This window comes from Neoarius graeffei, chromosome 16 (assembly GCF_027579695.1).
Source record: "Neoarius graeffei isolate fNeoGra1 chromosome 16, fNeoGra1.pri, whole genome shotgun sequence".
NCBI classification, from domain to species: Eukaryota; Metazoa; Chordata; class Actinopteri; order Siluriformes; family Ariidae; genus Neoarius; species Neoarius graeffei.
In genome coordinates this window covers 48,192,407-48,260,046 of record NC_083584.1, presented here as the reverse complement: position 1 = coordinate 48,260,046, position 67,640 = coordinate 48,192,407, and the positions used below count along the sequence as shown (strand labels likewise).

The 67,640-nt window shown below is 42.8% G+C and overlaps 1 protein-coding gene across 4 annotated transcripts; it reads left to right on the top strand.

Annotated features, from left to right (window-relative positions):
* The first annotated feature begins 10,081 nt into the window (after positions 1 to 10,081).
* On the top strand, positions 10,082 to 65,957 carry axin1 (axin 1). Of its 4 annotated transcripts, XM_060943096.1 has the most exons (11): positions 10,382 to 11,914; positions 12,209 to 13,180; positions 39,546 to 39,686; positions 42,590 to 42,686; positions 52,940 to 53,077; positions 54,078 to 54,550; positions 54,639 to 54,806; positions 55,520 to 55,768; positions 56,040 to 56,147; positions 56,598 to 56,747; positions 65,712 to 65,957. In XM_060943096.1, the coding sequence occupies exons 2-11, from the start codon at positions 12,288 to 12,290 to the stop codon at positions 65,836 to 65,838; spliced, it is 2,544 nt and encodes an 847-aa protein (XP_060799079.1). In that variant the 5' UTR covers positions 10,382 to 11,914; positions 12,209 to 12,287; the 3' UTR covers positions 65,839 to 65,957. The 4 variants fall into 4 exon arrangements, with proteins under 4 accessions (XP_060799078.1, XP_060799076.1, XP_060799079.1 ...); XM_060943095.1 differs by lacking the exons at positions 10,382 to 11,914; positions 56,040 to 56,147 and adding an exon at positions 10,082 to 10,294 and having other exon boundaries at positions 54,642 to 54,806; XM_060943093.1 differs by lacking the exons at positions 10,382 to 11,914; positions 56,040 to 56,147 and adding an exon at positions 10,083 to 10,294.
* The last annotated feature ends 1,683 nt before the right edge of the window (positions 65,958 to 67,640 follow it).

The window sequence follows — 67,640 nt, the reverse complement described above, 5'->3', positions numbered from 1 at the left end:
ATGATTTAACGGCCATGTTTTGCCATTTATTACAAAAAATTTCACTTAACTTTAGCCTCTTTAAAGCATCAAAGGTTACTTATGGCAAAGAATTTAGGATCCTAACATAAACAAAGTTAGAATTTGATGCCTGCAATACACTCAAAACAAGAGTCATCAGGAGATGACATATCCCCCCGGCCCCCACATGAAACCCCACTCCAGATTTTCCTAAGTTGAATTGGTTACCATGGAAATACGGAAAAAATAAAAAAATCACAGAAATCCCAAAATGTCAAAAGGCACAACTCCTCCAGTCACTTAACATAACTGTCAGGTTTTGAGGAAAAAATTCCTAATAGTTTTTGAGTTATGCTCTGGAAACTAAAATGTTTACAGATGGACAGAGCGATAGCTATATCCCCCCACATTATATGCCGGGGGGATAAAAAGTTGGGACAGAAGCAAAATGAGATTGAAAAGTTTATAGGATATTCAAGTAATGCCATTTTGGAAGATTCCACAATAAACAGGTTAGTTGATAACAATATTGGGTATAAAAGGAGCAGCACCAAAGGCTCAGTCTTTGCAAGCAAGGTTGGGTTGTGGCTCACTGCTTTGGGCCAAAATTTGTAACAGAATTGTTATTAAATTCAAAAAGAACATTTCTTAGTGCAAAATTTTAGATCTTTCAAAATCTTCAGTACATAATATTGTGTAAAGATTCAGAGAATTTGAAGACATCTCAGTGCATAAAGGGCGAGGTTGGAAACCACTGTTGAATGTATGTGACTTTTGAGACTACCTGAGAAACCGTCATGTTAATGTGACAAATATAACCACATGGGCTCGGAAGTACTTCGCAAAACTGTTGTCACTTAACACAGTCCGCCACTGCATCCAGAAATGCAACCTGAAATTGTATTATGCAAAGAGGAAGCCATTCATCAATTCTATGCAGAAACACTGCCGATTTCTCTGGGCCCAAACTCATCTCTGGTGGACCAAAAGACAGTGGAAACATGTGCTGTGGTCAGATGATTCCACATTTCAGCTTGTTTTTGGGAAAACTGGACGCCAAGTTCTTTGGGCCAAAGGTGAACACAACCATCCAGGTTGTTATCAGAGAAAAGTGCAAAAGCAAGCATCTGTGATGGTACGGGGGTGCATCAATGCCCACAACATGGGTGAGTTGTGTGCGTGTGAAGGTACCGTTGATGCAAAGACGTATAGTGGGATTTTAGAGAGAGATATGTTGCCATCAAGGCTACGTCTCTTCCCAGGAAGTCCATACTTATTTGAGCAGGACAATGCCAGACCTCATTATGCACGGGCTACAACAGTGGAGCTTCGTAGACACAGAGGGTATGTGCTTGACTGGCCTGCTGCTAGTCCAGATCTGTCTCCTACTGAGAATGTATGGCGCATCATGAAGAGGAGAATCAGACAATGGCAACCACGGACTGTTGAGCAGCTGAAGACTTGTATCAAGCAAGAATGGACAAAAATTCCAATAGCAAAACTAAAACAGCTAGTATCTTCAGATCCCATACGATTAAAAAGTGTTATTAAAAGGAAAGGTGATGTAATACGATGGTAATAATGCCGCTGTCCCAACTTTTTTTGAGTGTCTTGCAGGCATCAAATTTTAACTTCATTTATATTTCCAAAATACAATTACGTTGGTCAGTAAAAGTATTGAAAATCTTTTCTTTGTACTTTTATCAGTAAAATAAAGGTTCATGTGAATTAACAAATCACAGATTTTTGTTTTTATCGCATTTTGGAAAATATCCCAACTTTTCTGGAAATGGGGTTTTTAAATCCTGTCAGTTTACAAATTTATGAGGTATGTTATTTCATGTGGCTGTTTCAGGGAAAATGACTGGAAGGTTGATGTAGTGGACTTGGGTGATATCTAATGCCAGGAAAAGTGCGGCTAATAGTTGAGAAATGCTCCAGTTGCAGACTGCAATTTTCAGATGAGCTAATCTGTTAAAGTCATGAAGTGAAAGAATGACATTCTGCATTCCCCATGTCTTTGATCTTTTCACTATAAGGGCACGAGATTACTTGCTTGATTATATCCAGGTGTTGAGTAATAACTTATGCAGGTTCGGAGCACACAGAGAAGCCTACATTCTCAAGGACCACAAAATGTTTCAAAGCACCTGAAATACTTCTAGGTTCATGATAAACTTTAACACACACCATGGAGGACCTTAAGTTACTAACTTGCAAATTGTACAAAATAATCAAAGACCTATTTTAGTTGTGAGACGCAGTTTTAAAAAAAAAAAATTCTGTGCTCACTCATAGGTTAAATCGAAACAATTTATGTCCTTTTTGTATGTATGGGAATAACAAATGAACAACAAATGATTTATTCTGGTAAATTACATGCTTTACATAGTTGTGCAGAAGTATTATGTTTGTTATTGTTTTAAAACTGGTTTTAAGGTCAAATACCAGGAAAACCAGTTAAAGGACATACAGTACAAGAGACTTAGGCTACAATACACAATACAAATGATAATAACAGCACTCTTAGGTCTAGCAGTTTCTTTTTTTTTTTTTACACTGTAGATATCCATATTCTGGTGTTAAACTTTTTTTTGCACATTAAAGGTTAATGATTTCAATGTACCTCAGTAAAAATACAGAAAAGATTAATATAACTGGTGACACAGTGGGCCCTACTGCCACATATTTTTCCATTTTCCTCACACCTAATGTGTTAAATTGGCCCAGGGTGCAAATAAGTGGGTACATGGGGCTCTGCAACAAACTGGTGGTCCCCATTTCCTGTTCTTTACATTTATGGTATTTGGCAGACTTAGATTTATATCATTAATCTTCACTGAGCAGTTGAGGGTTCAGGGTCTTTCTTAAAGGTCCAGTAGAGCTCAGATTTGAACTCTCAACCTTCCAAATAGTAATCCACAGGCTTAACCACTGACCTACCAATCCCCTATAACAGCCTCCACGCTTCTGGGAAGGCTTTCCACTAGATTTTGGAGTGTGACTGTCAGGATTTGTGTTCTTTCAGTTAAGCGAGGAGGTCTGGGGTGCAGTCGGCATTCCAGTTCATCCCAAAGGTGTTCAGTGGAGTTGAGGTCAGGGTTCTGTACAGGACACTCGAGTTCTTCCAGACCATGTCTTCATGGAGCTCCTGTGCTTTGTGCACAGTTGCATTGTCATGCTGGAACAGGTTTGGGCTTTTTGGTTCCAGTGAAGGGAAATTGTAATGCTACAGCATACAGACATTCTATAGAATACAATTGTGTCTCGATTCTAACTTTGTGGCAGCAATTTAGGGAAGTCGCACAGACTGTATGGGTGTAAAGGTCAGGCATCCACCATGTATTCTATAATATATTTATGCTAAGCTCAGTGATTGTTTCTGGAAAAAAAGGTATTGAACTGTACCATTCTATGTGTCGGGGTAGCCAGGGTTTATTTAGAAGGCAGCATGGCGGTGCAGTGGTTCGCACTGTCACCTCACAGCAAGAAGTTTCCGGGCTTGAGTGTGTGGAGTGTGCATGTTCTTCCCATGTCTGCATGGGTTTCCCCCACAGTCCAAAGACATGCAGGTTGTGTTAATCAGTGGCTCTAAATTGACTGTAGGTGTCTCTGTGTCAGCCCTGCGATAACCTGGCAACGTGTCCAAGGTGTACCCTGCCTCTCACCCATAGTCAGGCATCCACCATGTATTATATAATATATTTTTGCTAAGCTCAGTGATCGTTTCTGGGAAAAAAAGGTATTGAACTGTAGCATTCTATGTATCGGGGTAGCCAGGGTTTATTTAGAAGGCGGCATGGCGGTGCAGTGGTTCGCACTGTCGCCTCACAGCAAGAAGTTTCCGGGCTTGAGTGTGTAGAGTCTGCATGTTCTTCCCATGTCTGTATGGGTTTCCTCCACAATCCAAAGATATACAGGTTAGGTTAATTGGATACTCTAAATGTCCATTGATCAAGCTTGGAGAGGGATGGGATCTGCCAAGTTTAAATACCCTAGATTTAAAACCATGATGGACTGTTAAAAAGTCATCAAAGAAGAAGATATACTTGTGTACCTTTCCTGAGAAAGGTGTGTATATACACTAGTGTATCTTTAAATCACTAGAATATAAACATTTCCAGGTGGAAGATCCATATTAATAAAGACACAAAAGGTTTGTTCAGGTCTAACAATATTTTGAAAGTCTCATAACCGTGACTAGGATGAGACGGCATTTGTGAAGATTTGAGTGTGTTCAAAGAATGGATTAAAGTCCATAATCTTCATGGAGCGGGGCGGCATGGTGGTGTAGTGGTTAGCGCTGTCGCCTCACAGCAAGAAGGTCCTGGGTTCGAGCCCCGGGGCCGGCGAGGGCCTTTCTGTGTGGAGTTTGCATGTTCTCCCCGTGTCCGCGTGGGTTTCCTCTGGGTGCTCCGGTTTCCCCCACAGTCCAAAGACATGCAGGTTAGGTTAACTGGTGACTCTAAATTGACCATAGGTGTATGTGTGAATGGTTGTCTGTGTCTATGTGTCAGCCCTGTGATGACCTGGCGACTTGTCCAGGGTGTACCCCGCCTTTCGCCCATAGTCAGCTGGGATAGGCTCCAGCTTGCCTGCGACCCTGTAGAAGGATAAAGCGGCTAGAGATAATGAGATGAGATGAGATCTTCATGGAGCTTCTGTGCTTTGTGCACAGTTGCATTGTCATGCTGGAACAGGTTTGGGCTTTTTAGTTCCCGTGAAGGGAAATTGTAATGCTACAGCATACAGACATTCTATAGAATACAATTGTGTCTCGATTCCAACTTTGTGGCAGCAATTTAGGGAAGTCGCACAGACTGTATGGGTGTCAAGGTCAGGCATCCACCATGTATTCTATAATATATTTATGCTAAGCTCAGTGATCGTTTCTGGGGAAAAAAAAAAGGTATTGAACTGTACCATTCTATGTGTCGGGGTAGCCAGGGTTTATTTAGAAGGCAGCATGGCGGTGCAGTGGTTTGTACTGTTGCCTCACAGCAAGAAGTTTCCGGGCTTGAGTGTGTAGAGTTTGCATGTTCTTCCCATGTCTGTATGGGTTTCCCCCACAGTCCAAATACATGCAGATTGTGTTAATCAGCGGCTCTAAATTGACTGTAGGTGTCTCTCTGTCAGCCCTGCGATAACCTGGCAACTTGTCCAGGGTGTACCACGCCTTTCGCCCATAGTCAGGCATCCACCATGTGTTATATCATATATTTATGCTAACCTCAGTGATCGTTTTTGGAAAAAAAGGATATTGTACTGTAGCATTCTATGTGTCGGGGTAGCCAGGGTTTATTTAGAAGGCAGCATGGCGGTGCAGTGGTTCGCACTGTCTCCTCACAGCAAGACGGTTCTGGGCTTGAGTGTGTAGAGTGTGCATGTTCTTCCCATGTCTGTATGGGTTTCCTCCACAGTCCAAATACATGCAGGTTGTGTTAATCAGTGGCTCTACATTGACTGTAGGTGTCTCTGTGTCAGCCCTGCGATAACCTGGCAACGTGTCCAGGGTGTACCACGCCTTTCGCCCATAGTCAGGCATCCACCATGTATTATATAACATATCTATGCTAACCTCAGTGATCGTTTTTGGAAAAAAACGGTATTGAACTGTAGCATTCTATGTATTGGGATAGCCAGGGTTTATTTAGAAGGCAGCATGGCGGTGCAGTAGTTCGCACTGTCGCCTCACAGCAAGAAGTTTCCGGGCTTGAGTGTGTAGAGTCTGCATGTTCTTCCCATGTCTGTATGGGTTTCCTGCACAATCCAAAGATATACAGGTTAGGTTAATTGGCTACTCTAAATGTCCATTGATCAAGCTTGGAGAGGGATGGGATCTGCCAAGTTTAAATACCCTAGATTTAAAACAATGATGGACTGTTAAAAAGTCATCAAAGAAGAAGATATACTAGTGTACCTTTCCTGAGAAAGGTGTGTATATACACTAGTGTATCTTTAAATCACAGGTGGAAGATCCATATTAATAAAGACACAAAATGTTTGTCCAGGTCTAACAATATTTTGAAAGTCTCATAACCATGACTAGGATGAGAAGGCATTTGTGAAGATTTGAGTGTGTTCAAAGAATGGATTGAACACACACACACGCGCGTTTCCCTTCGTATTCCTCTTTCTTTCTCTCTAGGCGGCAGTGTGATTTGTGAGTGCGTTCAAAGAATGGATTGAAGTCCATGTCTTCATGGAGCTTCTGTGCTTTGTGCACAGTTGCATTGTCATGCTGGAACAAGTTTGGGCTTTTTGGTTCCAGTGAAGGGAAATTGTAATGCTACAGCATACAGACATTCTATAGAATACAATTGTGTCTCGATTCTAACTTTGTGGCAGCAATTTAGGGAAGTCGCACAGACTGTATGGGTGTAAAGGTCAGGCATCCACCATGTATTCTATAATATATTTATGCTAAGCTCAGTGATCGTTTCTGGGAAAAAAAAAAATTATTGAACTGTAGCATTCTAATGCCGCTTTTCCACTACAAACGTGGCTGAGTTGGGCTGAGCCGTGCCGTGCTGAGTTGGGCTGAGTCGAGCTGAGTGGCGCTGTTGGAGTTGCATTTCGACTACAACCGCGCTGAACCGTGCTGGCTGGAAGTGGGTGGACACATTGGGTGGAGTTAGCGAAAGTGGGTGGACGTCACGTGATGTCGTTAGGCGGCGCAAACAGTGACATCAGTGATCTTTTAAGTGGTAGTCTCACGACCCGGATAGTAAACAATAAACATGGAGGACATGGTGTCGTTAGTGTTGCTGGTCTTGGTGCTGTGGCTTGTTGTCACCAACAACGCCAACAGATACTGGCAAGAGCGTATAGATGAGGCGAGGCGCATAAGGCTTCAGAAATTCTCGTAATTCTTCTTCTTCCGGGTTTACGGTGTTTACAGATCCCAGCGTGCTCGCGGGGCATGTGTGGGCGTGTGAGGACACTCCTCCTCACCAATCAGTGCACAGGGGAGTGTCTCCTCATGCCCCTAGCCCCACTCGGCTCGGTTTGGCTCGCTTCAGCCCCACTCCAAAACCGTGCGAGTTTTGGGTGCTAAGCAGGGCTGAAGCGAGCTGAGTCGTGCTGTTCTGAGATAGTCGAAACGCAAGCCGTGTCGGGCTGAAGTGAGCTGAAGTGATCTGAAAAAGGGTAGTGGAAAAGGGCCATATGTGTCAGGGTAGCCAGGGTTTATTTAGAAGGCAGCATGGCGGTGCAGTGGTTCGCACCGTCGCCTCACAGCAAGAAGGTTCCGGGCTTGAGTGTGTAGAGCCTGCATGTTCTTCCCATGTCTGTATGGGTTTCCTCCACAATCCAAAGATATACAGGTTAGGTTAATTGGCTACTCTAAATGTCCATTGATCAAGCTTGGAGAGGGATGGGATCTGCCAAGTTTAAATACCCTAGACGCACCAATGATGGACTGTTAAAAAGTCATCATTGGTGTCTATGGGACGAAGAAGATATAGACCCTTTTCAGTCACGTGACCTTCGTAAACGCGACCGCCATTTTGGACACGTAGTGGACTTCGGCTCGAATCGGTTTGAATGCGAGGAAGGCGACAAACATAAAAGAAAAAGGAGCGAGATGCAGAAAACTGTATTTACTAGTTTACTGTAATTATGATCTGGCAGCTATTTACACCGGATCCAGTGTAAATAGCTGCCAGAGCCAACATCCGAGCTTGCCGGAGCGCGCTTCGGCCGGCTGCGAGCTAGCGCGCTCCGGCCGGTCGCGAGCTAGCGCGCTCCGGAACCTCGGACGTTGGCTCCGGCAGCTATATACACTGGATCTGGTGTAAATAGCTGCCAGATCATAATTACAGTAAACTAGAATGGAATGTTAACAGCAATGTAATGCCTTTTCTGGCTAATTTTATTCGTCTTACCTCCAACAAAGTGGTCACTACACAAGCGTTGGTATGCCGCTATCCATCTTCTCCGTCGGTCAGCATCTACCGGGATCCGATAAAATGATAACCCTTGCCTTGTTTGTTGATGGTTACTACATCCAGGTGCACAACAATATAGTGGCATGATGGAAGTCTTGCTGAAAATAAACACTTTCTTTGCTGCCATTCCTCAATGTTGGCTGTGGTAAACTACTGGTAGTACATGTCCAAAATGGCGGCCGCGTTTGTCGTGACGTCACGTGAAAAGGGTCCATACTCGTGTACCTTTCCTGAGAAAGGTGTGTATATACACTAGTGTATCTTTAAATCACTAGAATATAAACATTTCCAGGTGGAAGATCCATATTAATAAAGACACAAAAGGTTTGTCCAGGTCTAACAATATTTCAAAAGTCTCATAACCGTGACTAGGATGAGAAGGCATTTGTGAAGATTTGAGTGTGTTCAAAGAATGGATTAAAGTCCATGTCTTCATGGAGCTTCTGTGCTTTGTGCACAGTTGCATTGTCATGCTGGAACAGGTTTGGGCTTTTTAGTTCCAGTGAAGGGAAATTGTAATGCTACAGCATACATACATTCTATAGAATACAATTGTGTCTCGATTCCAACTTTGTGGCAGCAATTTAGGGAAGTTGCACAGACTGTATGGGTGTAAAGGTCAGGCATCCACCATGTATTCTATAATATATTTATGCTAAGCTCAGTGATCGTTTCTGGAAAAAAAGGTATTGAACTGTACCATTCTATGTGTCGGGGTAGCCAGGGTTTATTTAGAAGGCGGCATGGCGGTGCAGTGGTTCGCACTGTCGCCTCACAGCAAGAAGGTTCCGGGCTCGAGTGTGTAGAGTCTGCATGTTCTTCCCATGTCTGTATGGGTTTCCTCCACAATCCAAAGATATACAGGTTAGGTTAATTGGCTACTCTAAATGTCCATTGATCAAGCTTGGAGAGGGATGGGATCTGCCAAGTTTAAATACCCTAGATTTAAAACAATGATGGACTGTTAAAAAGTCATCAAAGAAGAAGATATACTCGTGTACCTTTCCTGAGAAAGGTGTGTATATACATTAGTGTATCTTTAAATCACTAGAATATAAACATTTCCAGGTGGAAGATCCATATTAATAAAGACCAAAAGGTTTGTCCAGGTCTAACAATATTTTGAAAGTCTCATAACCGTGACTAGGATGAGAAGGCATTTGTAAAGATTTGAGTGTGTTCAAAGAATGGATTGAACACACACACACACGCGTTTCCCTTCGTATTCCTCTTTCTTTCTCTCTAGGCGGCAGTGTGATTTGTGAGTGCGTTCAAAGAATGGATTGAAGTCCATGTCTTCATGGAGCTTCTGTGCTTTGTGCACAGTTGCATTGTCATGCTGGAACAGGTTTGGGCTTTTTAGTTCCAGTGAAGGGAAATTGTAATGCTACAGCATACAGACATTCTATAGAATACAATTGTGTCTCGATTCCAACTTTGTGGCAGCAATTTAGGGAAGTCGCACAGACTGTATGGGTGTAAAGGTCAGGCATCCACCATGTATTCTATAATATATTTATGCTAAGCTCAGTGATCGTTTCTGGGGAAAAAAAAAAGGTATTGAACTGTACCATTCTATGTGTCGGGGTAGCCAGGGTTTATTTAGAAGGCAGCATGGCGGTGCAGTGGTTCGCACTGTCGCCTCACAGCAAGAAGTTTCCGGGCTCGAGTGTGTAGAGCCTGCATGTTCTTCCCATGTCTGTATGGGTTTCCTCCACAATCCAAAGATATACAGGTTAGGTTAATTGGCTACTCTAAATGTCCATTGATCAAGCTTGGAGAGGGATGGGATCTGCCAAGTTTAAATACCCTAGACGCACCAATGATGGACTGTTAAAAAGTCATCAAAGAAGAAGATATACTCGTGTACCTTTCCTGAGAAAGGTGTGTATATACACTACTGCATCTTTAAATCACTAGAATATAAACATTTCCAGGTGGAAGATCCATATTAATAAAGACACAAAAGGTTTGTCCAGGTCTAACAATATTTTGAAAGTCTCATAACCGTGACTGAAGATTTGAGTGTGTTCAAAGAATGGACTGAACACACACACACACACACACGCGTTTCCCTTCGTATTCCTCTTTCTTTCTCTCTAGGCGGCAGTGTGAGTTGTGAACGCGCGCGGCGCTACACAGATCCCTCGCTCTCACACACACACACGGGTTGAGGCGCAGGAGTGAAAGACTGCTATGGAAAGGTGGAGAACGGAGTGTTTCCTTTGTTATTTTTAAAGTCCGAGGCTCGCACCTCTCTATGACCCGCTTCCTCTCCTGCAGCCGCGCGGCGCGTCTCCGCGCTCTTCCCGATGCGCTCCGGAACGCAAAGTGGTTTCGCACAGGTACAGTTACGGAGCACTTTTCCTTCCTTCCTTCCTTCCTTCCGTTCGTCCTTCCTTCCTCCTGTTTTTCCTCCCTCCCTGGCTCAGGAGCTCGGGGTTTTGCGCTAGCGAGAGATGAAATGTGCTTTGCTTTGCTTGTGTTGAATTATAATCGAGGCGCACCTTGTTTTGAGCGACGCGTCAGGAAGCGCAACCGCAGGAGCATTTTGGGGGATTTTTGCGGTTTGTTTGTCTTTATACACACCGGATTAAGTGCTGAAATCAATGTTTTAAAGTTGCACACTAGTCTGTCGACTGCGGAAGGGCCTGTGTGTGTGTGTGGGGAGTTTGTTTCTCCTCTTCTCTTCCCCTCCCCCATCAATTACTGTGCTGTTGGAGACTCCGAGGCCAGAGACATGAATGCAGTGAATGTGGGGCTCAGTGGCTCACTTCAAAGCGCCCGGGAGCGGGGAGGGGAGCGCGGGCAGAGCTGTAATGTCGTCGGGGAAAAGAGCAACAAAGTATCGGGAGTCTTTTAAGGAAATAAAACCAGTCATAAACCCCTGGACGTCCTGCTGTCCATCTGTCTCACACTCGCTCTGGAGCTGGAAGTGTTTCTACATTGCGCTTAAACGCGTGTTTTAACAGCCTTCACTATCTTCCTGCACACAATCCTAAAGAATCAGATCAACTTAACGAGCTAGCCTAGCCTAGCATAGCATAGCCTAGCATAGCTTAGCTTAGCCGTGTTAGCCAGATCTTAGCAGCAACCTTCTCGGCTTGTCGGCAGAGGTAGCAGCTTGGCTCATTTTTATTTTTACATCTTTTTAGACTTCATCCTTGTCCAAACTACTCTCCACAGAAATGCTAATAAGTTCTCTAAGATGATCTCAAGCTACCTTGTTTTGTTTGTAGCTAACTGGGCTAGCAAGCCTGCTAGCTAGTTTAGCACCTGGAATTCAAACACTTATTTTATCGTTTGAACAGTTATAATCCTGCTTCGAGCAAAAAGAAAAAATGTTTATCTATGTATCTTGAATTTATATAAAAATAAAAATGTTATAGAACAAATTACACGCCTTTAGCTTTGGGGATTTTGTTGCTGAGAAGGCTAGGTCATTTGAAGTTTGTTTGTTTTTACTCTTTGGAAGTTTTATAGCCTGACTTGATATGATACCGAGTCTTGTTTTAGGACGGATGAGGTTTATGAGAAGGCTTTCTGAGTTTTGCAGGGAGAGAGAGAGAGAGAGAGGTGCAGTAGTTTGAAAGTAGAGGAAAGCTTGAATATCAGATAATGAGCTGAGCTCTTTGAACCCATGCTTCAGAGATCAGACAGAGATATAACCATGGTGAGGTGTGTGAAGACGGTTTAAAGCTTCAGGACGGTCACAGTTAGAACAGTGTGTGTTCTGTCTTCTCGAGAGCTAATATCTAATCTTCCTGAGGTGCAGTTAAACAGTTCTATTTAATAAGAGAACATCACTACTGTTAAGGTGTGCGCTTCAGACAGCTACGTACGTAAGCAAACTCGAACTTTACTGTTACACGTTTTGTTTTCTGATCAGTTCTGGATGTTGCCACGTTACACAAAAACTGTAATCTCTGTGTACATGCTGCTGGAGACAAGGAACCAAGCTCAAGGTGAATAAGTCCAGATAAGAAATATTTGATCTTGCACATAATTGTTCAAAAGTCTTGTTTCAGTATGACTGCCAGTATCTGTTGTTTAACTGGTTTTTGTTGAAATATGTTTCCTGATAATTATCTTTGCTCTGTGATACGGTGTTGTGTCTTATTGTTCGGAACGTTTCTTACGCACGGCTCGTTGAAGGCATTTAAATAGAATTGTTCTATGGCTTGTCATTTCTCAAAAGTTTTAATAGCTTTCTGTAAAAGCACCTTATGTTTTTTTTTTTTTTTTTTTTCTTTTCCCAGGAGGAATTATTTCACAGTGGCATTAGTGGAAATCTGGCTCTGATTGTTCCGGAGTGTGGGCTGAGCTGGGATCGGGTGCATGGACGTAGTAAGGATGAGTGTGAAAGAGAAGGCTTACCTGGCGGACCTTGGGGGCAGCTTCACTGAGGATGCGCCCCGTCCTCCAGTCCCGGGTGAGGAGGGTGAACTGGTGTCTGGTGATGTGCGCCCATACAGCTTGGGCTTCTACTCCATCAAGAGCGAGAGTGTCAGGTGTGAGACCTCCATAGCTACGCCGAGACGGCCCGACCTGGACCTGGGCTACGAGCCTGAAGGCAGCGCCTCACCCACGCCGCCCTATCTGAAATGGGCAGAGTCGCTGCATTCGCTGCTGGATGATCAGGATGGAATCCAGTTATTTCGCAACTTCCTCAAGCAGGAGGACTGCGCCGACGTGCTGGATTTCTGGTTTGCGTGCAGCGGCTTCCGTAAGCAGGACACTGGTGAGGGGAATGAGGAGAAGAAGCTGAAGCTGGCAAAGGCCATCTACAAGAAGTACATCCTGGACAGCAACGGCATCGTGTCGCGACAGATCAAACCAGCCACCAAGAGCTTCATCAAGGACTGTGTGATGAAGCTGCACATCGACCCGGCCATGTTCGACCAGGCCCAGACGGAGATTCAGGCCGTAATGGAGGAGAACACGTACCCTTTGTTCCTCAAATCTGACATTTATTTGGAATACACCAGGACAGGCGGCGAGAGCCCCAAGCTTTACAGCGATCAGAGCTCTGGGTCAGGGAATGGGAAGGTGCTGCCCGCCTACTTGCCGACATTGAATGAGGACGAAGAGTGGAGGTGCGAACAAGAAACTGAGGAACACAGCGAGAGCAATCCGACTCCCAGCAAGCGGCTCACGCAGAAGCTTCTCTTGGAGACGGTGCCGCAACGGACAGCGAGCAGTAAGAGATACCAGGACGGCCGTGAGTACAGGTAAGCTTTCATCTGCTCTCCGGGTCGTTTTCAAGTCATGTCCGTTATTACTGGCCTCTCCTTTATCTACTTGTGTACAGTGAGGTGAAATATATATATATATATATATATATATATATATATATATATATATATATATATATCTTGCTTCCACAATCGCTTTTGTACAAGAAATCTACACTGTACTGTTCACAAGAGTGATTATCGAGTCAAGGTCACTGGCTTTGTGCAATCTTAGACTTACCGCTTAGTAGCTTTATCAGTTATTTGTTCTATGCTGGAACCAGCGGCGAGAGTTCATACGGTTCCTCAGATGAGTGGCAAAGTGTCTTAAGAAATTATACTGCCTTGACTTAATACAACTAGACACAGGTAAGCGCTGCTTTGAGACCCTTTCTTCTCTTTCTCCCTTTCTGCCTTATCCCCAGTGAAAACACTGCCTGAGGAAGCACATGAAACGAGAGGTGGAGTTTAGTACAGCCCTCCTGAGGAGATGTGAGGAATTCAGGATGGGTAGAAAACTAAAGGCCTTTTTTTTTTTTTTTTTTAAATCCACTGTTACTGCAAGTGGGTATCACAGTCGAATTGCACAGTCGTGCACTTTTGTGGAATCATGTAAATGGTATGTTTTTCAGGATAAGGGGTGGGGGGGGAATGCATGGATCTGCAAAAGCATCCGTTGTGTTCAGGAGTTGTGGAAATGCTACATTTTAATTTTGCAGTCGTGTGTTTCTAAGTGCCAGTGGTTCATTCATTGATCGTGACGTTTATCTCAGGTATTTTTTTCTCGAAGCTGTGCTGAAAATGCACACTAATATAGGGAGTAAATAAAAGATGCTGGATTAGGTGTAGCAAAAATAACATAAAAGCCACACCAATCTCCTGCAGAGCCTGAATGGTTCTACTGTATCAAGCAATCCTCTGCTCAGGACAAGGAAAGCGTGCCTTGGCAGTTTATAAGCGTTCTGTGTCAACCTGACGAAAATGGAAATAACCCTGGGATCGTTCCTCTTCACGCTCAGGACTGTTGGCCATCCCGTGGACTACCTGTGAGTGAGGGCATCCATGCAGTGACTGGTTCGCATTGATTGTGTTGCTGCCTGCAGTGAGCGGCTGCAGATGGGCGCTCTTTGTGTTCTCTCTGCCCAGGTGTCTTATGAATGGCAGCCTGTTATTCCAGAATAAAGGTTTCCTGTAGAATAGCTTGACGTTTATTCCCTTTTGGCAGCACAACCCAGGTTTAATGCTGCAGGAGAAAAGGAAAATGTGTCAAGGAGTGAAGTTAAGGCATGTTAAGCTTTACCAATGCTCATGTGTGTGTATCTCCTTCCCAACATTCTTCAGTAGACTCGCAGTATAGAAGTATAAAGGTGTTTTTTAAATACATGCAGTGCGATTTGGGTTTGTTGTCTGTTTTTTCGATGACTATCCCGTAAATTAACACATCCACATAGAAACTGAACGTTTGTATGTTTACGCAAAAGCAAGGTTCAATTTTTCCAACATTCTGTCTGCAGTAGGAACCGTTCAGCGAATCACGATACAGGTTGTTGAAGCGTCATCACCCTGCTGTAGGCTTAGCGGAGTCTGTCATTCAGTCGACTGCATCCGAATACATATCCTTTCGTACTATTAGTACGCAAAAAGTAGTATGTAGGGTGTCTGAATACTCAGCAGGCATTTTATAATAATCACATGGTACCTGTGAGTTTAAAAACCCAGCGCTGTTTGTCAAGGGGAAGGAAAATAAGGATAATGATTTTAGACAATGTATGGGGGGGAAAATATAGGGTGTTCACACGGCACATATTTGCATCGATGCTGCACCGATGTATTTTGTTGCGATATATCTTACACCGGTGTAAATTTTGCGCAGCGTTCACACGTCACAACCCTGCTTACTAGAGAGAAGCGTGTTAGCACCGGTGCAGCCCCACTTGCGGTCACACGGCAGTTTCTGCGACCGTGCAATAGTAGTAAAAACTTTATTACTATCATTTCCTTTGATAGTAATAAAGTTTTGATATCATTTCCTTTTATTACTATCATTTCCTATCATTATTACTATCATTTGCGATAGTAATAATGCGGAAATGAAATATGCGCATGCGTGAAAATGTACTTCCTTTTCCCGGTTGTCATGGCATCACCAAGCGCCGGGAAAACAACGTGGATGAAGACACCAGTGTTGCCAGATATTGCTGATGTTTTTCATCCCAAAATATGTTCAAATCCACCAAAATGCACTTAAAACTGCCCAATCTGGCAACACTGGAAGACACGCAGTTCTGTTGTTGTTGATATTCGCCATTTTGGAAGCACAAAATACCAGGATGCAAATTATGCAATGCTCGTATGTAATCAGCTCTCCTCACGCGTAGCGAGTCTACCCCTGTAGCGTTCAGACGTCCCATTTTATATCGGTGCTGCCCCGCAAACTAGCATTTACTCCGGAGTAAATTTCTGAAACCACCTCCCGAGCAGGGTTAGATTTGCACCGGTTTAAGCAGCTTTCAGGGGCTACACCGGTATAACTTTGTACCGTGTGAACGCTCTACCGGGGCAGCCCCGGTGCTACACCGGAGTAAAAGTTGCCGTGTGAACACCCCTATAGTAAAGGTCATCGGAAATGAAGTGTGTGCGCGCGCGCGTACGGTTTATGGTACATAGTCGACTTCGTGATGTGGTGAAGCTCGAGATCGGTCTCAGCAACTCCTGAACCAAGCAGTGAAATGAAACTCACCGCATTCTTTGCCTACTTCTCAGGATAGGATTTTCTCCCCTTCTCTTATTTTTATTTAAATTAGTTTTTTTTATAAGCTCATCACTTTTGGACTCCATCACATGCTTGCGTTGTGGAAGGCTCACGTAATCGTGTCATGTTTAACGTTAATGTTGTGTTAAATTTATCAATTATTTTTCTTCACGCTTTGGCGTTGCTTATTCGCATCTCACTGTATGTGTAAAGACCTAAAGAGTGTGTTTTTGTAGAAAAGTCTGCATATTTTTAAATAACCGAGTATGTCTGCGTGTTCCATATTTTGTTTCCGTACCAAAAACAGCCCAGTTGTATCGTAATGCATTGAAGAGTGTGGACAATTTTTTGTGTGTGTGACATAATGCAATGCATTGCGTACAGAGACTGCGATTTAAGCTAAGATGCGTCAGATCATTTGGTGCATCACAGATCTGTCTGTCCATGTGAGCAAAATGGGATCTACAGCAGAAAGTTTTGTGTGTTTGAGAGCTGTGTAAGGGAAGTAATAAAGCCTTTTGTACTAGTTTACTGTAATGTTTGATGGGTTTTTTTGGGGGAGCATATATGGAATTATGTGGTAAACAAAGTGTTAACAAAATCCAAAATGTTTAATATTTTAGATTCTTCAGCGTATCTAGCGTTTCGCTCGATGATGCTTTACACACTGTATCGGCGTTATCTTAACCAGCTTCATGAGGTCGTCACCTGGAACGCTTTTTCAATTAACAGGTGTGCCTCGTCAAAATTAATTAGTGGACGAGTTTATTGCCACCTTAATGTGTTTGAGATCAAATAGTAAATAATAAATTACAGTAAATAGCTCTTTACTACTACGTATAGTTTCCTCAGTTCTCGTCACGGAAGGATAAACGCCCTAACAGTTTAATTTCCCTGCGCAAGGACACTTGACACTTGTAGTCTTTCTTAATCTTCGTCATTGTCGAGGGAAGGTTGTCTGGAGTTTGGCAGTATCAGACTGATAACGATTGGATACTCTGACGTAAAAATTTGCAGGGGTATGTGCTTGGTGTCTAACAGGAAAAAAGGTCATCGTTTTTTTGCTGTGATTTCAAAACTGGATTACTCAATGCTTTGTCACGCAGAGAAATAGAGGACGAGTGTGAAAACGGGTGAAGAGATTTAAAGATATTACGTTGCAGAAGTTTGATCTGTATTCATAGCATGATTACTATATACGACACTGTACAAATGTGACTAGTATCAGTACAAGGCTCCAGTTCTGCTCTTTCTGGTGACGCGTGTTTTATGTCTATGTAATGACGAGTTCATGAGTAATGGTTATGGAGATCTGCTCCATGCAGATTGTAACTAGGGATGGCGAAAACTTAAAAAAAAAAATCTTGACCGACCACCGAGCCTCATTAGCCGGTTAAAGTCGGTTAACCTATGAGTTTTTAAAATTCTAGAATTGGAATTATTAGAATCTATTCTAAATCTAACCGCGAGCATCTGCACATTCAGTCCCAGTCGCTGCCCTCCACTCGCATTACCTTTTCTACAGCGTGAAGCATTTAGTCAAACGTGGCACTGATGTCGAGGGGTTTGTATTGGAGCGGAGGACAAATGGCCGTGTCAGCAAGGGGCACGCACTTTTTGTTAAGTTGCAACTTGGCATTAAAAATATCAGTGTGAACATGTTCTCAATAAATTGCCGTCATTTTCTAAGCGGCAAGCTTGAGCTCAGTCACTACCGGTGCTTGCATTGAGTAGCCTATTGAAAACAATCCTATCATACACTTGTCCCAGCTTAACTTTTCATTGAAGATAGGACATTTTAGCAATACGGCCCCTGGTGTTTACAGTTAACTGCAGTAGGCTGTGTGTTGATATTGCGTACTGCTACGGACTAGGCACTTTTCTTCGAAGTGAGCCACGGAGACCTCATACTGCAATTGTTTTCCAGCTACTGATATTACGGTTACATGGCTGCTAATTGTGCACAGCCATTGGGAATGGGATAGCTGGAGCTGAGCTGATTAGCCGCTAAGCTAATATAGCAACTGTCTGATGCTAAGGTGGTGTTTACATTAGACCGTATCAGCGGATCATCAGATTAACGTTTTTAAAACGATTCGCGTGCACGCAGCAACGCCAATACACGATTCGCGTGCACACAGCAACGCCAATACACGGATACGCTAATCACATGACTAATTAGACGGCACGTCACATTATCCCAGTGCATATCGGGCATGCGCAAGTCACTCACCACTTGCAAGTGGAAGGATGGCAAGCGAACACCTTCTCCAGCAGATAAACACACCTGGCTGTGATGTTCGTGTTCTGAGTTTAAGCGCTTGAAGGAGGTAAATAAGTTGAAATGTGTAAATAAACCTCAGTGCGGCTCAGCGTTTCCTCCTGCGCTACAAATCACTCTGCCCTGAACAGCGAGTGCCCTCTGGAGGGTGCGCACTCCGGCCCTGCGCAGCTCACAGAGCGCGCGAGTGAAGCGCACGAGCAGTGATTCGGGACTGAGCCGCTGTGTGTCGTTTCCTGTAGTCCGCGCCGTTTTTCAGCAGTCGCGTCACATGACCAACGTGGCATGACCAACGCCAGCGAATCAGGAAGGTGGATGTCACAGTGACGTTGTCCAATGACGACGTCAGCTAGAGCTCAGCACTGCGTTTCCTCGTTCCTCAATGTTTACACAGCACCGGATCAGATACGAACTGGGTTGAATACGTGGGCCCTGGCGGATTCAAGTTGTTCCGCCTGTGGAGTCGTTTCCCGGCGTTTTAATGTGCACGGACCGTGCATCCACGACGAAAACGAGACGGATACGATCTAATGTAAACACCACCTAAGTAACATCAGTGAGTAACCAGGTTTTAGTTCAGATCTTGTGTATTATTATTACATTGACATATTTACCAGACTAATCAACCATCGACTTCATTCATGCGCCGTGTTCTTGTTTCTTTGATAGTCAAGAATTTCCTTGATGTTACGTACCTGGTTAACATCGTAGTAAAATGTAATCCAACACTGAGACTTTTCTTTCGCTGAGTGGCAGCTGTCTTCAACTGGGGCGCGAGGGCGGGACATGACTGAATGGGTGTTTCTGATTTGTCAGCTGTCGTCCTTACACCGCATGGCATGCCCCAACACAGAATTCCAGGTTCTCCGCTCCAAAATCGGCAGCTTCAAAACGATTTTTTTTTTTTTAACCGACAACCAAAAAAAATTTAACCGGTTGACGTTGATTCGGTCAACCATCGGTCAAACGGTCATCGGTTAACATCCCTAATTGTAACTAGGATTAAACTTGATGTAAATTCAAAGTTTTAGTGAGGAAAAATAACTGTCACATAGGAAAGCAAGTAGCATTGTTGGAAAGGGCAGGTTATGTAGTTTCATGTGATTTTTCGATGAAGACTTCATGAGCAGCTTAACTGAGTGAGTGTGTGAATTTGGATGCAAGTTGTAATATTTCAGGACAAAACGTTGCAGTGTTTTCAGAATAGTCATATTTTGATGGATAAAAAGCTATAATGGGGAGTACACGTGCTAACTCCATTCAGGGCTGTACTGAGCTGCAGCTGTAACAGTCAACAACCTTGAAAGCAATCACTGCCTGCGATTTCGCCTTCAACAAAAGCAACAATTTTTTCTAAGTTTATGGAATTTTTTTCCTTTCTTTCTCCGTTCTTCTAAATGAACACAATTTCACCATTTCAAAGTTCTTATGCTAATAATGCCGCTTTTCCACTACAAACGCGGCTGAGTTGGGCTGAGCCGTGCCGTGCTGAGTCGAGCTGAGCGGGGCTGTTGGAGTTGCATTTCGACTACAACCGCGCTGAACCGTGCTGGCTGGAAGTGGGCGGACACATTGGGTGGAGTTAGCGAAAGTGGGTGGACGTCACGTGATGTTGTTAAGCAGCGCAAACAGTGACATCAGTGAGCTTTTAAGCGGTAGTCTCACAACCCGAATAGTAAACAATAAACATGGAGGACATGGAGTCGTTAGTGTTGCTGGTCTTGGTGCTGTGGCTTGTTGTCACCGACAATGCGGACAGATACTGGCAAGAGCGTATAGATGAGGCGAGGCGCATAAGGCTTCAGAAATTCTCGTAATTCGTAATTATTCTCCTTCCGGGTTTGCGGTGTTTACAGATCCCAGCGCGCTCGCGGGGCATGTGTGGGCGTGTGAGGACACTCCTCCTCACCAATCAGTGCACAGGGGAGTGTCTGCTCACGCCCCCAGCCTCACTCGGCACGGCTTGGCTCGCTTCAGCCCCACTCCAAAACGGTGCGAGTTTTAGGGGCTAAGCAGGGCTGAAACGAGCTGAGTCGTGCTGGTTTTTGGTAGTCGAAACGCGAGCCGTGTCGAGCTGAAGTGAGCTGAAAAAGGGTAGTGGAAAAGGGCCATAATTATCTGGTGTGGATGTCCCAGAGGATGAAGTATTTCTTTCTTTACGTTGCTCTGATGTGTATCGGTCTATCGTAGTATTACAACTTTTATTCTTACAATATTATGACATGACTTCCCCCCCCCCCCCCCCCCCAAAGTATAATGATTTAATCTTTGATCCTGAATTTTCAAGAATGTGCAGTTATAGTTTGAAACACTTGACTCTACAAGTTTAACTAGAATACAACAATTTACGTCAAAGCAATCTGATTTACTTTTTTTCCTTAAAGTCACAGGAATTTCTTTCAGGAAGACCGGCGTGTAAATGCAGCCGGAGTAAAAATCTCAAGAGCCATGATGCTTGGATGCTTACGGAAGTAGTTGAATATGAATTTTGTATATTTGAATCCATTTTTTTACTTTTTTCTTTTGAACATGCCAGCAGTAAAATTTGAAAATTGAGTTTTATAGTTTTGGTATTTAAAAAAAAAAAAATCTGAATCCTATGTCCAAATTCAGATCTCTGATATGCAGATTTTTATGTAAATTAGGCGAAAAGTGAAGTATCAAGGATTCCCAGGGGGAAAATGTGGACACTTTCAGAGCGGTCAAAGAAATTAAACTTTTATTCTATTTTAAATGTTTGTTCTTTTCAAAAAGTTATCGTTCATTCATTTATTTATTTAAAACGGTAATGTTAAACCCTGGATGTTTCATGTAAGTATTTAGGTAATGGTTGAAGTAGTAAAGCTAAGCTAATGTTAGCTTCCTGGTAATCATTAGCAGCTAAGAACCAAAGTTAGGAATTTGGGTATTTTAGTAGAACGTGTAGACATTATACCTGAAGGTTAATTCAAATGGCTCCAGAAGGAACAAGTTGTGTTTTTTGCTGTTGATTTTTGTGCCGTATTGATAACTCGAGGTGCTCAGTGTTTAGAAGCTGACCCAATTTTGTCTCAACCATCTCAGAATGTACCTTGACATGGATTGAGAGGATGTGGTGGTAACCTTGTGGCCGAAAGCTCTCGGATGTATAGACCTTTTTAGCTTTAGAAATAGAATGTCATAAAATGCCCCAAGGCCTACAGCAGGAGAAGTTTCCATATCTCTGTGTCTTATTTCTCCTCCTTCCCCAAAATAATTAAAACTGCGTATAACTTTTTTTTTTTTTGGGGGGGGGGGGGTTTGGGTGGTTATTTCGACAAGCTGCAATGTGACAAATGGGCAATTCCATGTAAATGTCAACCTCACCATGCAAAAATAAAGCAACATGTAATACATCAAAACCACTCCCAGAGATATCACCTAGATGTATTTTACAGATGTGAATAAGTTGAACCAATTTGTAACCAACCTAATATGTCACTGTCAGTCTTTCTTTCTTATAATGTAAAACCCAAGCTAAAATCAACTTTGATCATGTACAATTCTATATTATTGCCACAAGCCACAGAAATGTATGCTAAAATCCACAAAACAGCAAAACAATAGCCATCCTAAATATTATTTAAGAACTTTGATAGTTTTAGCTGATATTTGGAGAGTTTTTCAAAGGGTTATGTTGGTTAAATTGCTGATTTTCTAAACATATGCCATGTCTATTTCAGACGCGTCACATCCATAACGGAATTTCGTCACATCCATAACGCTGACTTTTCCTTCCGAAACTCTGCATGAAATACAAAATATTTTAAACAAAGATTTTTTTAATATTCACCTTGGACCCCTCTATCAAACGGATATCTCCATTTCGACATTAGGTTTACGATTTCACAGAGTTTGATAAAAATGTACAGTCACCCAAGAAAAGTGATACTTTTTCTGTCACATCCATAACGCATCTTTTATTGGCATTTTCTGGCATGCCCTAGATGTACTATGGGAATTGTTCTTGTTCTATCACTTCTCCAGTATGGTACAGCCTTAAAATATGCAACACCTGTTTAAATACTGGGAGACAATAAAACATGCACTGGGTCATTTGTTGCCATTTTGAGTTCAAGTGTCACGTCCATAACGCTGGAATTGCTCAAATGCCGCTTTTCCACTACCAACGCGGCTGAGTTGGGCTGAGCCGTGCCGTGCTGAGTCGAGCTGAGCGGGGCTGTTGGAGTTGCATTTCGACTACAACCGCGCTGAACCGTGCTGGCTGGAAGTGGGTGGACACATTGGGTGGAGTTAGCGAAAGTGGGTGGACGTCACGTGATGTCGTTAGGCGGCGCAAACAGTGACATCAGTGACCTTTTAAGGGGTAGTCTCACGACCTGGATAGTAAACAATAAACATGGAGGACATGGAGTCGTTAGTGTTGCTGGTCTTGGTGCTGTGGCTTCTCACCGGCAACGCCAACAGATACTGGCAAGAGCGTATAGATGAGGCGAGGCGCATAAGGCTTCAGAAATTCTCGTAATTCCTAATTCTTCTTCTTCCGGGTTTACGGTGTTTACAGATCCCAGCGTGCTCGCGGGGCGTGTGTGGGCATGTGAGGACACTCCTCCTCACCAATCAGTGCACAGGGGAGTGTCTCCTCACGCCCCTAGCCCCACTCGGCTCGGTTTGGCTCACTTCAGCCCCACTCCAAAACCGTGCGAGTTTTGGGTGCTGAGTAAGGCTGAAGCGAGCCCAGTCGTGCTGTTCTGAGGTAGTCGAAACGCGAGCCGTGTCGGGCTGAAGCGAGCTGAAAAAGGGTAGTGGAGAAGGGCCAAAAATGGGGGACTCTGTTCTTAAACAACAGAAATGTGCTTTGTGAATGCCTTCAATGGCCTCTAGACATCATACTTTTAATTGGCGAGGAATGTGGGTTTGAGGTTGTTTTCAGATGATTATTTTATTTTGCCGACATGTTTGGCTTGAATTACAAAAAGAGACGCATTCATTTTTAAACAGCCTTTTAGGGTCACCATCAGGCTTTTCTTATACATCTGAATGCTGCAGCATGTCGGTCTCATGTTCTGTGCTTGACGAGAAGCTGCATGCAGCTACTGAATAAATGAATAAACAAGCCGAAAGAAACTGTGGTAAAGATGCACTAGTACAGGGGGTGGCTTGATTTACAGTGGGGTCATGAGAGAAACTCTCAATCTCCTGTTTTGTGGTGGGTTTTTTTTTTTGGAATAATTATTTAAACAAATGATGATTAGAAATATCCTAGAGTTTGTGTGCTCATATTTTGAAATGGAGAGCCACATTCAGGGAAGGCATATTTAAGACTTCATGCTATTTTAGGCCCTGTCCACACGGCAACGGATTGAGGTGAATCTGATAAAATTGTTTATCGTTTCGGCCTGGCGTCCACACGGCACCGGTGTTTTGGGTGCCCCAAAATGATATTTTTTGAGAACGGGTTCCAGAGTGGAAAAATCTGGCAACGGCGCCGTTGCGAAGTCGTCTGGATGAGTAGAACGGATTTGTTTACGATGACATCACAACCACATGACTAGAACAAGCAGCACTCTCGTGCGCATCATTCGTAACAACAGAAATTGAAATTGTTTACACATTAACCTGACTGACCTGCCAGACAGACAATTTCCACCTGCTTTGATGAACAGAAAGTCCAGCCTTCCATACAAAGCAACAGTTACCTGACTATAATGGAGGCAGAGGGGAAAAGGGTCAGAAGACCCTTCAACAGACTGTTTTGTATGAACCACTGCATTGCATTCACTTTTGTATACAGCTTTTCTTTTAAATAAACAAGTAACTGAACCATTTCTTGAATTTCTTTTTTTTTTTACTGGATAAGACTGCTTTTCAAAATGTTCACACACAATATAAAAAGTTATATAAATTATATAAAAATGCTTTTCAAAATGTTCACACACAATAAGAGAATTAAGTTATATAAAACTATGCACACTAATAAAACTAATTTGTACACACAGAAGGCACGATTTCCTCGCGTAGTTGCAGCCATCTTCTTGTTGTTGTGTGTTTGTTCCTGTGAGTGCTTCACGCCGGGTAGAAGAATGGGTTTATGCGTTGTGTTGTTCACCAGTCTTTTTATTCTGAAGAAATGAGACACAAATACACTGCTGAGGACGGGCTGCAAACGTCCAGTGGCATTGGTTTTGGCATTGACATTTCCAAAACGAACTGAAAGAGGCCAGCGCCTCATTCCCATAACTACCTGCGCTCTTAAAGGGCCAGCGCAGAATTTCCCCACGACTACACACAATGGCAAGTGGAAAAAAATAAACCCGTTACACGTGCACGCGTCCGACGACTTCTGTTGTTCTGGTGTCTCCGATGGGACCGTCTTACAGCGCACATAGAGGTGTGGCATGTGTATTGCATCATTTTCAGCAAGCGTTGCGTTGCCATATGCACCTGATATTTTACTGATCCGTTGCCCATGTGGACGCGAGATATATATATATATATATATATATATATATATATATATATATATATATATATATATATTATTATTATTATTTTTTTTTTACCCGCTAAAAAAAAAAAATCTCGTTGTCGTGTGGATGTAGCCTTAGTCTTCACTACGCTAACTGGCTTCATTCAGCAATTAAAATGGACAAAGTATCCCGTCATCTACCTCCTCTAAACAAACTAGCATTATGTCTCAAATCACATACTCGTGCTGTTCTAGACAGTTGTTGAGTACTAACAACTACCGACTTGGTGCCAAAGACCTGGTTTGTGTCCTGGTCTCCTGGATTTTTTCGATTCGTAAATACTTTTGAATGTAAGGTTTGAGTGGTGTGTGTGTGTGTGTGTGTGTGTGTGTGTGTGTGTGTGTGTGTGTGTGTGTGTTTTGAGATGCAGTTCATGATAATCTTGGTGACAGCAGAAAGCATTTCCGTGTGTTTTTAATGTTGCTGTGCTATCACTAAACATTTTACAGTTTGACTTGGAAACCTGATGGACAGGGAAGTTTTGGCTCTTTCTTTGGGAAGCCCTGCTCCTGATTGAGCTTTTTGCATGCTATAATTACAAAACAAATGACTGTTCAGGCAGCATCAGTAGTGCTGTCAAATTCCAAACCAGTTAGTTTACTGGAGTTGGACTGAACGTTTTTGCTTCCTGATCACCGCATCAGAATATTGCCACACATGGGTTTTTGTCTTTCATGCTACATTTTCGATGGAAGGAAAATTGCGGCTCCTAGCTGCATGGCAATTTCATTGTTCAGATACTGGCACCTCAGATGGTTGAGTGTTCAGTCTTATGTGTAAATCAAAAACAAAGCCTGTGTAAGGGTGCTTTCACACCTGTTAATCCAGAGTCCAAATTAGAGTGAAATTGATGCCTTTGATTTGTTAAAAAGACTGGAGTGTGTGTAGGGCTGAAAACTCATGAAACCCCTTCAAACATTGATCAGAAATACGATGGAAAAATGTGAGGAAACGCTTGCTGAGTTCATGGACAATGAGACACACTCAACGTATTGGTAGATAATTGTAGAAATTACAGATTTAAAAATATTTTATGCATCACATCCACTGTTTTACTCTTTGTTCATCAGTCCAAATCTCCAGAATACATCATATTTCTGTAGAAACTACAAAGCATATAATGATAAATTGTGATAAATTTACACTGATTTGAATTGATTAAGAAAAATATTATGCATAATCTTAGTTTCTCGTAGCTGCAATTTGTTTTAGACAGACTATAATAACTGACTTCACCTTAAGCAGAAGTAACACAGCTCTGATGCCACGAAAACACAAAGATCTAAAATGTAAAGAGCTGTTGTGATTGTACAAATAGATTTAACAAGAAATTGGAGCTCTTTTTGCAGACTGCTAAAAGATAAAGAAAAGAGAAGCAATTGGAGGCAGTAAACGTTCGTAAAAGTTTAAGAAAAGGCCTATTTGTTATTAATAAATAGTTTTTAATAAAATTAATATTTTACTTAATAGGCTAATATATCTTACTCCAACCTTTACAAATATGGGTAAATAATTAAGAAAATGGGGTGGAAAGCCCCCCCCCCCCCCCAAACAAATTATTTAAAAAAAAATTGTGTATATATAAAAATTATTTACACTTTTTTAAATAAAATTTTTTATATATAATTTTTTTAAATAAATTTATTTAAAAAAATTATTTATTATGGGGAAACTCGAATTGGGAACCCAAAATTATGAATCAAATCGTGAGTTGTGTGAATCATTACACGGCTAGAAACTACGGCTCTGTAGTCTGGTTAACACCAGACCATATCACAAGTGAAATATGGTCTGGAATCCGCCTATTGAATTTCTCGTAGGGGAGGTGTGGTTTACGATTGTCAACGGCTGTTTATTGGACGTTGCGAATGTCTATCGTTGGCCATGGGCTATGTATACGCCAAATCATGGCAGTTGTACCCGGTGACGTAGTTAGAGCGATGAAGAGGCAAAGAAAGACTGTAACGCCAAACGCTGTTCTTTTTTTAAAACAAACTTTCGCTCTAAACTATTCAGAACAGTGTCTAAAGCTTGATCGAAAGTTTGGTTCGTATCGCTCGCCGCCATGTTAAATGTGATCCGTACACAGTCCCAAATAAACTACAAGCTTCCGTTTGTCGAGTAGTACGCGTCACCGTCTTTCCACCCCTCCCCACTCTCTGATTGGCTCCCTAACTCAGGCGAGCCTTTAGACCATAGTTTCCATGCTGTCTTTTCAGATCGGAACGATTGTGCAAAGCAGCATGGGATTTCCCAGGCTAACGGCTCTGTGCACTGACTCCAGTTTAGCAGCTCGTATCTACAGTCATCCACACACAGCCCACAGTGCGTTTGGTTCACTTCCTTTGTATGGACCGATTCAGAATCTCTTCAGTCGAACTGTGCTAGAGTTTGATTGGAACCATATCCAGAACACCTCACAAATATGATCTCAGACCCGTTATTTTGGTCTGCACCGGAGTCTGATTACTGTGTTCTCACCTCCACAAATGAACTGCACCAAAGAGGAAACGGCACCAGGGTTCGACTCAGACTAAACATTACATGTATGAAAGCACCCTGAGTGTGTATTTAAAATGGCTAAATTCTGGATTCTTGTATGTGAAAAGGTCTTTTAAATGCAAAAAGTGTGAAGCTGCAGTGTATCTGCCACTTAAAATTAAGACTGTGTTGTCATGGCATGCGAGTTTGAGGAGCTGGAAAAGTCTTGCGAGTAGGCGTTTTTTGTTTTTTTTTTACACTTTAATGCTGCACTGGGAAGCAGTTAGATATTCAGTTTTTTGGACAAAAGACTGGAATACATTTACAGTAACATTTCAGTGTAGCTACAGTCTCCCTGAATCTTAAACTACAGTAGATGTAAATCAGGTACTTTGTGAGATCATGTGTAATATGCCATTGTCCTATCAATGGCCCTCAACTAGCACCACTTGACTTGGTTTTGAAAGGGGCGTGGCCAGACATACACAATGCATATCTTGTATACATACTCGGCAGGACTCGATCAACCTTCTAATAGTTGCTGGAATGCTCAGTAATTGCAAAATCGTAATATGTGATGAGTAACCTGAATGTTTCTCATTTCTGTGCCTGCGCTTTATGGTTATGCCTTTGATGCCTCGATTATTGGGAGCTCCTGAGGTGTTGGCAAATGGGATAACAGAGAGCGAGAAATTTTTTCTCGTAGGATAATGAGGAACAAAAAAATAGTTTAGAAGATGAAGTCTGGATGATGGATTTCTCAAATACACTTCACACTTTTCTCGTGGTGTTGGGTGGCACTTTGAGGATTTGTAATGCGCTGCCAAGGAAGCTTCCCTTAAATAATTGCAAGAAAGAGAACCTGATTGATTTTTATGTGGAATCAGAGTGATGATACTGACACTCTCTTGTGTAGATTTTATGAGCTGCTGTTTGTTGAGGAATCGAACGGAGTGGCAAGGAGCTTGATGTTGCTGAAGGCAAGGGAGCAGCTCTCCACAGGCTCTGTGAATATTGACATGCCTGCTGCTCAAATCATTAGAAGGCTGAGGATGAGCCTGAGAGCTGGGAATAATCACTGGAGGCTGCAGTAAACTCGGCTCCGCTCCCCTCCCCATCACTCCTTCTTGAGTCTCTCGCACATCCTAGCGCGAGGCTCATAACAAATTCCTTCAATATAATGTCTACGGTTCACACGGCATGTGGCTATTCCCCTTGTACTTTCCTGGAATGGAGACAAGGTTTTATATCACGGATCAATAAAATACAGGGTGTCAAAAAACACGGGACATTCCATGGTGATTCACACGGGACGTTCCATGGTGATTCACACGAAGAGTCTCCAGTAGTTATCATGATTATAGAAGGTATTACAGTGATGCTGATATCAGCGTTTGGTTATGAATTGGGCTTGGACAATAGGGCACTTTTAATAACCCTGTTATCAGCAGTTGAACTGTTATCAATCTGTTGACTCTTAGTCTTGGCTGAACATCATGGTTAACTTATTAATAATTAAATAAGAATTTTATGATTTGAGTCATGTAATTGATGAATACTGTAAGTAGGGCAACATTGAGGAAAATAATTATAACCTATGCTAGAAACACCTCATGGATGCACTGGGACGTATCCTCAGTGATGTATCCTGGGGTACTCGGGTGTTTCGGGTCTCGCAACATCATACACCCTCGCCCAGGCGACCCAGCCGGGGTTGATCAAGCCCCGACTTGCGTCCCAGTAGCAGTCCACAGATCACCCCTTTTAATCCAAAGCCACCGTGTGGCTTTCTCTGCGGCTTCGCTTGCGGATGCAACGGCCCTCTTCTTAGCTGCTCCTACAATGCCCAAGCGGCTCACGACTTTGCAGAGGGAGCGCCCTGCAAAACCCCTACAGCCGACTTCTATGGGCTCGTAGAAGGTTCTCCAACCTCTCTCCCTGCACTCCTCCACCAGCTCCTGGTACTTGGCTCTTTTCCTCTCATTGGCCTCCTCGAGACGCTCTTCCCAGGGAACTGTTAGTTCCAGAATGTTTTAATATATGGTTTAAAAAAAAAAAAAAGCAGTAACTGATTCACATCACTCCACCCAGGTCAAATCTCTGGCCCTACCCCATGTGTGTGTGTGTGTGTGTGTGTGTGTGTGTTTACAGCAGGGTTTGTCACGGAAACATGTTTTCTCATCAATCACACCCTGCTCCTGCCCTGCTCTTGTCCTTGGCTTGAACACATTTCAGAAGTCTTTGTCTCAGTACCAGTCAGAAGTCTGGGGGCACCTTATAATTCAATGTTTTTATTATTATTTTTTTTAATTAAGACATGGCCCATAATTAGTTGGGATAGGCTTCAGCTTGACTCTGTAGAACAGGATAAGCGGCTGCAAATAATGGATGAATGGGCACTTAACGTCTTCAAGTAATGATGGACTGTTGATTTCTCCTTACTTATATCAGGTACATATGGCAACGCAACGCTTGCTGAAAACGATGCAATACACATGCCACACCTCTAGGGGCGCTGTAAGACGGTCCCTTCGGAGACACCAGAACAATAGAAGTAAGGACGCATGCGCATAAACCATTATGCGCGAGACTTCATATTAGCCACAAAGTCAGAAAAATCTGTTCGTAAAATTACATTATAATGACCAAATACAATGAAAAGTATTTTTCCAGTCTCACCTGTGAAAGGTAATCCCATGTGATCTCGTTTGGATGGCAAACCTGTTGGTACAGTTAAACGCAGCACATGAATGAGGCATCTTTATTCTCCGCTTTGCCCCATCCAATATGGCGGCAAGGATGACGTATGATTCTATGCGGAAGGCGGCGTCTTTAAAAAAAAAAAAAAGATTTTTTGGGGCTTTTTTTCACCTTCATTATTGGATAGGACAGTGTAGAGACAGGAAATGAGCAGGAGAGAGAGACGGGGAGGGATCGGGAAATGACCTCGGGCCGGAATCGAACCCGGGTCCCCGGATTTATGGTATGGCGCCTTATCCACCTGAGCCACGACGCCCCCGAAGGCAGCGTCTTTAATGGTCCGGAATAAATTGAATGCTACACGTTGATGGATTAATTTGTTCTTCTACGCCCTTTTTGAGGAATGTATTGTCGGACTTAAACCAGCATCTGAAGAGGTGAGATCGCTCCTTTTTTTCCCTATTTTTGCTGGCGGGATTGACTCTCACTCTCTCACTTTGCACCATTACACAATAAATATTCACAGTGAAAATATTTTGTAAGCGCGTTTCATGAACCAAGTTATGTTGACAACTCGCATCGAGTTCATTACACTTCTACCCGGCGTGAAGCACATGCGGTTGTGACATCATCGTAAACAAATCCGTTCTACTCATCCAGACGACTTCGCAACGGCGCCGTTGCCAGATCTTTCCACTCTGGAACCCGTTCTCAAAAGATTTCGTTTTGAGGCACCCAAAACGCCGGTGCCGTGTGGACGCCAGGCCGAAACGATAAACAATTTTATCGGATTCACCTGAATCCGTTGCCGTGTGGACAGGGCCTTAGTTGAGCGATTCTTGACATGATATGGATTACTACAGTTGTGGATTAGGGCTATTTGTGTTTTTATTATTTGCTATTTGATCTCGGATGCATTAAGAAGGCAAGAAACTCGTCCACTAATTAACTTTTGACAAGGCATGCCTGTTAATTGAAAAGCATTCCAGGTGACTGCCTCATGAAGTTGGTTAAGATAATGCCAATAGTGTGCAAAAATGTCCTCAAGGAAAACGCTGGCTACGCTGAAGAATCTAAAATATGAAACACGTTTTGTTTACTACATAATTCCATGTATGCTCCAGATGTTATTTCACCGTTTTGATGTCTTCAGTATTATTCTACAATGTAGAAAATACAGAAAAACTTATGAATGGGTAAAGTAGGGGTGTACAAACTTCTGACTAGGGATGTTAACCGATGACCGTTTGACCGATGGTTGACTGAATCAACGTCTACCGGTTAACTTTTTTTTTTTGGTTGTCGGTTAAAAAAAAAAAAAATCAATCGTTTTGAAGCTGCCGATTTTGGAGCGGAGAACCTGGAATTCTGTGTTGTAAACGCTTGGGGCATGCCATGCAGTGTAAGGACGACAGCTGACAAATCAAACACCCATTCAGTCATGTCCCGCCCTCCCGCCCCAGTTGAAACATAGGAAGTATGAGAAGAAAACAGTAAATCCGAAAGCTGCGCAGCTTCCGCGCAAACGTGCGCAGCTTTCTGATTTACTGTTTTCTTCTCATACTTGTACTTCCTATGTTTCATAGACTGTAACGGCATTTGCTTATTTAGTAATTTTAATACAGAATTTACTCTGATGAAATTATTCAGACACTCCAACGCCCCCCCCTTAAAAAAAAAAATCGGATCTGCACGATTCAGCCGTGAAAAAGGCGGCATCCGCCAAAAGGCGTGCCGTTTGCATCCCTGTTTAAACTCCTAGGTTAACCGACTTTAACCAGCTAATGAGGCTCGGTGGTTGGTCAAGATTTTTTTTAGTTTTCGCCATCCCTACTTCTGACTGGTGCTGTATACATGAACACGCACACACTCTGATTAGCCATAACATTAAAATCACCTGTCTAATATTGCGTAGGTCCCCTTTGTGCCACCAAAACAGCGCTGACCCCTTAAGGCCTGGAGATCTGCAGACAGAACCTTTAACTGTCATGTCAACAATATTTACAGTGTGTCAGAGTGTATTATCCTGCTGAAAGACGCCACTGCCATTAGTGAATACTGTTGCCATGAACAGGTGTACTCAGTCTGCAGAAATTTTTAGGTAGGCGGTACGTGTCAAAATGACATCCGTATGAATGTCAGGACCCAAGGTTTCCCAGCAGAACTTTGCCCAGAGCGTCACACTGCCTCCACCGGTTTGCCACCTTCACACAGTGCATCCTGGAGCAATCTCTTTCCTCGGTAAACAATGCGCACACACCCTGCTGTCCATATGATGTAAAAAAGAAAATGTGATTCATCAGACCAGTCTGTGTTCTTCCATTGGCCCATGGTCCAGTTCTGATGTTCCTTGTAGGTGGTGGACAGGGCTCAACACGGGTACTCTGACCGTTCTGTGGCTACACAGACCCATACGTAGCAAGCTGTAATGCACTGTGTTCAGACACACAGCCTGGTTTTGTGCCATCTGTCAGTTCTTGTTGTTCTCCTGCATCTCCTCCTCTATGGACTTTCTGTATGTTCCTTTTGGTCGTTCCCTGTGACGTTTGCCCATTGGTGTCCAATACAGTGCTCTGTTGGGATGCCTAGTCTTCATCTGCAACACGTGACCCAGCTAGTTCCATCTCCTTCGACTGTTTTTCATTTGTTCTGACGACCGTTTATTATTTCACGGCCATGTTTCACAGGCACTTTCCTTCAAATTCTCTCATTTTCATCTCGGCTTCCCTTTTGGTTCTCCATGTCTGAGTCCCATACAATAGCACAAATTTTGTATTGCTTACATGCAGGTGAATTTGGGTCGTTGTTGATGTGCTGTTGAGGTTCCATATACTCTTAAAGGAACAGTCCACCGTACTTCCATAATGAAATATGCTCTTATCTGAATTGAGACGAGCTGCTCCGTACCTCTCTGAGCTTTGCGCAACCTCCCAGTCAGTCAGACGCGCTGTCACTCCTATTAGCAATGTAGCTAGGCTCAGCATGGCCAATGGTATTTTTTGGGGCTGTAGTTAGATGCGACCAAACTCTTCCGCGTTTTTCCTGTTTACATAGGTTTATATGACCAGTGATATGAAACAAGTTCAGTTACACAAATTGAAACGTAGTGATTTTCTATGCTATGGAAAGTGCGCACTATAATGACAGGCGTACTAACACCTTCTGCGCACTTCGACAGCGCATTGATACCTTCACTCCTCTTCGGGCACGGCCAGCTCCGTATCAATTCGCTGCCGAAGTGCGCAGAAGGTGTTAGTACGCCTGTCATTATAGTGCGGACTTTCCATAGCATAGAAAATCGCTACGTTTCAATTTGTGTAACTGAACTTGTTTCATATCACTGGTCATATAAACCTATGTAAACAGGAAAAACGCGGAAGAGTTTGGTCGCATCTAACTACAGCCCCAAAAAATACCATTGGCCATGCTGAGCCTAGCTACATTGCTAACAGGAGTGACAGCGCGTCTGACTGACTGGGAGGTCGCGCAAAGCTCGGAGAGGTACGGATCAGCTCGTCTCAATTCAGATAAGAGCATATTTCATTATGGAAGTACGGTGGACTGTTCCTTTAAGTCCTAGTATATGTCCCATTTTCCTTCCTGATTCTGACCTTTACTCCTTCCATGATGCCACCCTTCTTTGTTAGTGCTTCCAAAGTATCAGAACTGTTTCGCCTCCTCTAGGTCTTCTTCATTCACCTCAGTTTTATTGTCCTTCACATTTTATCTTTTTTCTTCACATTTACTTGGTGTCTTACTGTTTCTGCAGACTCTGTAAGTTTAGATGTCTTACCCTGCATGTTGGTAAGTTGACGAAAGAAGTGTGATATCATCCGCAAAATCAAGATCTTCGAGATGTTGCGTCATATCTCGCTGCAGACCTTCTCTTTTCATTACCCAATCTCTCACAATCGGGAGTCGAAAAGGTGAGAAGATACAGGTCTTGCGCACTCCTGATGTAATCTTGATCTAATCTGATTCTCTTCCATCGTGTCTCAGAGCACATTCATACCCATTATATATATGTCAGGATTATGTTGATTTTATCTGGGACCCTGAACAGCTTCATGATTCTCTATAATAATTTCCTGTCTACACTATCAAAAGCCTTTTTGAAGTGTATAAAGTTCAGATATATACTAGTGTTCCACTCCTTGCACTGTTGTATTATGTTTCTGTACTGAAAATCTGATTGTGTTGACCTGCCTCATCATTATGTGCTTGCCCTGATTTTATAAAAGTGTGCACTGGATGCAATTTGGGATGAAATTGGGATGCGTCGTATCCAACATCTTTTCATCAGTAAAATCTGATTTATTAATATATAATTAGTAGAGGTCCTATGCCTTTATCTACAACCCCAATTCCAAAAAAAAGTTGGGATGTTGTGTAAAACTTGAATAAAAACAGAATGCGATTTGCAAATAACAAACTCCATATTTAATTGAAAATAGTACAAAGGCGACATGTATCAAATGTGGAAACTAAGAATTTTTAAGGATATTCTTATTTTGAATTTGATGCCAGCAAATGTTTAAGAAAAAAAAAATAAACGTTGGGACAGGGGCATGTTTACCACTGTATTGCATCACCTCTACTTTTAGCAACACTTTGTAAATGTTTGGGAACTGAGGAAACCAATTGCTGTAGTTTTGCAAGAGAAATGTCATCCCATTCTTGCCTGATCTACAGTTTCAACTGTTCAACAGTTCGGGGTCTCCTTTGCCATATTTTGTGCTTCGTAATGTGCCAGATATTTTAAATGTAAGACAAGTCTGGACTGCAGGCAGGTCAGTTTAGCACCTGGACTCTCTTACTATGGAGCTATGCAGTTTTAATATGTGCAGAAAGCGGTTTGGCATTGACTTGCTGAAAGAATGAAGGCCTTCCCTGAAAAAGATTTTGTCTGGATGGCAGTATATTGCTCTGAAACATGTGTGTATATATCACTCAGCATTAGTGATGTCTTCCCAGATCACAGATGCTGGCTTTTGAACTGTGCACTGATGACAAGCCAGATGGTCCCTTTCCTCTTTAGCCTGGAGGATGTGGTGTCCATGATTTTCTAAAAATAATTTCTACTTTTGATTCATGAGACCTTGGGACAATTTTCCACTTCACCTTAGTCCATCGTAAAAGAGCTCGGGCCCAGAGAAGGTGGCGGTGTTTCTGGATATTGTTTATATCTGGTTTTAACTTGCATTTGTGGATGCAGTAATGAAGTTTTCACAGACGATGGTTTTCTGAAGTGTTCCTGAGCCCATACACTGATTTCCACTACAGAATCTTTTAATCATTTGTAGCCAACATGAAAAATGGTCCATGCGTCATCATGTCTGGGGTTGAACCATGCATATTAACCACTGCATATTTTGTCTTGTCCAGGTGTCCAACTGTTGCAAAATTATGGTCATTTATCAAACTTTTCCATGCTCAGAAAACACTAACCCAATGATTGATTCCATCTGGTCACACAAACATGTAGTGTGTACATTTATGTTAAAGGAATGCATCTGTAAAGCGAGACGTCCTTTCGATTTCATAAAATTGATTAAATTTGGTCATTGTGATACATGTTATTTACCAGCTGGGAGGTCCATATAATAATATACCGTGACCGAGGTCTTGAAAGTACTGAGCGAGGCCCTCTGGGCCGAGGTCAGTATTCAAGGCCGAGGTCACGGTATTTCACCATACGGACCGACCTTAAGCTGGTAAATAATAATTAATTTTTTTCTTTACCAAATTCTAACAGAAAACGAGAGCACCCGAAAGGGAAAACCGAGCCGAGCCGCCATTTTGAATCCTCATTCACGGCTGTAATGCAAATTGCTTTGTCCTCGGTATACAAGTGCACTTCCATGGCAGGAAAAAACTACATTTTGCCGCCTATGTAGTCCCCTATTTATACAAATAGGAGTCATTCAGGATTCAGCCATGTTTTTGCTCGCCGTTAGCAACAGTTCGAGGTTTTTAGCTTTCTCCTGAAATGTTTTCTTTTATTTCTTCTTCCTCAGGGTAGTAAAACTCGCTTTCGCTGTGAACACTGCCGTTATCGCTATCCATGCTGTAAAATTAATGCTATTCTCCTGAGAAATGCTGGCAAAAATGTATAAGATTTTGGATAATCTTATAAATCTTATTAAAAAAAAAAAGATATAAATGTTGACAAAAAATGCTACCATGTTTGTTGTGAACGAGTGAGTCGCCAGAGGTCCGTAACTGGGGTCCGTACCGTAGGAAGAGACCCGCTCGCCAGCCAATCAGAGCGCAGGATTTGGACCGCGAAAAAAAACATTTATTCCTGTAATATCTGACAAAATATCAGGCCATTCTGTGGCTGGGAAGTTATTTAATTCGAGGGGATTCGTTAGCAAATAATGTGCATGAAATCGCCTGCTTCGCACAATCAAGCAGACAGAAGTAGTCCATGTGTGCATGCGCAGGTTTACCTTTGACCATGCACTGACAGTTACATCATTCTGCCGCTAAATGAACAACTGATCACACCGAGGTGCTCGCTGACTGCCGATATTTATTAGTTTGGTCCTTTCCTTCAACATATCTTGCTTTCCATTACTGTAGTCGGTCTTTCATGTCTCATTCACGTCCTCCGTTTTTCTCTCCTGTTTCAAATTTGTCTCCCACAATGCCTTGTGTGAATGGGGAAAGCCCACCGTGTGATGCATGACATTAGTATCTTGAATTGGGTCATGGTGAAGCAGGAAAAAATAGCGGAGAATTTAGGGCCATGTGGCCCTAAATTCATTAATTGTTCTACTGGGGGGGGGACAAATAAAATTGGAAGTCTGTGATTTTTTTTTTTTTTTTTTTAAATAAATTCAGTAGCTTTCGGTCCACTAAAGGAATATAATTGGGTGTCATGGAAAAGTCTTTTTATGACCTATGCTTGGAAAAAAAATATGAAAGGCAGTCTACCTTTAACAGAAAATAAGCCTCATGTACAGCAGCGCTGCCTCGTTGTGCGTGTACTTGTTAGAGATACAATAATATCAAAAAATAAATAAACCAAACGTACCAAAAAGGTTGAATGTCAACCTTGCATTCTTCTACAAGGATGCTGAAGTTGTCCGATCAATAAGCATAAAGCCCCGCTTAGTTACTAAGCAGTGTGCACGGTAAATGTAAAAAATTTAACCACATGCTGAAGGACTTGTTTCAGTGTTGATATCGATCTGCTCGTTGCAGTGGTTATTAGTCCTTAAAGTCAGAAAAATCGAATTGCGCTCCAGCTCTGAAATCTCACATACACACGACCAGTTAAACCACAGATGACAACTTTGCAGTGCTTAATGCTGATGTCTTGTGTAATTATTGCAGTGTTAAAATAAATAACTTCCTGGTGCTGTACATGATCCCAGAATTTCCTGTTGTGAGCATGCTGGCCTAGTTTGTATAATTATATTGTCTTTGCAGACCACAGACGATTTTATAAAATGTGAAATTAAGGACTTGTTATACACCCACTCTTGCATAGTAGATGCATTTAATTCACAACCACAAGACAACAATGGTTGTTGTAAATATAGTACATTTGAAACCTGCTTTAATTATTGGCCTCCTTTACTGACAAGTGCAGACAATGATGTATTTGTGACAACGTACAGTAATAAGTCCTAGTGTCAATAACTCTTTACACTTTGGCTATTAAATAACAAAACCCCACTGAGTCCTTCAGTCTTAGAATGTTACATAAGAAGTACAAATGACCAAGCTTATTAGAAATTCAAAATCATGAATAAGACAGAGTTCGGCGGCACGGTGGTGTAGTGGTTAGCGCTGTCGCCTCACAGCAAGAAGGTCCGGGTTCGAGCCATGTGACCGGTGAGGGCCTTTCTGTGTGGAGTTTGCATGTTCTCCCCGTGTCCGCGTGGGTTTCCTCCGGGTGCTCCGGTTTCCCCCACAGTCCAAAGACATGCAGGTTAGGTTAACTGGTGACTCTAAATTGACCGTAGGTGTGAATGTGAGTGTGAATGGTTGTCTGTGTCTATTGGCCCTTTTCCACTACCCTTTTTCAGCTCACTTCAGCTCACTTCAGCCCGACACGGCTCGCGTTTCGACTACCTCAGAGCAGCACGACTCAGCTCGCTTCAGCCCTGCTTAGCACCCAAAACTCGCACGGTTTTGGAGTGGGGCTGAAGCGAGCCAAACCGAGCCAAGTGGGGCTAGGGGCGTGAGGAGACACTCCCCTGTGCACTGATTGGTGAGGAGGAGTGTCCTCACATGCCCACACACGCCCCGCGAGCACGCTGGGATCTGTAAACACCGTAAACCCGGAAGAAGAATAATTACGAGTTACGAGAATTTCTGAAGCCTTATGCGCCTCGCCTCATCTATACGCTCTTGCCAGTATCTGTTGGCGTTGTCGGTGACAACAAGCCACAGCACCAAGACCAGCAACACTAACGACTCCATGTCCTCCATGTTTGTTTACTATCCGGGTCATGAGACTACCGCTTAAAAGGTCACTGATGTCACTGTTTGCGCCGCCTAACGACATCACGTGACGTCCACCCACTTTCGCTAACTCCACCCAATGTGTCCACCCACTTCCAGCCAGCACGGTTCAGCGTGGTTGTAGTCGAAATGCAACTCCAACAGCCCCACTCAGCTCGACTCAGCACGGCACGGCTCAGCCCGACTCAGCCGCGTTGGTAGTGGAAAAGCGGCATATGTGTCAGCCCTGTGATGACCTGGCGACTTGTCCAGGGTGTACCCCGCCTTTCGCCCGTAGTCAGCTGGGATAGGCTTCAGCTTGCCTGCGACCCTGTAGAACAGGATAAAGCAGCTAGAGATAATGAGATGAGATGAAGATAGAGTTCATGCTTAATTCAGGAGCATCAGTCTTGGTGCTAGCTGTAGCTGATATGACCTTTCAGGGCTGACATGTAATGGCTGATTTATACCTTATCCTGTCGGGATGAAACGGTTTTAAGATAAAAATCCAGATTTGTTAATTAAAACTTGAAACTGTAAGACTATCATTAGAACTGCAGTTAATTACCGTGATTTGAAAACCTCACATTAAATACTGTCCGGCATCAACCAAAGTTGGCAGCAGTCTCCCAAAATCTGACACAAATGCTGCGTCCAAGACGTCAGTCCTTTTTGTATGGCGCTTTTAATTAATCTCTGTTCCCCAATCTCCATAGACCCGAGGTTTCAAAAGTACTTCAAATTTTAGCAGCACTTGCACTATGCATTAGCCTGCCAGAGAAGGCAAAACCACCATAAGTCTCATGTTTCTTCCATTACCATTAGTATAGAGCAGCTTTTTGCATTTTTCTTAATATCTTTTGTCTTTGTAGCTGCTAAATGCATCCACTTATTAAAATTCAAGTCGTCTGCCTGCTACCTTGGAATTTCCATTGAATAAGTGTTTGAGAAAATGTTTAGGCTAAAATCTGGGCTTCTTCTGCATCGAGTTGATTTGATTGACTGTGCCAGTGCGTACATGTGCTTTGGGCTTGTTGGGACGTGCGTATGGTTAAAGGAACACAGGGAAAATGTCTTCATTAATGAAGCGGACCTGAAATTGCTTTGCTTTTGTTTGCGTGAATGTAAAGCTGTAGGCTTTTTCAAAAACTAATCATCTTTTGTCTCTGTTCCATCTTGTAGACACGGGTCGTGGAAGGAGCCGTTCAACCCTTACTACGTCAACACTGGCTACGCGATGGCACCGGCCACCAGTGCCAATGACAGCGAACAGCAGAGCATGTCCAGTGACGCAGATACCCTCTCCCTAACAGATAGCAGTGTGTATGTGCACATTAATATCCATATGGATTCATCCTCAAAAGTACATGTAGATGTTTTTACTGAGTTGCAAGTGAGTCAGATCATCTGGGTTTCCCGACCTCTCAGACTGGTATCAGAAGCAGTGCCACAAGCATCACGATACCCCTTCATCACTGCAGCAGATTTCCTACGAGGGGTGTTCAGAGTTGCGGCCGATCACCGAGCAGCATCTCCGGCACTTCTGTGGGACCAGAAATGAACCAGGCTTCCTCCGAGGTGGCCGCCATCTGCTCGTTACCCACCCAAGCAAAAGCCTCGAAATGCCATTACTTAGACTAATTACAGAGCTTACAATTGAGCTGTAATTGGGCTTCTGTAGTCTCTAATCTGAAGGCATTGACTTTGTCTTCCTTTAAATTATCCTTCCTGAACTTAAAGGGTCTGTCCCTTACATTGTATGGATCATATAGAGGTTTGAGAAAGGACTGAAAATGAAATCCTGACGGCAGATCAGGCTTTAAGTCCCACATCTCTAAGGATCTTGAATACATGCAAATACTAAAGGTTGGATTTATGTTTGTCTCCGAGGCAGCAGTATGACTGTGAATTTGGATCAAAAAATGCAATACAACGCATTTTTTCCATTATCAGTCTGTACTATACGTTTCAAAAACGCTATAACAATCAGCGAGTTTTCTGTAACCCCTGTATTCATGGGCACCCATCGCTGAACACATGCTATCGTTTAGCACTTCTGAGTTCTTCCATCTCGGCAGGAAGTATGTTTCCATTTAGGGAGGTGAACGAGGACACGGATACACAGCAAGAGAAAAGGATATCACGTTCCCAGTGTCTAAGTTCAGATATAGCACTGGGGAACCATGTTAAAAGAAACATGAAAGGCAGTGAAGTAGGGAAGAAACGTGTGTCCTGAAGTGGGTTAGATTAGAGGCTGTAGAGGTGTGGAGGCACAGCGGGACACGGTGTACCCAGGGGGATAAAAGGCTCCCCAGGACCATGGCATAGAGGGTCCCACATCCACGCAGCTCCAGGAATGGCAGGCTGCTGCTTTCATAATTCAGACAGGCATGCACTTGCTGTCTGCAACATAACGGAGGGGGGGGGATCATTCTGACTCTGTTTTATGTCACACCTGTTGAATTTGAATGAATCTGTCGAATATGTTAAAAATGTCAGACTAGCTTTTGCATTCACATTTTGTATTTGAAGGTATGAAGCTTGATGGAGGGGTATACTCCTTGGTCAGCTGTTTTGTGTTTGCTGTATTTTTGTTTTCAGTCGGTTTACGCTACCGTTCAAAAGTTTGGGGTCACCCAGACAATTTTGTGTTTTCCATGAAAAGTCACACTTTTATTTCCCACCATAAGTTGTAAAATGAATAGAAAATATAGTCAAGACATTTTTCTGGCCATTTTGAGCATTTAATCGACCCCACAAATGTGATGCTCCAGAAACTCAATCTGCTCAAAGGAAGGTCAGTTTTATAGCTTCTCTAAAGAGCTCAACTGTTTTCAGCTGTGCTAACATGATTGTACAAGGGTTTTCTAATCATCCATTAGCCTTCTGAGGCAATGAGCAAACACATTGTACCATTAGAACACTGGAGTGAGAGTTGCTGGAAATGGGCCTCTATACACCTATGGAGATATTGCACCAAAAACCAGACATTTAGGCTACATCCACACGACAACGGCAACGAGATTTTTTTTTTTTAAATATCGCGTCCACATGGGCAACGGATCAGTAAAATATCAGGTTCATATGGCAACGCAACGCTTGCTGAAAACGATGCAATACACATGCCACACCTCTACGTGCGCTGTAAGACGATCCCATCGGAGACACCAGAACAATAGAAGTAGACGCATGCGCATAAACCCCTTCTTCTGTAGCATCAGCCACATAAAGTTTTGATTATTAGTCAGTAGCGTAAAATAGTATCTATTGTCTACGACACTTATTTATATTTCATATTAAAACGTCTATGTAAATTAATACATAGAAGCCTGGCCAGGCGCTGAACGTTCTTCTGCCTTCACTTTAAGAGAAATTCAGGGCGACCGTGAGCCTAGGTTCTTCACTGTCACACGCGCACACCTTCTCACTCCCTGTCCTATGGCTATAATCCCTTTAAATCGCGTGCTCGTTTTTTGAATGGAGACGCGGAAAGAGGAATGAACGGGGGTAGATGGAAGCCAGTACGCCAACATTCTGATATCCTCCAGAATTCTTTAATGGTCCGGAATAAATTGAATGCTACACGTTGATGGATTACTTTGTTCTTCTACGCCCATTTTGAGGAATGTATTGTCGGACTTAAACCAACATCTGAAGGGGTGAGATCGCTCCTTTTTTTTTTTTTTCCCCCTATTTTTGCTGGTGGGATTGTCATGTGGTTGTGACGTCATCGTAAACAAATCCGTTCTACTCATCCAGACGACTTCACAACGGCGCCGTTGCCAGATTTTTCCACTCTGGAATCCGTTCTCCAAAGATTTCGTTTTGGGGCACCCAAAACGCCGGTGCCGTGTGGACGCCAGGCCGAAACGATAAACAATTTTATCAGATTCACCTGAATCCGTTGCCGTGTGGACAGGGCATTAGTGGAATTTAGCTAGAATAGTCATTTACCACATTAGCAATGTATAGAGTGTATTTCTGATTAGTTTAAAGTGATCTTCATTGAAAAGAGCAGTGCTTTTCTTTCAAAAATAAGGAAATTTCAAAGTGACCCCAAACTTTTGAACGGTAGTGTACATTATGTATTTATTTCTAAGGTACCAGTTCCAGATGTGGTTAAGTATACCATGCTAAACCTGCTGTATTTCTGTGTCAGCGTAGTGCAATGTTGCTTATGAATATTTTATAGATTAATTCAAAAACCCATGTTTGTCTCTCATTAGAGATGGAGTTCCTCCTTATAGATACCGTAAACAATCTCGACGCGAGATGCACGAAAGTGCCAAAGCTAATGGGCGAGTGCCACTACCTCATATTCCTGTAAGTACCCTTTAAACAAGGCCTTGTTGACTCTCACACACTACAGTCGTTTTACCTTTTGCTCTCTTTCCCCCATGTGTCTGTCCCATGCACAAATGCCTCTTTCCTTTTTTGACATTCTCCTTTCTGTCTTCTCCCTGCCTCCCCTGAAATGAATGTGCTTTCTTAAGATGCACAGTGGTGTGAGGGGAGGGGGCTTTGATCATGCGCTGGTGAATAGCTGATGGGGGGGAGCGAGAGAGAATGTGTGTATGTGAGCGCTGTCTGAAGCATGCTTGATGCTCTCTTCATGTCTGCCCATGAAGACTCGTCTCTGATGGTTGGGCTTCCTCATTTCAACCTAATTGGAGCCTTCACCCATCATATAAAGAACAAGGGGACATTTGCAGTCCATCAAGTTTTAACCAAACATGTAAACATGTTGTAGGAATCTATTCAGTAATAATGAGCTGCAATGCCACATTGTCCTATGTTAAGTCGAAACACCCGTCAGTATCTGGCAGATAATTAGGACTACAGTGGTTCATACTGTACATCAAAATAGGATGTTCTTGTACACGTTTTGGTTCAGTTTGGTCGAGGTGGCGCTCTTCTTTTCTTGAGCAAACCACACATTCCAAGAATAACAGCAGCAAAATCTAAACAGATCTGATTTCTTTACTGATCTGAGCACAAAGCCTATGTTAAAACAAACAAACTTTATGGACACCTGACCATCACACTTGTATGTGCTTTTTGAACATTACATTCCAGATTTATTCCCTTTTGCTATTATAATAAGCTCCACTAGATTTTGGAGCGTGGCTGTGGGGATTCAGCTGCAAGAGCATTAATGAGGTCAGGCACTGATGTCAGGTGAGGAGGTCTGGGGTGCAGTCTGTGTTCCAGTTCATCCCAAAGGTGTTCAGTAGGGTAGAGGTCAGAGCTCTGTGCAGGACACTCAAGCTCTTCTGCGCCAACCTCGGCAAACCTTGTCTTCATGGAGCTCACTTTGTGTATGGGCATTGTGATGCTGGAACAGGTTTGGAGCTTGGTTCTAGTGAAGGGAAATTGTAATGCTACAGCATACACAGACATTGTAGAAAACTCTGCATCAAACTTTGTGGAAACAGTTTGGAGAAGGCATATATTTGGGTGTGATGGTCCGGTCCATATATTTTGACTATGATTTACAGACATGAAGTGGTAGGGATGAACAGATCATTAGGTGCACGGGACTAGTTTGGAGGACAGTTGGGCTCAACAACAAGAGAATTTTTTTTTGGGGGGGGGGACTTTTGTAAAAACAAGTTTTTATTTCATGTTTAAATATAATGCACTTCAGTCATGGGCTCACCTCAATGACCTAACCGTGTACTTGTTCTGAATCCCACCACAGATGAATTAGGATGACAGGCGATCTATTCATAATCTGAAATGTAGATGCTAAGGATCGACCGATATGTGTTTTTTTTTTTTTTTTTTCAGGACCGATACCGATTATTATGGAATTGGGATGCCGATAACCGATATGTGCAACCGATAAATGTAAACATTATAATTCACATGAAATTAAACATGGCACACACTGACACAGACCTTCATATCCATGAAATGTATGTTTAATTGTAAAATTGAACATGAAATTTTGTGCAGGGAGATGCCAGCAGCATTTGTACAGTAAAGTCAAACATTAGTTAGAATAAAATGAGAAATAAAATAAATATTCACCAATAAAAAAATAAATCACTCCCTACTATATTACAGCTCACCATTTTCAGTGGAAAATAAATGAAAATACACTCTGGATTCTTTTACACTAAGAACTAAGTAAGACTTACCAACTTCAAGTAGTTTTTAAATAACAAATCAAGTGTAGGGAGCTGCCTGCAGCATTTTTTAAAAAGTAAAATCAAACATAAAGTAGGCTATCACTCCCTATTATGTAACAACTTAACAAGTAACCATCTACATTCTAATGCTTTTAATGCCCAAGCCTAATATTCCCAATTTAGGAGGATTTATATTGTAGTGAAGGAAGCATTACATGTAGTTTCAGCGAGACTAGTTGGTTGTAGGCTAATTCAAGTGCTTCCTTCCATAAGCTAAGTTTGCCTGGCTACACAGATGCAAATGGACAATTTTAACGAGTAGTAGATGAAGAATGTAAACATATAATGATGTTGTGCTTTTGCAACTTGTGTGTTTGTGACTTATTGTGGCAAAAGCAGCATGTCCTTACCTTGAAGTGGGATCTGCTTCTGCCCGAGTGCCCGTACGGCCGCCTTGAAACAGTTCACAGCGTTTAGCTACGCGTGTTGATTGGCTGTATCCCTTGTGCCGCTTCTGCCCGAGTGCCTGTACGGCCGCCTTGAAACAGTTCACAGCGTTTAGCTACACGTGTTGATTGGCTATATCTCTTGTGCCAAACAAATCAGATGTCGTGGGCGGGACCGTATTCTTGAACTCAGAGAGGCGAGTGCAGGAAAGGACACGCAGTGACAGTCGCGTTAGGAATGAAATGGCTGCAAAAAGGCATGTTATCGGCATATCGGTGGAAATTATGGCCGATACCGATAACCCTAAAAATGCAGAATATCGGCCCGATATATCGGCCAGGCCGATTATCGGTTGACCCCTAGTAGACGCACTGATAAAACTGAGCAAAAAGTGTCCAACCTTTCTGCTAGCACAATCGCCACTCACCTCACATATCGCAGCAGAGTCTCTGTTGAAGCTTATCCAATTTCAGGAATTATTGTAAATCATTTAACTGAAGGAAGCTCATTGGGCGCATCAGTTTTTAATGCAGGAAGGTCGATATGAAGTTTGCAGAATAATGAAAGGCCATGTTAATGAATATGCAAATGTACAGTTTGCTTGTATGACTGGGACGTGCTTACGAAATTCATTTATATATCTTCAGTAATCACTGTGGTTTAAATGATTTTAGATTTTGAGATATATTCTAACAACCCTAGTTGATTCTGTCACAGCAGAGACATTTATAAACCATTTAAATAATCCTGAATAGAAATTTATGACAAGTCTGTAACGCCAAAGGTGGCCATTGTATGCACATATCCTGCCCCCTCCCTAAAAAGCCAATCATCTGCAAAACCAGGAAATGTGCAAAGCCAAACATGTTGACACAAGCACGTAGTTGCACGTGTAGCAGGCGTATGCGTAGTAGAATTATAACACATGGGAGGGGAAACCCTTTTTAAACCTTATTTTGGGGCAGAGTCACCAAACGTTTTAAGTGGTTTTATCACTTTTGATTGGTGATTCTGTACATGCAATTTATGTCCTAGTGGCCATTGAAAGTGCAGTTATGGTTCACTTCCTGTTCGTTTAGATAGGGGTCTGATCCTGTTGGCCTGTAATAACTGCCCAGGTGCGTTACAAATATGGCTGCTGAGCGGCGAGACTTGCCAATAAGGGCTTTGATCGCAGGCAGATACAATTAAAAAAATAATAATAAAATAACCGTAGGAGCGGACTGGATTGGTCAAACTTTGTGGGAGAGGACTTGAATTCAAACTTCACAGGCGCACACCCATGTTCACGGTGCTACTCAAAAGTCGCAATGTGACGTGACACGCCACTCCAAACAAAACTATTTCAACTGGTCGTCTTTATTATAATAAACTAACCATTTGTGTTTAAGCATTAAAAGATAACTTGTCATTCAGTCTAACCACTCGGCCAACTCGTGGTAAGCGTGTCCGCCTCTCGATCGAGACATCGCGAGTTCTACTCACAGTCGGGTCATACCAAAGACCATCATAAAAATGGTACCTACTGCCGACTGGCAAGGCACGCTGCAATACAGATGCGAGTGGGGAGTCAAACTCTTGCGGTTACCAGAGGACTGGCCCCCACTGTAACCCTAGCTATGTAATAGGCGAGAGGCTGAGGGCTACGGAAATGGAGATCGGCGCCGCCCTATGCGCCACATGGCGTGGGAAGGATTTTGTCATTCAGTCTGGCGAGTTACTAATTCAGACATTTGTAAGCAAGGAATTTCATGTACTGGATGAAACTTCACTCGAATCCCCATGATACAGAGAGATGCTAATAAAATTAAAGATGCTAGTCAAATTCAAATAATCTTTTTGCGATGTGAGGACAGAAGCCGAAACTTTGTCCCATATCCAAATGGTACATTTGCATTGGAATAGGATAAGCATTATGGCTGCACATTTCCTCGTTTGTTTCTCTTGGTCTGTATTAATGCAGTTAACTAGCTAACTAACTTGAGACTTAATGACTTTACATTAAATATAAAGACTGTAAGGGCTAGTGAGGTTAGACCAAACAAAACAAGTGACTTGGCAGCAGTTGGAGCTTTCAGTTATGTGGACTAGTGAAGGGAAAATATGATTTGTGAGTCCTGTGATGTAAAAGCCTTTGTTGTGGCATGTCCTGATTGACGTATTAATGGTGCTACTTACGGATCATTACACAAGTTGAGACGATGCTTGTGGGGTTTGCAGTTATTGTTTGCTAAGATGATGCTCATTATTTTGAGCTTGAAGTGTTGTCTAGTAGCTCAGGGAATTTGCAGTAGTAAATGCTCAGTGTCTAATGAGTCAGTAGTTGAGGCTACGTTCCTTTATGTATATTACTCTGCTTTGGAAACCGTGCCCTGATTACAGCTTTTAATGTTAAAATAGTTTTATTCTAGAGCAGCATACATATGCATATTGTATTAATGTTGATTCTCAAGACTCCGTTTGCAGTACTTCAATGATCAGTCAGTTTTTAATCAAGGCTTTAAGACTACCATAACATCAGTCACTTGTTTTGCTTTGAGGCAGCAAATTCTGTTCTTCAGCAAATTTATCACGTGTTGACTCCCAGAAGAGTGAGGTTAAAAAAATTATTCCTGGAGGGTGGTCTGCAGCAGTGAAGCTTTGTTAGTAGCCACATCATCTTGTCAAGGCTTGACAGATACTGCTGCTTCACTCGGCATGTAGCCGTACAAGCTGGGAATGAGCCTGACGCATCTAAAGTGAGTTAAGGCTTAGAACAAAGAGGGCTAAAATGGAGAGTCCAAATCAAATTTGACCCTGTAATCAAACTTTTAAGGGCTCCTGCAAGGTTTTGCTGGATGCTGGCCAGGAGCTGCCAGAGTCTTTTTTTTTTTTTTTTATTCATACTTCATTTATGGATTAATGTACTTTCTGGACTTGTATTGTTCAGAGTTTGACAGAAGGAAAATGGGACTTGATGAGAGAAGAAAATAATACCGTGTAGGCCTTTTGATCTAAATGCAACACACTTATGAAGAGCTGTTTGCTCGTTAGAGTGAAATTGTTGTGTTCATCTTGATTGTTTTTCACTCAAGCAACATTTTAAATGACGTAACACACATTGTACCAATGTAACAAAAAATGGCCCTTTCTTTGTATGTCGTTTCACAGATTAGTGATGACGTACACCAGATTTAGTAATTGTGATTGTTCCAAACAGGTTAATCTGGTTCTTGGAACATGCACACGAGCTTGATTTGTGTACCAGGATAGAGTTGTTTGAGGTAACTGCACAATCCCATGTCGATTGGAAGGGGTAGTAAGGGACGTGCTTGTATTAGTTTGAGGTCACTGATGCCCCTTTTCCACCAAAGCAGTTCCAGGGCTGGTTCGGGGCCAGTGCTTAATTTGGAACCGGGTTTTCTGTTTCCACTGATAAAGAACTGGCTCTGGGGCCAGAAAAACCAGTTCCAGGCTAGCACCAACTCTCTGCTGGGCCAGAGGAAAGAACCGCTTACGTCAGCGGGGGGGGGGCGGAGTTGTTAAGATCAACAACAATAACAAGACCGCGAAAGATCGCCATTTTTAAGCAACGAGAGGCAGCAGCTGTACAAACGCGAAGTCATCCATTATTATTATTGTTGTTGCTGCTGCTGCTTCCGTGTTGTTTTTGCTTCGATATTCGCGCCAAGGTTTATGCAAACATGGCGACATAACTGACGTATACAGCGATGTAATGACGTGGCTTCCCTTAGCACCGCGAGCTATGGAAAAGCAAACTGGTTCTCAGCTGGCTCGCAAGTTGAACGAGTTGTGAACCAGCACTGGCCCCGAACCAGCCCTGGAACTGGTTTGGTGGAAAAGAGGCATGTGATACTAAATCAAGGCCAGGAAATTATGCTTGAGCAGTATTTCGCTACTTTATTTGTGCTCAATTTACTGTTTTTAGTTTCCACAATTAAAATTGTGCCTGTACACGTACGCTACGGTCAAAAGTTTGTGGACACCTGACCATCAGAGAGAGATGTGGGATTTCTCCAAGTTGCAAGCTCAGTTTTATAGGATGTTTTCACTGGAGCCAAGAGGCTCAAACCTGTTTCAGCTTGACACTGCCCCTGAGCACAAAGCGAGCTCCATCGAAGACCGGGTTTGTCAAGTTTGGAGTGGAAGAGCTTGAGTGTCGAGCTTGAGTGTCCTGGACGAACACCTGAACGCAACCCCCAATGAACACCTTTGTGATGAACTGAAACACTGACTGCACCCCAGACCTCCTCACACATCAGTACCTGACCTCACTGAAGCGCTTGTGACTGAAGGATCTCTCATCCTCTCCAGCAGGGGTGGGCAATTATTTTTTCCATGGGGCCACATGAGAAACAGAAAATTTTGTGGAGGGGCGGACCAAAAGGCTGAACTAAATTCTGCATAATATTAATTGTATTTCTTTATATAAAGCAGTAAATATCATTGTTTTTACAAGCTGCTAAGACTGGTAAGAGTATGGAAAAAACGAGGTTGCCTTACAAAAAATGTAATTTATTCAATCAAATTTCCCAAAACAATGGTTAACAAAATGTGAACATTTGTACCTTTTTTTTTTTTTTTTTTTTTGTCACATATTCACCCCAAAACACAAAGACATCACAATATTGTCTTTCTACTCCAAATATCAAGCAAGATACATCATATTATAATAATGATGCCCACATTTGTAGTTTAATCACCTCATTTGGTGCTTTTCGCCGGAGATCGGCTCCGGCGCCTGCTGGTGACGTCACACGATGTGATTGGCTGGACTGTTTGAAGGATGACGTACAAGTTTGTGGTTGGTCTGGACAAATTACGGAAGTAGTTATCGCGGGATTAGGTTTCGTGGGATTTCATGTCATGTTCATGTCGCGTGCATTGCGTTTTTATTGAACACAACTTCAAAATAAAAGCAATGCACATTCAGTCCACGCATGAGGTAAAATTAGAAAATACGTTTATTTTGTAATTTCTCATTAACTTTACGCGGGCCGGACAGAATGAACTAAAGGGCCGGATGCGGCCCGCGGGCCGTAAAATGCCCAGGTCTGCTCTCCAGCCACGACCCAAAATCTAGTGGAAAGTCTTCCCAGAAAAGTGGCGTTTCATTCATATGATTCTAACAGATCAGTTCAGCGTTCTGTATTTTCTGACTTGAAAATGTGACCCACGTGAACCCTGCAGCTTTCAGGGGGTTGAGCTGCTATATCTATAGGCTGGTGTGTCAAGATTTCTTGCCCTTCCAAGTATCCACAAGGATGTCTGCGTTCAGCTTGAGATAAACATACACAATTTCACACCTGCACAGACAGCAGGAGGAGGTTTTAAGCACAGTGCAAACCCCCCCCCCCCCCCCCCCCCCCCCCCACACACACACACACACACGCGCGCGCACGAATGCACCAGTGTACCTCAGTTGCGCTCGTGCATCAGTGGTAACCTCCACCGTCAATTGACAAGAAGATTGCGGTTTCGGATCGGGTAATTCTGGTATGCAAGGCTGGTGTAGCTAATCGAGAGAATCTGGAGAGTTCCTGGTCAGCCGTAGTTTGGTGAAATGTTGGCATAATAAGTTGGATAATTGCGTACACGAACACGTGCGTCCCCATACAGGAGCCAATGAGAGCAACCCTCTGGGATTCCAGCTTGGTTACATGACATGTTGGTTAGTCAAGAGAGCCATCCTAGCCTTTAATCAATAGGTATAGCAGAAGAGAGGAGGGGAAAAAAATTAAAGAAGAGAGAGGCATTTGAGAAAGCTCCAAGTAAATGTGCCAAACTTACAGATGTTTGTGACCACAACAAATGCAGATGATGGCAGTGCAGCTGCTGAGATCTCTATGGAGCACAGTGTAGCACTGCGTAATACACACCAATGACTGTTGTACGATCATCCCAGTGCGAATATAAATGCAAATGCCGTACAATTTCTAAGCAACCCATCTTTCCTTCATCTTCAAGCTACTTTCAGTTTAATGTTTGTGATTTTAACATCAAGGAGTTTTCAAAGCATTGCAGAGATATTTATGAATAACTTGTTTGTTTCAGAATGACTAACCATCTCAGTGTGAAAGATGTTTGCTATTTCTGTAGGCGAAGAAGTCCTATTCATGTTTGCATTGCAAGTGTCTTACTGGGTAGGTTTATCAGTTTAGTAGTAAATATTAAAACAGTTGAGTTAAAAGGAAATAAAGTGAAAGTCAAGTAAGGAATGCCTCTTTATGCATGAAAATTGGTCTTAATTTTGATAATGTCTTTATTTGAAATTGGCTATAGCCATTTTTATATTTATTTTGGGTCTATTTTTGTGTCGATCTATTTAATCTGTGGTGTAGTTGATGCCTACTGTGCAATATCTTTTGAAGATAAATAGTCAAGAGTTTAAACTGCAGATTTGTCATTGGATAGTGGGGAGAGGGGTGTCACTGCTATTCTCATGGATTAAAGTTTTCCGTCGTGTGACGGATTTCCGTCAACTGAACTCTCCCAAGGCCAAATGTGAGGTCGGTGCTGATCCGAGGAGAATTAAAATGACGGGTGGTTGGGTAGAGATTGGGTTATAACACTGTGTTGCAACACCATCAACTATCAGCAGGGTTTATTTAACTTTTTTGTTTTTGAGCCATGCTTTGTGTCGTTCATTTCCTATGTTTGATCATGTTTAAACGTTCGCTGTCTACGGTGCGGCATTAAAAAAACATGCGCTGTCAAAATTGGCAAAATACATTCCCATGTGCTTGGCGTGCTTGTGTCTGACCATTTCTGTTTTGTATTAAATTAAATCTTGCCAAAATGACTTAGTTCAAACCTGGACATATAGAAATAGAGCATGTAAATAAAAAAAAATAAACCCCGGAAAGCCCGCTCCTCTGCTTCAGCCAGACTTGAAGACCCGGCAGTGCAATGCTTGCAGACTGTCAGAAGTAATTAGACCTAAATTTATAGCTAACAAATCAGCAGACGCCCCAACAATTATTATTTCCGTTAGGCCAGTGTGTAAGGTATGTTAGAACCGTGCCTTATAGCCTACGCTATATCACAATTTAAAGGACGTTTGAGGAGTTGAAGGCTGCGAGCGCAATGATGTTCCGACATGCGCTAAACTTTATTCCCTGAAAATCATACACCAGCGTTCAATGCCCCAAACAGTCAAAATGTCTAGAAGACTACGGTTAAATAATAATCATAGCCTGCTAAGTTAAATTACGTCAAAACATCTGTTGCGCTTTACATGAAAGAAGGCACTGATGTGTCTGCCATCGATAAAGGTGTAAAAAACAAGTGGAGGTGGGCTTGGCTGTACGAAATAGGTGAAAACGGAAAGCCATTTAGTTCATGGTGCAAAAAACTAAACATTCCAGGCGCTTGCATTTGTGTGGTTTGCCACAAAAAAATAATATACGGAAGCAATAGAAAGAAAGTGCAATAAATTGAATATATTAATCCATTAATTAATTGATAATAAAGTTATCAGTTCTAAGTTAATCATTCTCAGAATTTCATCGAAATCCACCCATAACTCCCCCCCCCCACCCCCGTAAATTTTCAGTCAAATATATATATTTTTTTGCTTTAATCCATGCATTCTGTGTTCTGCACTTTGTATATTTTTTCTGTGCCCCCCCCCCCCCCCCACTAATCACATGCCTGATGTTATAACAGCAATAGGGGAATAAATCTGGAATGGGATATTCAGCAAGGACATAAGTGTAAGAATCAGGTGTCTACAAACTTTTGGCCATTATAGTCTAGGTCCTTGAGTATTCCTTTAAGTACATAACCAATCGCCCTTTGTGTTGACCTTGCAAATGCAACCTTTAAGTAGGGTACTATAATTTTCTGCACTTGCCCTGGACCACCCTATTCTAACATTCTCCATGATCTTTCCCCCTGTTCATAGCTGTCTGCCAGTAATGAGTTCTCTTGAATGCAAGTGCACTATAGTGTACTGGGGTTCACCTCTGATTGATTGGTTGTGTTTCTATGCAGCGCACAAACCGGATGCCAAAGGATATCCATGTGGAGCCAGAGAAGTTTGCAGCAGAACTGATTAATCGGCTAGAGGCGGTCCTGAGGGAGCGCGAGGCCCAGGAGAAACTAGAAGAGCGCCTCAAGAGGGTGCGGCTGGTGAGTATGCTTCCAAAAATGGGGGAGGGGGGAAAATCCTCAGTTTCCCTGCTGTGAACCTAATATTTGACAAGTAAATCCATTTTCTTTATCTGAAAACTATGCTCAAGGAGCTTAGTATGCTGCAGGATGCATCATGCGTAGGCTTATCAGACATTCCTATTCATTTCTATTGTCTCTTTGTCTTCAGTGTCAGGTGAATCACCTGTGCTGGCTGAGACGTTTTCTAGTCTGGCTCTGAGTAATGACTTTGTTTGAAGTGAGCTGTGGCGTGAAAAAAATCCAGAGCTCTCCATAAATCGGCATCTTTTTCCTACACAAAGCCAGGTGTTAAGTCTCAAGACCGATAATTTGTGTAGCTTGGCCGCCCATAAGACGCACCGCTGTCACGGACCAATAGCTCTACTATTAAGAGTTTGAAGTAGGAATTTCATTGTCTTTTAATTGATATTCTTGCCACTCGGTGCCTTCCTCCAAGATTAGCACTGTTCTGCGCTTTGAGGAAAGAGTTGAGAGAATTTCAAGGCCCCCCCCCCCCCCCCCCAATCAGTGGAATGCAACGAGTGTAAATTTGATTTTACAATTTTTTTTAAGGAATTATTAACATGTTGCACAGACTTTGAGCATTAATTGTAAAATTCTAAATTCAGTTTATACGTATGCTGCCAGATGGCGGACTTTTTTTTTTTTGTGTGTCGCACTTTGCATGCTGACCGACCACTGTTTAAAATCAAATTGCTCAGCCTTCCCTGTATGAGGTCTTACTTAGGGGCTCAAACTGCCTCTGACCAGCAGATCAGAAATTGGAATGCATTAAGAATGCAGCCGAGTCAGACCTAATGACTTAATGAATTTTGCATTGGAGATTATGTTGGGCCTCTTATTCTAAACTTTTTGGCATGTTATTGGGCTACTGTGCATTATGATTATGGACCACTTGTGTGATGTTGGACTGGAAGGTCTGGAAGTCATCAGCAAAGTGTTTTCATTGTCCCTGCAGGAGGAGGAAGGAGATGACGCCGATGTGTCCACAGCTCCATCTCTGGCGAGCCACAGGCTGCCCCCTGCTGTGCATGTGCAGCACTACTCGGCACGCTATTCAGACACTGCCTACAGTGGGTTGGGGCTGCGCGATGCGCACGAGGAGAACCCTGAGAGCATCCTAGATGAGCACGTACAGCGCGTCATGAAGACACCTGGCTGTCAGTCACCCAAGTCTCGATCACCTGATGGCCTTCCTGCGACCAAGATGCCTGGGCATATTGCCCAGCTACCTGGTGGCCAAGGAAAACACCAAGCAAGGCTGGGAACCAAGGGTGAGCCGGGACATGTTTACCACCACAAGCATACACATCACACACACCACACTGAGGGAGAAGGCATGAGGCCGTGGAACATGGATCCGCACCATTATGGCTCCAAGACAAGGAATTACTCAGATGGCACCAATGCTATGGAACCCATAGGATATAGGTAAAATCCCTCCACCGTTTAAATGAGGTCATACAAAGCTGATCTTTATTAGCATGGTTGCAATAAAACATGGTTAACTTTATTTTAGCAGTAAAGGTGCTACAGTGTCAAAGCGGCCATACAAGAAAGTTGAGGAACTGCGCAATTTTGAGATGCGAGAAACCGTTCCAGAGGAGCTGGACAGAAACCAAAAGATCTTGCAGTGGATGATGGAGGGAGAGAAGGAGGCAGGGCGCTACAAAAAGAGCCCCTATGGGTGAGTAGGTCTCACTGATCTTGCACAATGCCAGGACTAAGCCAATGATTGTAGATAGTTAAGCTTTTACACACTATACGGGTTTCATACTTTGAGGTTTGTACAGTGTTTACATTCCTCCAGATCTTAACTAGTCAGCTCAGTGACGCTGATGGCAAAGGTCCAATGTGTTTGCAGATTTTAATCTTTTACCTGGAGCTATTTAGGTGTTTAAAGAGACACTACAAGTACAACTGGAGGTGTTCCTGCTTATTTGGAAGCTGCAGCCACCCTGGCTGTTTGTGGATAAGGTTGCCTGCATAATCCTGAATGCATGAGAGGTTCTGGAGGTGTTGAGTGTTTGAATGTGTTTGGCATCAGTAGAGAATGAGAGGTGGTTGGTGGGATGGTATACTCCTTTTGTGATCACCACAAACTTCAGGACAATATGCTTTTCAACAGTAAGATTAAAGTGCTTTCACACATGGCATTTTAGTTTACCTGATTTACACAAAATCTGTGGAAATGTCCTCGATGAGACCTGCATATATAGCATGTCGATATAAAAACTTAGGTAACCTTGTTTGCTTCAAAAAGGGGTGATGTGACTGTGAGCTGGGGGGAAAAAAAAAGAACGGAAGCTAGAAACAGATACTATAAGGCAATCTTCAAAGGATACTTTGAAAGCTTTCTGGAATTAAGAAGCTTTTCTGTTTCTCTGATCTGTTCCTTAGGAGCCTCTCAGGCTCAAAGAAGGCACAGGGTCACGAGTCGGGCAGGCCGAGCTCAGTAGAGCGGCCAGGGGCTGTGCACCCGTGGGTGAGCGCGCAGCTCCGGAACAACGTGCTGCCTTCACACCCCTTCATCCAGGATCCCACCATGCCCCCGAACCCAGCACCCAACCCCCTTACGCAACTGGAAGAGGCCCGCAGACGACTTGAGGAAGAAAAGAAAAAATCTGGAACCCTGCAGACCAAGCCAAGGTGAGTTATTCTTCTATCTCTCCAAGAAGAGATCACCAGCTTTCTTTTCAAAGTTGTCAGCTTTCCCCCTTCAGACATATTTCTTTATCGTTTTCTTCCTGAGGTTGTAGACGTTGTAAATCAGGTCTGCTGTCTTTTTGTTTTGTGAGTAAAGAGAAATGACGAGTGTGAAGTGCCATGTACACAATGGCTAGGTCCCCTTTTTATTGTTCCTTTGCATCCCAGCACACGTAGTCGAGTCTGAATGTCTAATGTAGGAGTTGTTTCTCAGGTATGTGATGGAGGTGATCCAGAGGGGACGCACTGTGGTCCGGCCCGCTGTTTTTCCCACATTCAACATGGTGCCTGCCGTGTCCGACACGGAGCTCTCCGAGGCCCAGTATGTCCCACTGGCCCAGTTTCCCATCAGGCCTTTCTTAGTGTCATCACTCCTGTCATTGACTCCATGAGTGTACACCATCCTGTATCCACTGCTGCAAGCATATTGTCTCCTCTCCCTGCCTGGGCTGTATATGTCCTAGTAACACATTCCAGCTTGTCCTAGTTCATGCCCCCACCCTTTCCCTTCTCATGTAGTTTTATAGCCATGTGGTGTAGTTAGCAAGTAGGCACCATTTGTCTTATTAGTGTGTTCTAACCTGTTGCTGGAAACGTCAAAAGTGTCACGCAGTTATGACTAGATGTGTATTTGTTTTCTTTATTAAAAATCGAGGGATGTCTGACAAACGGGGATTGGGATGGTCATACTGGATGTAAACGTGTTGACACCATGGTCATGCCATTTTAATCCTTTTATGATCCTTTAAATGCTTTATTTTTACTTCTACAGACACAAAGGCATGAAAAAGCAACAGTGTGAGAACATTACTGTGGCGTATTACTTCTGTGGCGAGCCTATCCCATACAGGACCTCAGTCAAAGGAAGGATCGTCACGTTGGGACAGTTCAAGGAGCTGCTTACCAAGAAAGGGAGTTACAGGTAAGGCTACACCCAAGTTTACTGACTTTTTTAAAAACAGTGATTCCAAAATCAGGCAAAATGTAACTGTCGGGTATCTATCTTCTTTCGAGCTTTTTAGTGATTGAGTCACTTGTCTTTTGAGTCCAAAATAACTGAGCAGTAGAAAATGTAGACTCATGAGGCAGAATTTTATGGTGATATGCTGTCTGTATCTCGAGGATATTATGCATTTGCACAAAGATATGAAGTTTATCTTTGAGTGGTGAACATATTCACGAGTCAGTGAAGCGAACAAGTGAAAATATTTTCAACACGAGAAGATAAACTTCATATCTTCACACCACTATGTAATGTTCTTTATATTATATGGACGGGGAGAGACACAAAAAAAGCATGTTAATTTTGAACCGGTTCGCCATTTTGACTATAGGGGTGTTCACACGGCACATATTTGCATCGATGCTGCACCGATGTATTTTGTTGCAATTTACAGGGATGTGATTTTTCCGCGAATTCGCGGAATTCCGCTTTTTTCACCTCAAAATTAAAAAAAAAATTTCTGATTTTTCGCTCAAAAATCCGCATTCGTATCCTATTCGTTCCGTCTTTCAGTAATTCCGTCATTGAGATGAAACGAGGTACGTGATTGGCCCATCGCTCTGTAACAACCAATGAACGCGCTTGTTAGATAGCTGTACGTAAGCTCGCTTCAAACAAAGAGTTGAAAGATGGCAGCCTCCGTGATCGAGCGTAAAGATGCAAATCGAGTTAAAGAAATCGACAGAATAGTGAAAAACAAGTTCCGCTGGGAATGGTTGGAGAAAGAGGTTGCTACAGACGTTGGACATAAGACTGTGAGACATTTGTTCAGCGATTTCGTTCTTTGGGGGGAGGGCAGAGGTCTCTGGCTGTCAAGTTTGGGGATGCTGGGACCTCCCCTGCCCGAGCTACGAGCGTGCAAAGTCGGGCTGGAGCCCGGGATAGAAACGAAACCTAAGCGGAGCGCCGCGGCTCGCCTCGGGGCGAATTACGTCCCGAGGCGCGGGGCTAGCGCGCCCTGCCCGCGCTGGTTCTTTGGGGGGAGGGCAGAGGACTCTGGCTGTCAAGTTTGGCGATGCTGGGACCTCCCCTGCCCGAGCTACGAGCATGCAAACGAAACCTAAGTGAGTGAACACTGGGGTTCTGAATATCCTTAAGTGAATGAACACTGTGGAGTTATGATTATCCTTTGGTGAGTGAACACTATAGAGTTATGTATATGAAGTTGACATTGCTAGAGTAGAAACTGCAGAAAAAAAGTGACTGATCTGCTGGAACTGGACATGGATGCTAGCATCTTTTTTCTTTGAGAGTTCCTGAAGACTTGTGGATGAATTCTTATGTTGCATCATGTTTGTTTGAAAAGGCACATTTAGGTATGTTCAACTTCTACAGTAATAATAAGTATAAATTTTGTTTTTCCTTATACAATTTTCTATTTATTCTAATGCAGATTTAATTTAGAATGGCATTTTTAGGTTTCATGTTTTGGCTTTTTGTCAGTTAAGAATCATTGAATTTACTATAGGGGCTCAGAGTTGCATGTTGACCATTAAATTGGCTTGAATTTGTTAATCATGACAAGTTTTTTCCTGTGTGTTTGCTTGCCATTTTAGTACAATTTTTAAGTCAGAAAACCCCAGAACCCAGGAGCTTCGGGGGGCTTCGCCCCCCTTGTCCCCCCACCAGGGCACTGCCCTGGACCAGCTGGGGGCCTGCGGCCCCCAGACCCCCGGCTAAAATTTTCAGATAATTTCACCAGCCCCAAATCACATCCCTGGATATATCTTACACCGGTGTAAATTTTGTGGAGCGTTCACACGTCACAAACCTGCTTACTAGAGAGAAGCGTGTCAGCACCGCTGCAGCCCCACTTGCGTTCACACGGCAGTTTTTGCGACCGTGCTATACGATAGTAATGATGCGGAAATGAAATATGCGCATGCGTGAAAATGTACTTCCTTTTCCCGGTTGTCATGGCATCACCAAGCGCCAGGAAAACAACATGGATGAAGACACCAGTGTTGCCAGATACTGCTGACGTTTTCCAGCCCAAAATATGTTCAAATCCGCCAAAATGCACTTAAAACCGCCCAATCTGGCAACACTGGAAGACGCGCAGTTCTGTTGTTGTTGATATTCGCCATTTTGGAAGCGCAAAATACCAGGATGCAAATTATGCAATGCCGTATGTAATCAACTCTCCTCACGCGTAGTGAGTCTACCCCTGTAGCGTTCAGACGTCCCATTTTATATCGGTGCTGCCCCGCAAACTAGCATTTACTCCGGAGTAAATTTCTGAAACCACCTCCCGAGCAGGGTTAGATTTGCACCGGTTTAAGCAGCTTTCAGGGGCTACACCGGTATAACTTTTGTACCGTGTGAACGCTCTACCGGGGCAGCCCCGGTGCTACACCGGAGTAAAAGTTGCTGTGTGAACACCCCTAATGCGCGTCTAGTTAGTGGGAAAACACTGGGAGTGACATCATTAGAGTGAAATATTGGGAATTATTCCACTTTCACTAGATGTGAGCAATCGCATGCTCTGAGTGGCTACTCTACTACTAGGGTAATGGACCATATACTGTGAGTAGGGAAAAACAAAATGGCAGTGTGTGTTAGTGAACCAACCGAGGACGAAATAAAAACTACTCGAAAACAAAACCCCAGAAAATACAATAAAAGCAACAAAATGAAAAGTATTTGATGGCTAAGTATTTTTTTTTTCAAGAATAATTATAGCATTTTTCACAAATTGCTATTGTCATTTTGCTGGTTTGTTTACATTCTCGATGGAAATTTTGTCGGATGTTTTGTGCAAAGTTTTTATCAAATTTGCAATAAATAAAAATTCTGTTTCTTAAATCCAGTGAATGTGGATAGGATAAAAGTTACTCCACTCAATCTCATCATACATGGCTTACCATATAGCCAACTCGGTGCTACGTGCCTCATCGGCTATCAGCACATGCACGACTTGATTTTGTGGAATAACTGAAATGTCACTCAGATCTGTGATGTATTTTGCATGAAAAATGTGGTTTTTTTTTTTTTTCAAAATAAGAAACTTCATATCCTCAAGCCAATATGTGTTGGTTTTTTTTTCTTTTTTTTTTAAATCGACACATTCACAAAGTATCCAAATTTATCAAAACAATATATCGATTTCCTCACGAGTGATGTATAGAGATTTACGTCACAGTTTTGGTTCTCCATGTCCTGGATGTAGCTCATACGAAAAATGAGTGGTGTATTTCCCAGTAAAACACTCGTCTCTATATGATGTAGCGTAAAAAAACAATGTACAGATAACACTACTTGCGCCAATTATTTTTACTTTGGGGTTCCATCCTAAGTTACTCCAGTTACTGTTGGAGTATTTTTGCATATTTTTCCCTCTGATCACATTGTTTGTGTGCAGTTTTGTGCACATGCATGTGTTACACTGTGACTGCCTAGTGTATGATCTAGAGCAGTGGTTCTCAAACTTTTTTCACCAAGTACCACCTCAGAAAATACTTGGCTCTTCAAGTACCACCATAATGACCATAATTAAAATACAGTAGCGTAGTAGGCCTAAGTATTCATTAAAAACAAGGCGGAGGTTTTATTTAACAAGTATATTTAATATTGTTGGCCACTGTAACATTACACACAGTACTTTGAACAGTAACACTGTGTTTAAATATAGGAAAATAAAACACTGTACTTAAATAATGAATCAAATAAATTGGCCAAATCTGCAACATCTGTATTCTCATCAAGCTGTATGGTAAAATATCTACTGTTCTTAATGTGCTCAATCAGTGTCTTTTTAACATCGTCAGCCATGTCGTTTATTCTCCTTGACACGGTGTCATTTGAAAGCGGCACCAAGTTTAACTCTCTGGCAGCTTTCTCTCCACACATGATACGGGTCGTCTCTTTGGCTAATGGCAAACACAGCAGTTCCCCGATTGTGTGCGGTTTACCGGCTCTGGCGATCAGGAGGCTGGCACGATATGAAGCTTCCTGTGCTTTGGCTGCGGGTGTACCATAGGACAGAATGGTGGACTTGGACTGCTTCAGTTCATCACGTTTTCGTAAAAAAAAAAATCCATTGGTTTGTCCTTTAGTGCTGTGTGTTTGGTTGTAAGATGCCATTTGAGATGCGACGGTTTCATGGACTCATTGCTCAGAACGTCCCCGCATACAACACACTGCGGCCTGGGCAGCTCCTCTGTCCCGCTCCAAATGAATCCCAGTTTTATGTATTTTTCGTCATACTTCCTCCTCACTGGTTTCTGCCGTTTGCTAGCAGTTCTGGGGTTGTTTTTGCCACTGTCGTTAGCATCCGCGCTCGGCTCACACACGTCCTCTTCAGTTCTCCCTCTCTCCTGATCCACGCTCCCATTCGCGGATTTAAGCCACGACAGTAATTTTGTCGTACTCGTCATAATTAGCAAAGCCACCTCCACCTTTTCCCATCACAGCCTAGTCTACCAATGGCGGATAACCGTCTGTCAGCGGAACCGGCGGGAATGCGTACGTACGCTACGTATGGCTACCCAGAAGCACTTGCAAACTTTTTAAAATTATTAACTTAATTTGTATCTCCTTTCATTTTCTTGTCATCGGTTGATAAGATATTTTCATCCATTCGGATATTATGGATAGTATTTCACGTTTTATTTTATTTTATTTTTTAAATTTTATTTATATTTAATTAAGTGATTCTTTGGCGTACCACTAGAATGGAGCCCGCGTACCACTAGTGGTACGCGTACCACAGTTTGAGAATCACTGATCTAGAACGTATTCCTGGCTTGTGCTCAGTGGAATCTCGGAATTGACTCAGTATCCACCACAAAAATGATCGTGATAAAGCAGTTACTGGACACGCATGAATAAATTAATTTAGATCAATATAACAAAGATGCAAAACAAAAATGTGTCATCAGCATTTTATAGTATTGCAATATATTAAACATTTTGAGGTTTGATTGGCATGAGTATTTTGAGTCGTATCATATTCATTTGCCATTTCTGTTTACTAGTCTGATATTTACCCACGTTAATCAGCTACAAAACAATAAAATAGCCTTTACACCACACTGGTATACAGCAAATTCAAATAACTGACAAGCAGGCCAAAATGTGTAACTAAAAACTTCTCATGATGAACTCCACAAAGAGTATGCACCAGAAATGACATGAAGCATATAAATACAAATATGGCAGCTGTGGTCTTTTTTTTTTTTTTTTCTCTCCCTCAGCAACAATTCATACAATTACTTCATAATGTTTTATATTTAATATTGCCCTCAAACAACATTCTGTACTTGTCATACATTGTTTTGCCAAAAGTTTGTGGTGACTGGACCATCACACCCATATGTGGGCCTTCCAAAAACCGTGGCCACAAAGTTGGAAGCGCACGATTGTGCAAGATCTCCTTGTATATACTTGTTCCCTTCACTGGAACTCAGAAGCCCAAACCTTGTTCCAGCATGACAGTGCTCCTGTGCACAAAGCGCTCCATATAGACATGGTTTTGTGTGGAAGAACTTGAGTGTCCTGCGCAGAGCTCTGACCTCAAGCCCCTGAGCACTGTTGGGATGAACTGGAATGCAGGTTGCACCCTAAGACTAGGGATGGCGAAAACTTAAAAAAAAAATCTTGACCGACCACCGAGCCTCATTAGCCGGTTAAAGTCAGTTAACCTATGAGTTTAAACAGGGATGCAAACGGCGCGCCTTTTTCACGGCTCGTGCAGATCCGATTTTTTTTTTTTTTAGGGGAGGCGTTGGAGTGTCTGAATAATTTCATCAGAGTAAATTCTGTATTAAAATTACTACATAAGCAAATGCCGTTACAGTCCGTGAAAAAGTCGGCATCTGCGCCTTTAGTTTGTGTGGAGAGATATGATCTGCAATAACATGCATTGTTGGCTACAGACCGAAACATACTTTCAGAATGCACTGGCCAAGGCAGGACTAAACTCCATGTGCCTTCTAATAATAATTAAAAAAAAAAAAAAAAAACAATAGTAATTTGTAAGCTAAAAAGCCTGTGTCTACACTTTTCTTTCGCCGAGTGGCAGCTGGGCGGGACATGACTGAATGGGTGTTTCTGATTTGTCAGCTGTCTTTAACTGGGGCGGGAAGGCGGGACATGACTGAATGGGTGTTTCTGATTTGTCAGCTGTCTTTAACTGGGGCGGGAGGGCGGGACATGACTGAATGGGTGTTTCTGATTTGTCAGCTGTCTTTAACTGGGGCGGGAGGGCGGGACATGACTGAATGGGTGTTTCTGATTTGTCAGCTGTCTTTAACTGGGGCGGGAGGGCGGGACATGACTGAATGGGTGTTTCTGATTTGTCAGCTGTCTTTAACTGGGGCGGGAGGGCGGGACATGACTGAATGGGTGTTTCTGATTTGTCAGCTGTCTTTAACTGGGGCCGGAGGGCAGGACATGACTGAATGGGTGTTTCTGATTTGTCAGCTGTCGTCCTTACACCGTATGGCATGCCCCAAGCGTTTACAACACGGAATTCCAGGTTCTCCGCTCCAAAATCGGCAGCTTCAAAACGATTTATTTATTTTTTTTAACCGACAACCAAAAAAAAATTAACCAGTTGACGTTGATTTGGTCAACCACCGGTCAAACGGTCATCGGTTAACTTCCCTAGTGGAGAGATATGATCTGCAATAACATGCATTGTTGGCTACAGACCGAAACATACTTTCAGAATACACTGGCCAAGGCAGGACTAAACTCGATGTGCCTTCTAATAATTGAAAAAAAAAAAACAGAATAGTAATTTGTAAGCCAAAAAGCCTGTGTCTACACTTTTTTTCTTTCGCCGAGTGTCAGCTGTGTTCAACTGGGGCGGGACATGACTGAATGGGTGTTTCTGATTTGTCAGCTGTCTAACTGGGGCGGGACATGACTGAATGGGTGTTTCTGATTTGTCAGCTGTCTAACTGGGGCGGGACATGACTGAATGGGTGTTTCTGATTTGTCAGCTGTCTAACTGGGGCGGGACATGACTGAATGGGTGTTTCTGATTTGTCAGCTGTCTAACTGGGGCGGGACATGACTGAATGGGTGTTTCTGATTTGTCAGCTGTCTTTAACTGGGGCGGGAGGGCGGGACATGACTGAATGGGTGTTTCTGATTTGTCAGCTGTCGTCCTTACACTGCATGGCATGCCCCAAGCGTTTACAAACACAGAATTCCAGGTTCTCCGCTCCAAAATCGGCAGCTTCAAAACGATTGATTTTTTTTTTTTTTTTTTTCATCGACAACCAAAAAAAATTAACCGGTTGACGTTGATTCGGTCAACCACCGGTCAAACGGTCATCGGTTAACATCCCTACCTAAGACCTCCTCATCCAGCATCAGTTCTCTGTCATACTTTTGTAGCTGAATGAACACGCATCCAAAACCTAGTGAAAAACCTTCCCAGAAGAGTAGAGGTTAATTATCACAGCAAAGGGGGATTAAATCTAGAATGGGATGTTCAACAAGCGCATAGTGTGATGCTCAGGTGTCCGCTTACTTTCGGCCATGTAGTGTTGCTTAAAGGACCCATGGCATGGTGGTTTGTTGATGCTTTAAACGGGCTCGTGGAGGTTTCCGGATGTTATATCCGCAGCCTTTCTCGAAATGAACCCTCGGCACGTAGATATAGCCTCCTGGGAGAAAGCCCCATTTCAGCACTTTTCCCAGTGCGTCGTTTTGCTAATGAGAAGCAGGAGGCGGGGAAGGGTAGAGGGTGGGGGCGGGTCTTATCATTAATATTCATGACATGTAAACGTGTTACCTCTGATTGGCTAACAGCACTGTGACGCTACCTCCAGTGGGTCAGAACAAGCGTATGTGGGTGTCTTACTATGGCGAGAGAGAAGGAACAAACCGCGAAGGGAAAAATACCGCGCGCTGACGTCATTAAGGTGCGACGCGAGGAAATAAATTCAACAAATGTTTGGGTTTTTACTGAACAAACAAACAAATAAAATGAATGAGTGACTTAAAAAAAAGAATGTGGGTGTCTTTGTAAAAACTGTTTTGATTGGCTATTATAACAGAGCATGCTGCATGCTTTTTGGTTTTGTAGCGCAGAGTACCTGGCTAACTGCAGGAAGAGGTTAGCTGCACAGCTAATGTAGCCATTGCAAGGCTAACGTGGCACCGATTTTAAAACACGGCAAAACGACTTAACAGTTATACACTTACTTGTTCGGTGTTTGTTGCTGATGCGGCAGGGATGCTTGGTACGGACCCAGGCTTCAGTGACAGTTGATGTGCAAAATCTGCCCTGTACTGTCCCAAGTTGTGGAAACATTCCTCAGGAAAATGCTTCCGACAAACATACACTGTCTTAGGTAGACTCGACGGCGTATTATTGGAGTAAATAAAATTAAGCCACTGCGTCTTCAGGGGCTCTCCCGTCGGCAGTAAAAACAGACTCTTTTCTGTGTTGTCACATCCATGTACAGCGCAACTTCCATGTTTCGCTCGCTTAGGTGATGCCATGTTGTTGTGTCCTCTATGGTCTCCTCACTACAACTGGGCGGGCAATTCATACGGTGGGTGGGAATCCAGAGGGGGGGGGCGTGGGGATCATCTCCCTTGCTGACATAGTAAAGGGAAGAGTTTATCAACGCACCGTTTTGACGCGCCATTCTCAAATGTTGGGCATAGTTTGGTTTACACATTATGAAATTTCTAGCCACTGGGGTGACTTAAGAAGGTCAGAGGAACTCATTTTAATGTTAAAAAACCTCAGAAAGTGAAAATTTCATGCCATGGGACCTTTAAAACATGAAGGAAAAATTGTAGTGGTTGGATTTACTAAGGCTACACGCAGCAGTGTCTTGTACAAGAACTAAGGGTTTAAGCTGCTAGAATATGATGTGACCAGTCCAGATAAATGTACTTCTGTTCTTCTCTTTCCAGGTATTATTTCAAGAAAGTGAGTGATGAGTTTGACTGTGGTGTGGTGTTTGAGGAGATACGTGAGGACGATGCTATTCTGCCCATCTTCGAGGAGAAGATCATCGGCAAAGTGGAGAAGATCGACTGAAGATCAGGGAGGAGGAGGAGACAGCACAGAGAGATAGCATGGCCTTTTAGGAGGAATACTTGGCAGCCAGTAAGGGAAGGGAGCTAAAAGGAGGTGCTGAAGGATGGTACAGTGTATGTGTGGGGGGTGGGAGAGGGATGAGGGTTTAGGGCGGGGGGGAAGAGTGGGGGGGCGGGGAGAGAGAGAGAGAGAGAGAGAGAGGGGAGAACTGAGGGATGTACTCTATTGACTCAAAGGCTTCTACCTCTGCATTAGAGCCTTCTCTGGTTCCCCACAGGTGCCCTGTGCTACTGGTCACCGTAGTATGCAGCCTTTGGACTTTAGGACAAGGCAGCACACTCACCATTTTGGTGTATTTCTAGCTTTGAAATGTAATGTAGCAGTGTAAAGTTTGGCTAGAGAAAAAAAAAAAAAGATTTGCTAAGAAATGTTTACTAAAGCTGCATATTTTTGATATGACATATCAGAAGGAAGGTATCCTTTCTAATGTAACATCTCTTCTAATTTTATATGTACTGGTACCACATGTACAGTCTGTTTAAAACAACGGAAAAAGTTTTTATAACTATTTAAATATTTAAAAGGAATAAACCTATTGGTATGATCTTAACGTTTTGGCAGATCCAGTTTGAAACGATCATAATTCACGAGGCCCTTCATGAGCCGCAGGTAGCTGGATGAAAACCAGGAACCACAGTCCATGCTCTGTCAAGTGCTTTTAACTTTTAACACTGATCTTAAATGTTCTCTACTCAGAGTGGCACCAGGTCACGCTGCACTTTCTCTGCGATATTAGAATGGCGTGGACGGTAGCTTATTTAAGACATCATTGAACGATCATGCCTTTATGTTGAGGGGTCAGGAGGGAGGAGGCAGTGCCAGACCCAGGGTTTGTATGTGAATAATTCATTGGTTTTACCTACAGCTGCTTCCCATACCAAAAAATAAATAAGTGAATGAATGAATGAATGAATGAATGAATAAATAAATAAATAAAAGCACCAATACTCCGGTCATCTGGCCTGAAGCGTGTTTGGACTGGCCCCAAGAAAACGTCTGTCAGCATTACATGTATTAAGAGTATAATTAACCTAATGGAAAATAACGCATCTGCAATTTGTAAAAGAGCTATTTTTATACGTACTATATATCCATAATCAGAACAGGAGGATTTACGTAGTTGCTGTCCAAGTGCATACATATTTTCATATTCGGAGTGCGGTGGATCACTGAGGGCATCTGTGTAAGTGAATGTGTGTGGCTATGTGGAGTGCTGCTGTGTACCACATCCCACTAGCCTATATAACGATCATGTTTACACTTACCTTAATGTATTACAAAAGGATAATTGAGTAACGAATTGTAGCCTTTTAGCTTTGTGGCTGAATTTGGTGCCTGTCAGGAATATTATTATTATTATTATTATTATTATTAAATTCCATACTTGGTCACATTACACCAAAGAACAGTATACTGTAGGAATTACAAATGTGTTGTCCATTTCCATGCATGGGTATTATTATTATTATTATTATTATTATTATTATTTTTAAAATTTATTTTTAAATTTCCACCCACTGATTTACCCAAAAGCATTGTATCACAAGATAGAGCTCTTGCACAGTCTGCGTATTATTAGGGAATTCTTGTTGGGATGACATGCGGGAGGACTCCTTGTTTTAGTGTTTGCTGCTGGGAAGAAGCAAATGCTGAATGGTGCTGCAAGTCTGTACGCGTAACTTCCTCGTCTCCCATAAGAGCATCTCGTCTTCCTGTGTTAAATGTTTTGTTGAATGTTTAAG

What these genes read in the sequence shown, in the direction of transcription:
- axin1 (XM_060943096.1), top strand. Translation starts at nt 12,288, where the DNA reads ATGGACGTAGTAAGGATGAGTGTGAAAGAGAAGGCTTACCTGGCGGAC. An exon ending in GCCTCAAGAGGGTGCGGCTG is followed by an intron (nt 53,078 to 54,077) that starts GTGAGTATGCTT and finishes TTGTCCCTGCAG; the next exon opens with GAGGAGGAAGGAGATGACGC. An exon ending in TACAAAAAGAGCCCCTATGG is followed by an intron (nt 54,807 to 55,519) that starts GTGAGTAGGTCT and finishes TCTGTTCCTTAG; the next exon opens with GAGCCTCTCAGGCTCAAAGA.